This window comes from Urtica dioica, chromosome 11, assembly GCF_054948205.1.
Source record: "Urtica dioica subsp. dioica isolate 48M chromosome 11, U.dioica_male_clone48M_v1_H2, whole genome shotgun sequence".
Taxonomy (NCBI): domain Eukaryota; kingdom Viridiplantae; phylum Streptophyta; class Magnoliopsida; order Rosales; family Urticaceae; genus Urtica; species Urtica dioica.
The window spans coordinates 20,770,849-20,838,165 of record NC_142766.1 but is presented as its reverse complement, the minus strand read 5'-3'; the positions used below and the strand labels follow the sequence as shown (position 1 = coordinate 20,838,165).

The 67,317-nt window shown below is 36.0% G+C and overlaps 12 protein-coding genes across 21 annotated transcripts in view; 5 read left to right on the top strand and 7 right to left on the bottom strand.

Moving 5' to 3' along the window:
• LOC149382245 (uncharacterized) overlaps positions 1–1,221 on the top strand; it is a 4,344-nt gene extending 3,123 nt beyond the window's left edge. The window contains exons 3-4 of one of the 2 annotated variants that reach the window (XM_089630708.1): positions 1–738; positions 823–1,221. The exon at positions 1–738 is cut by the window's left edge and continues 2,266 nt beyond it. In XM_089630708.1, the coding sequence (XP_089486834.1) occupies positions 1–726 (726 nt within the window). In that variant the 3' untranslated portion in view covers positions 727–738; positions 823–1,221. The other variant, XM_089630707.1, reaches the window with a different exon arrangement.
• The window catches only part of LOC149382244 (uncharacterized), an 18,782-nt gene extending 11,847 nt beyond the window's left edge, over positions 1–6,935 (top strand). Inside the window, exons 2-5 of one of the 3 annotated variants that reach the window (XM_089630574.1) lie at positions 3,581–3,591; positions 4,370–5,355; positions 5,439–5,555; positions 5,697–6,935. In XM_089630574.1, the coding sequence (XP_089486700.1) occupies positions 4,408–5,355; positions 5,439–5,555; positions 5,697–6,698 (2,067 nt within the window). In that variant the 5' untranslated portion in view covers positions 3,581–3,591; positions 4,370–4,407 and the 3' untranslated portion in view covers positions 6,699–6,935. Of the gene's footprint in view, positions 1–3,513; positions 5,356–5,438; positions 5,556–5,696 lie in introns of those variants that run through there. The other 2 variants (XM_089630573.1, XM_089630572.1) reach the window with 2 other exon arrangements.
• A 2,224-nt stretch (positions 6,936–9,159) lies between these two features.
• Positions 9,160–15,218, top strand: LOC149382243 (protein BONZAI 3-like). 2 transcript variants are annotated; one of them, XM_089630575.1, is made up of 16 exons: positions 9,160–9,772; positions 11,167–11,214; positions 11,357–11,505; positions 11,639–11,687; positions 12,018–12,074; positions 12,172–12,354; positions 12,455–12,589; positions 12,714–12,775; positions 12,883–12,976; positions 13,067–13,181; positions 13,289–13,365; positions 13,451–13,588; positions 13,666–13,830; positions 14,273–14,386; positions 14,484–14,580; positions 14,726–15,218. In XM_089630575.1, exons 1-16 carry the CDS (start codon positions 9,599–9,601, stop codon positions 14,857–14,859), a joined length of 1,791 nt encoding a protein of 596 aa, XP_089486701.1. In that variant the 5' UTR covers positions 9,160–9,598; the 3' UTR covers positions 14,860–15,218. The 2 variants fall into 2 exon arrangements, with proteins under 2 accessions (XP_089486701.1, XP_089486702.1); XM_089630576.1 differs by lacking the exons at positions 11,167–11,214; positions 11,357–11,505; positions 11,639–11,687 and having other exon boundaries at positions 9,161–9,772; positions 14,726–15,217.
• A 5,592-nt stretch (positions 15,219–20,810) lies between these two features.
• On the top strand, positions 20,811–24,280 carry LOC149382242 (protein BONZAI 3-like). Its single transcript, XM_089630556.1, has 15 exons — positions 20,811–20,985; positions 21,225–21,272; positions 21,394–21,542; positions 21,634–21,682; positions 21,776–22,012; positions 22,328–22,462; positions 22,552–22,613; positions 22,711–22,804; positions 22,896–23,010; positions 23,093–23,169; positions 23,249–23,386; positions 23,464–23,634; positions 23,719–23,832; positions 23,913–24,009; positions 24,120–24,280. The coding sequence occupies exons 1-15, from the start codon at positions 20,842–20,844 to the stop codon at positions 24,227–24,229; spliced, it is 1,740 nt and encodes a 579-aa protein (XP_089486682.1). The 5' UTR covers positions 20,811–20,841; the 3' UTR covers positions 24,230–24,280.
• Positions 24,281–24,434: 154 nt separating this feature from the next.
• On the bottom strand, positions 24,435–27,333 carry RCY1 (arginine-rich cyclin 1). Of its 3 annotated transcripts, none has more exons than XM_089630557.1 (8): positions 27,072–27,333; positions 26,902–26,983; positions 26,606–26,746; positions 26,321–26,490; positions 25,824–26,091; positions 24,971–25,358; positions 24,814–24,858; positions 24,435–24,730 (listed from the first exon to the last, which is right to left on the bottom strand). In XM_089630557.1, exons 1-8 carry the CDS (start codon positions 27,221–27,223, stop codon positions 24,651–24,653), a joined length of 1,326 nt encoding a protein of 441 aa, XP_089486683.1. In that variant the 5' UTR covers positions 27,224–27,333; the 3' UTR covers positions 24,435–24,650. The 3 variants fall into 3 exon arrangements, with proteins under 3 accessions (XP_089486683.1, XP_089486684.1, XP_089486686.1); XM_089630558.1 differs by having other exon boundaries at positions 24,435–24,712; positions 27,072–27,332; XM_089630560.1 differs by having other exon boundaries at positions 24,634–24,712; positions 24,814–24,869.
• A 1,248-nt stretch (positions 27,334–28,581) lies between these two features.
• Positions 28,582–31,946, bottom strand: LOC149382240 (DHHC-type zinc finger family protein). Its single transcript, XM_089629845.1, has 10 exons — positions 31,681–31,946; positions 31,505–31,598; positions 31,082–31,176; positions 30,826–30,993; positions 30,657–30,729; positions 30,500–30,552; positions 30,297–30,388; positions 30,150–30,202; positions 29,912–30,037; positions 28,582–29,132 (listed from the first exon to the last, which is right to left on the bottom strand). The coding sequence occupies exons 1-10, from the start codon at positions 31,827–31,829 to the stop codon at positions 28,848–28,850; spliced, it is 1,188 nt and encodes a 395-aa protein (XP_089485971.1). The 5' UTR covers positions 31,830–31,946; the 3' UTR covers positions 28,582–28,847.
• Positions 31,947–32,400: 454 nt separating this feature from the next.
• Positions 32,401–34,274, bottom strand: LOC149382239 (stress regulated protein). Its single transcript, XM_089630138.1, has 7 exons — positions 33,832–34,274; positions 33,539–33,757; positions 33,372–33,458; positions 33,138–33,284; positions 33,023–33,049; positions 32,843–32,938; positions 32,401–32,733 (listed from the first exon to the last, which is right to left on the bottom strand). The coding sequence occupies exons 1-7, from the start codon at positions 34,081–34,083 to the stop codon at positions 32,533–32,535; spliced, it is 1,029 nt and encodes a 342-aa protein (XP_089486264.1). The 5' UTR covers positions 34,084–34,274; the 3' UTR covers positions 32,401–32,532.
• A 214-nt stretch (positions 34,275–34,488) lies between these two features.
• LOC149382238 (histone H2AX) lies at positions 34,489–35,319 on the bottom strand. Its single transcript, XM_089630139.1, has 2 exons — positions 35,001–35,319; positions 34,489–34,867 (listed from the first exon to the last, which is right to left on the bottom strand). Exons 1-2 carry the CDS (start codon positions 35,202–35,204, stop codon positions 34,646–34,648), a joined length of 426 nt encoding a protein of 141 aa, XP_089486265.1. The 5' UTR covers positions 35,205–35,319; the 3' UTR covers positions 34,489–34,645.
• Positions 35,320–39,024: 3,705 nt separating this feature from the next.
• LOC149382237 (gibberellin receptor GID1C-like) lies at positions 39,025–42,247 on the top strand. Its single transcript, XM_089630599.1, has 3 exons — positions 39,025–39,118; positions 39,219–39,513; positions 40,710–42,247. The coding sequence occupies exons 2-3, from the start codon at positions 39,475–39,477 to the stop codon at positions 41,709–41,711; spliced, it is 1,041 nt and encodes a 346-aa protein (XP_089486725.1). The 5' UTR covers positions 39,025–39,118; positions 39,219–39,474; the 3' UTR covers positions 41,712–42,247.
• A 1,174-nt stretch (positions 42,248–43,421) lies between these two features.
• On the bottom strand, positions 43,422–45,975 carry LOC149382236 (paramyosin-like protein). Its single transcript, XM_089630831.1, has one exon. The coding sequence runs from the start codon at positions 45,807–45,809 to the stop codon at positions 43,674–43,676; it is 2,136 nt and encodes a 711-aa protein (XP_089486957.1). The 5' UTR covers positions 45,810–45,975; the 3' UTR covers positions 43,422–43,673.
• An 8,080-nt stretch (positions 45,976–54,055) lies between these two features.
• On the bottom strand, positions 54,056–56,007 carry LOC149382235 (histidine-containing phosphotransfer protein 1-like). 2 transcript variants are annotated; one of them, XM_089601680.1, is made up of 6 exons: positions 55,691–56,007; positions 55,476–55,606; positions 55,285–55,368; positions 54,616–54,687; positions 54,410–54,482; positions 54,056–54,267 (listed from the first exon to the last, which is right to left on the bottom strand). In XM_089601680.1, exons 1-6 carry the CDS (start codon positions 55,754–55,756, stop codon positions 54,226–54,228), a joined length of 468 nt encoding a protein of 155 aa, XP_089457806.1. In that variant the 5' UTR covers positions 55,757–56,007; the 3' UTR covers positions 54,056–54,225. The 2 variants fall into 2 exon arrangements, with proteins under 2 accessions (XP_089457806.1, XP_089457807.1); XM_089601681.1 differs by having other exon boundaries at positions 55,285–55,353; positions 55,691–55,986.
• A 4,586-nt stretch (positions 56,008–60,593) lies between these two features.
• Positions 60,594–65,988, bottom strand: ATG18H (autophagy 18h-like protein). Of its 3 annotated transcripts, none has more exons than XM_089630616.1 (9): positions 65,517–65,988; positions 64,364–64,822; positions 63,655–64,080; positions 63,197–63,442; positions 62,326–63,108; positions 62,057–62,232; positions 61,831–61,961; positions 61,215–61,721; positions 60,594–60,891 (listed from the first exon to the last, which is right to left on the bottom strand). In XM_089630616.1, exons 1-9 carry the CDS (start codon positions 65,682–65,684, stop codon positions 60,869–60,871), a joined length of 2,919 nt encoding a protein of 972 aa, XP_089486742.1. In that variant the 5' UTR covers positions 65,685–65,988; the 3' UTR covers positions 60,594–60,868. The 3 variants fall into 3 exon arrangements, with proteins under 3 accessions (XP_089486742.1, XP_089486745.1, XP_089486746.1); XM_089630619.1 differs by having other exon boundaries at positions 60,594–61,011; positions 65,517–65,985; XM_089630620.1 differs by lacking the exon at positions 60,594–60,891 and having other exon boundaries at positions 61,210–61,721.
• Between the last annotated feature and the right edge of the window lie 1,329 nt (positions 65,989–67,317).

Below are 67,317 nucleotides of genomic sequence, written 5' to 3'. Positions count from 1 at the left end.
GGAAGCCATTCCGGGTCCGCAACCAAAAAGAGTTTCGCAGAGCAAACCCAGCCAGAAAAAGTCGAGCCCGTCGGCTCTTCAAGCAAACCCAAATCATCCGGAACGCCCAACGGTAAAATACAGAAACAATCCTATCGCTACGATTTTAGCCGGCTAGTATCCAAGGACAAGTTCAAGCAAGGGCAGGTCTGGGCTCTTCGCACCAACGACGATCCTTTCCCAAGGACCTACGGTCTGGTCAAGAAGGTTGACTCCGAGCTTCGACCACATCTGGTTTTGCTCTATCCATGCTCTGAGAATAAAAAGAAACGGCCGGTTTGTTGCGGTACCTTCAAATCTCGCCGCGAAAAATCCACCGTCTACGAGCCATCTTCGTTTTCGCACTGCGTAACTTTCAAAGCCAAGGCCAAAAACTTTGAAATCTTCCCGTGTAAAGGCGATATATGGGCTGTGTACAAGAACCAGAGCGACGACAGCGAGTGCGACGTAGTGGCAGTGATGGAGGACGGAGAACAGGGCACGAAAGTCGTCGTCCTATCTCGGATCGGCGGGTCCGGATCCATTTTCAAGGCCCAGAAGATTCAGGGCTCGAAGATTCCGGTGGTCGAGATACCGCGGTCCGAGATTTCCAGATTCTCTCACCAGATTCCGGCGACTCAAAACATGGGCTCTTGGGAGCTCGACCCGAAATCGGTCCCCGGCAGCGGCGTAATTTTTTTAGACTGAATTCGACAGACGGTCAGTCTCTTATTATTATATATATGTTGTAGTCTCGCTCGCTTTTATTGCGATTTAGTATTAATTTAAGTTTTTATTTGGCAGTGACAAAAAGCATGGGATATTTTGTAACTGTTAGGCGTAGCTTAGTTTTGTCCCCCCAAAGTGCTCGTCTTTTTGTGCTTGCAACTGTGTCTCCTTTTGGTTCCCCCAACGGCTATGGAAATGAGCACTGTCTTTAACCTATTAAGATGTCTTTTTCATCAAGTTTTCATGGCTTTGCTCACCATTGAATAATATGAATTATCGATCACCATAGAAAGATACCAGTGATTGTGGTTATTTGCATTTCTTAGACTTGTTCCCGACACTTCTCACACATTTTTTGCATGTTCAATTAATTTTCTGTAACCGTGCAGTGACAGATAAAAGTTGATATCATTCAAGTTTTTGAGTGTTGTGACCATGGAGCGAAAAATACCAATATATGACTTTTCATGCGAACCGGACAAATTTGGGATCGGTGTTCATGCAATTTTTCCGACTACTTGCGAAATTTGCCAACTGGTTGTGCAATTTTTAGTTATCAGACCTTTCGAAATTGATTACATGCGACATTTTGAGATTAGACAAAAATAAGTTACAAAGCCAAACCACGCTAAAATTCACTATTGGAGTAATTGAGTGCTTAGGAAAAGAGAGGAGTTATAATCCAAGTTTGAAAATTCATCATCCATCCTTCTCCTTCTATCTTCTTCGATCTTTCTTCGAATTTCACGGGTCTTAGGTTTTTTTTTTTTTTTTTTTTTTTTTTTTTTTTTTTTTTTTTTCAGTTATTAATAACTATTATAATGAATATGAGATTGCTACAAGTCTGGGGAAGTGATTGATAGTCTCACAGAAGTTAAAATGGACACAAGTTGAGTTTGAGTTAAGTGATATCGCTAACATTTGTGTAGTCAAATATTAAGGTTGTGTTTGGTAGTTAACTCAAAAAGTTTTTGTTTTCTATTTTCTAATTTTTGTAGTTATACTGAAAAATTATTTTGCAGTTGTTTTAAAAAATAAAAAATGGCATGAACTAGCCAATTCAAACTATGGCTTTTGCAAAATAGCCATAGTTTCATTAGGTTAGGCAAAATAGCCACCTCTAATAGGAAGAAAAAAAAAAAAAGATAATCCACAGAACGAAGAAAAACGCCGGCACCGCCGCCAAATTTTTCCAAGAGCTCTTCTCTGCAACTTCGGACTCATCACTCCGAAGAAGAACACCGGCACCGCCGCCGGAGGCAAAGTCCGACGAACCTTTCCAGCGAGGAAGCCCTCCTCGTCGCCGTAGCGTGACGGAGAGTCCCGAATCTCCGTCGATCTCCTCGCCTTCGCCGTCGTGACGGAGAGTCCGACGGGAGGTAAGATCGACGGAGCGATCGGGAACATCGCGAGCGTCGAGGACGCAAGAATCGCGTCGCCGAAGAAGGAGATGTTTCGGTTCTGTTTCAGATCCTCGATTTCCAGATTGTCATTAAATTTAATCCTGCCTCGATTAATTTTAACTCAGCCCTCATAAACCTTACATTATGTCTTTATAGTTCGTTGTGATTAAATTTAATCCAACCTAGATTAATCTTACTTTGGCTAGTTTGCTTATAGTTGACAAACTATGGCTATTTTGCAAAAGCTTAAGTTCTATTTGGCTATATAGCCGCTTGACCCTTTCAAAAAGCTGTTTGGTACAGTTTTCATTTTTGTTTTTGAGAAAGTGAAAAAACTGAAAAAAGTGTTTGGTATAGTTTTCATTTTTTTTTTAAAGAATGAAAAGAGAAGATGAGGAGAATGAGAAGAGAAGAGAAGAAATTTTTTTCCAAAAACACTTTTTATTTGTTTTCAGTTTTTTTTACTTTTTTACAAAACAACTTCAAATTTTTTTGAAAATTTTTTCCGAAAAATTAAAACAAACACATTTTCACTTTTTGTTTTCAATTTTTTCAACTCAAAATGTGAAAAACAGTTTTTGGAATGAAAACCAAACACAACCTAATATTTTTAACTGTTCTTATGAGTTTTGAGACGCAATGTGATACAAGAAGATAGATTTGTTATCGACTCCCAAGAGGTTAGTGAATATAATGATTTGACGAGCGTTTGTAATTGTAGTAATAGTTCATCGAATCTCCAAATTATTATATAATTGAGACATTTCCTTAATTAGGACTAAATTAAGGGACATTTCCATTTTCCTATTTTTTTCAAAAATTTACCAAACTAGGACTAATAAAAAAAAAATTCGTTTTTTCGATGGGATGAGCGGGAAAATAGAAAGAAAGAGAAAAAATAAGAGATTTTATTGGGGAAGATTGTAGGTTGGTATTAAGTACGATGGTATAATAGGTAGATTTTTGTGTATCTCTCATTTGACTTTTGTTTGACCGGTCATAGTTTGGTAAATTTTTGAAAAAAATAGGAAAATGGAATTTTGCTAGTTCTACTTTTGACAATTTTCCTATATAAGTTGTTAGCTTACTCGTAGCTTTTGATTCATTTTGCTTGGTTTATTCACTTGGAATCGAAGCTAATTCTGATAAGTTGCGGTCGAGAAGGTCGAGACTTTTTTTAAGTAAATACAAGTTCGTTCACATAGAGTGTGGAACGAAATATTAATATTCGAAATAAATGTGTCATCAAAATTAAAAAAAATAAGTTTCCAAAATTAAAAATAAGGGTATTTTTTGTAAACTTTTCCGGCCCAGCCCACTTAGCAATTGAAGTACAGGCCTGCAATCTAAAGTACGCCTGTTATCTTCTTTGTGAATTATACCTCGATTCTTGTTCTTTACGTGCCAGGATTTCTCTCTCTCTCACTCTCCAGATCTGAAGGTAAGTGCTCTATCTCTTTAGCCCTAATCTAAGTAGAGATAATCCAAGTATTCGTTCTATTCAATTTCTGTGATTCTGGATTGATCTACGTCATCGATTTGGCGACAATTGAGAAACTGTGAAAAAAGGTGATGATGAAGCGGTAGGGTTTAGGTCTTCTTTCTCAATTTTCAAATTGCTAATTTCGAAGACCTTTGTTGGTAATTCGTGGTTTGGTTCTGGTGGGATGTTTTATTTCTGTAAAAATATATTATTTTGTCCGATCCGTGATTGAGTCTGTTTGGTTTTATGTATTTGTGGATCGTAATGTTGGGCTGAATATGAGTTGTCGTTCTTCTTTGTTATATTAATTTTGTGTTTGTGAAAATTAGAAACAAAAAGAAGAATATGAATGAAATTTTTGTCCCTGGGTCGTGAAATTATCTTAAATAATGTTTTGAGTCCTACACAGAGGATTTGCTCAAAATATTATCTATTACCTTAATTAGTTATCCTAGTTTTTCCGTGAGGTTAGGAGAAACTAAATGTTCTTCAAATATTTTTTTTTTCGTTTTGGTTTATGCGTTTAATATTTATTTTCTTTCCTTTGTTTTTCAACTTTCATGTTCTACGTTCTAATATCTCGCATAGTCCTAACTGGAGTGTATATCTCAAGTTATGCAAACGAGGATGTTTACCTCAATATATTGGGGGATAAGTCGTGATTGATCTGATTTAGCTTCGCTTATCTGCATCATATTTGCGACAAAATTTAAACTAATGAACTGGACTTGTTCAGTTTGCTAGACTCCTGAACAAGAAGATAACAGCACAGAAATGGGTAGCGAGGAAACCAAGCCTTCCACTGAATACACAGCGAGTCAGAACACTGATGGTGGATCGGGAGAGAACCCCGCGGAAGTGGTTTCTGGTGAGCCGGCTGAAAATTCTGCCGAAGCACTCAGTAGTAAATCAGCTGAGACTTTTGGAGAGCCCAAAAAGCCAGCATGGTCGGAAATTCCGGCCGAGGCTAGTAAGCCACCAGAAGGGACCGTCGAAGCGTCTGATCCTTCAGAAGAAGCAATTCTGGCTGTGTTGGATACACCGGAGGCGTCTAAGAAGAAAACTCCAAGGTCTTTGAAGGCTAAATCAAAGATCCTGAAGAATCCCTTGGCTGCTAATGAGCCGAAGAGTATCAACAGCAAAGGCAAGGTGGTTAAGCGGAGGAAGAAGAAGAAGAAGGTCGTCAAGACAGCGGTGAGGGGTAACAAGATCGATATCAATGAGGAGGGTGCGAACAAACAGACGTTAAGCGATCAGGCTGAGAAAGGTGAAAAGAGCGGTACAGAGAATGATATGAAACATGATGGGATTGCTGACGTAGAGCAAATGGAGAAGAGCCAAGATAAGGAAAAGACCGGTGAATCGGAAGATAAACAGCAAGAACTTAAGAAAGGTGGAAAGAGTGGCGGGCCTGACACTAATGGAGAGAAAAAAGTGAATGGTCGTAAGAGAAAAAAAGATTCTCTGGCCGAGAAGAAGAAGAGGAATAAAATTGACGGGATGATCTTCATGTGCAACAAGAGGACGAAACCCGATTGTTTCCATTACGGTGTAATGGGTGTTTCGATTGGTAAAAAAGATGCCGTGTTGGGTATCAAACGTGGCATGAAGTTATTTCTCTATGATTTTGATCAAAAACTCTTGCACGGAGTGTATAAGGCGACTTCTCGAGGAGATGTGAAGCTTGAGCCCGAAGCGTTTGGAGGGGCTTTTCCAGCTCAGGTCGAATATGCATTTCCAGATAGATGTTTGTCTTAAAATGTAAATGGGTGAGATTTATGTGCTGACAGCTTTTCAAAAACCAGGTGCGGTTTGAGATGCACAAGGACTGCAGACCACTACCCGAGGCTATTTTTAAGAAGGCGATAAAAGAAAACTACTATGGCAATAAAAAGTTCAATACGGAACTTACATTTCTTCAAGTGAGCATCACTCCATTATTAGGGATTATGCCTCAGCCAAAATGTTTTACGCTTTTTTATTTATTTTAAAATTCATTAAAAAAAATCTTTAGAAGGAATCTAGGATTTAGCATCGATTCCGTTCAAACATTATTGTTTCAGGTTAAGAAACTCATGACACTTTACCGACCCGCCGATGCTCATGCTTCCATTGCTGACCCCTCTCCACCGGCTGCAAAAACAACCACCAAAACTGAGGATAAGGGAACAGTGGCTCGGGACAAGCAAGCGCCGGCTCGGGATAAAGGAAAAGTGGCGCGGGACAAGCAAGCGCCGGCTCGGAATAAAGGGACTAGAAAGACAGAAAGAGAGCCGAATTCTCGCCCGGCGAGGAAAGAAGAGCCGCGACCGCGCCGGACAGAAAAGCCTCGGGACTCTCTCCGCAACGGCGAGTCCAGGTCTCGCCGCCCGCCTCCTCGCGAGAGGGCGCGGAGAGAGGCGAGCCCTCGGAACTTGTACCTCACCGAAAAGGAGTACCGCGCTTATGGTCTCCGGGGAGAGAGGATAAACTTGGCTCCCGATTTCCAGCCCCGCGTTCCCGACCCTCCTCTCGCGGACCGTTACCGGCGGGATTACGAAAGGGACCGGCTTTTGAGACGCCCGGAGATTCCCGGGCGTGCTGATCCCGTGTACCCGATCGCGATCGCGGGCAGAGAGTATCGACGCAGTTACAGCCCCGTCGAGAGGCGCGAGCTGGCGCCTCGCGCCTCGGACCCTTACGCGAGCGATCCGTACTATTCCCGCTACTTCAGCGATTCCTTCCCCGCGGCGGCTCCTTATCTTCCGCCGCCGAGGAGAGAAGAAATCCCGTCTTACTCGGCTCGTGGAAGGAGAGAGGACTACTTGCCCGAGACCGATCCCCTGCGGAGGAGAGACGAGCTCGATTCCCTGCGGAGGAGAGACGAGCTCGATTCCCTCCGGAGGAGAGACGAACTCGATTCCCTGCGCAGGAGAGAGGAGTCCGATTCTCGCCGGAGGAGAGAGATTGACGAGTTGGACAGGCTGTATTCAACGTATGGTTCGGAGGGTTATCGACACGAAGACCCTGGTTTACCAGCCTCTTCGTCTCGCTACTTGGACGGTCGATCGTATTTAAGCCGCTAATAAAAGCTCCGCTGGTAAAAAAAAAAAACATGTGACATATCTTCGAATCTATTTCGTGTTTTATGTTTTTTTAATCATGCCCAGTTTTTATTTTCAGCCCTTTTTTTTTTTTTAATAATTGATACTTGAACTTGTGGCTGTTTCGTTCGTGCTTTTTTCTTTTGAATTTGGCGATAAGAACTTGGCAAGATAAGATTGTAGAAGTTAATTTATGCATGGCTTGACTTCTCTGTGTTATTTTAATAAGGCTGTCCTTTCTTAGCAAACATTGGCAGAGGCTGCCAAGTCCATGGCTGCTTTTGTTGAGCAATGGCAAGGGAATTTCATCTTTGGAATCCTATCTTCTTTGAATATTAAAAACCCTGTGTTTGGATATACAGGGAAGACTGGGTCAAACGCAGCCGTGTTGTTGAAGTTGAACAATCATAGAATTGAAATTAGGATGAAATTCCAGTGTTGTGTTCTCTTGGTTTATCCCAGAAAATGGAAAGAAAAAAAAAGGGTAGAATACTCTTTTAGCTAGTGAATCTGGTCCCTTGGAATAATATATTGAAGCTGACCGAAACTTAACTTGTTTGAGAATCTTGTGCTTTTAATTTTCTTCTTTAGAAAGCTTTGATTACCATGTGCAACACGATGTCTTGTCTTTTTTTTTTTTTTTTTTTTTAAAGGCAATGGGGATGGACTCCGACGACTTCCATTTAGGGGAAGTGGTTTGAAATTATCAAATAAGCTACAGAATAGTTTATTAATACACCGAATCAATAATAGAATAGAATAATACACCGATTAGTAATACCAAAGTATTATTACGCGAAGGTGCCAAGTTCCGTGGCCACTATGTTTTGGTATTTTTTCAACTATTAATCGGTGTATTATTCTGTTCTTTTTTAAATTGGTTTTTATAGGGTGAAGGTGATGAATATTTTTAATGGAGGATCTGATTATGGTTATCAAACCAAAAGCTTCTTTCAGGTTTCAACGTAATGCTTTCAAGTTAAAATGTGCTTTGCGAAATGGTCTAGTTTTTTTTTTTTTTTTTAGGAAAGCGAAATGGTCTAGTTGACGGAGCAAAATCCATTTAGAACTTTTATATCTCTCGCATTTTTATATTTTCATGAGACTCGTTGTATTCTTCATATAATAACATTTATAGCTCTGCCCGGTTGTCCATTTTTTTTTTTTTTTTCATGATGCAAATGCAAGCTCGATGACTTTTCGATTACACATGTTCAGATGACACGATTCACGATCATCATCGGTGACGACTTAAAAAGAAATTTGTGTACTTATTTTAATGAAACCTAGGTGGGTTATTTTTAGGTGGGACTTGTTTTTTATTACCCAATTTTATTAATTTAATAAACATCAACTTAGGTGGGTAAACTAGCGGTTACAGTTGTAAAACGTAGTTAGATAGTGGACCCAAAAAAACCATTCAATTGCATCCGTAATCATAATAAAAAGTAAACTCATCCATTAATTCGTGAAAAAAAAATGAGGTTCGCATAAATTTTCACGTCACAACTCACAAGACAAAATGCCCAAACTCCGAGAGAGGAAATAATACTCCAAGGCCTGACTAGCATTGACTCGACTTTAAGTTTGGGTTTCAATTTTAAAAATGAGATTCGCACACACAAAATAAAGCATTGTATATGTTTAACAGCTATAAAATCATGTTTGAATTTAGACATATTTTCCGGCTAGCGCAGTTTCATAAAATCATGCAGTGATTAGTGCAGTTTCCACATTATAATCCATATCCTCAAAATATAAGTTTCAAATTTTCGAGTCCTTTGATTGGTAGGGTATCTTGTAATAAACGCTGTCAGTAGTCTTCACGTGTAACCAACGTTCTCATATTATTATTTGTTTCATTTACCTATGAAGTCGTGTAAGCTATTTCCGAGCAATTTCAAAGATGTATTTTGGTTATTCATTTTTTATAAAAAAAAGAATAGGGAACTTTGTCGAAGTCGCTTATAAATTATTCTTTTATGCATTATCTTAAACATTAGGAAAATGTATACAAATTTTGTTATTAGGACATAAAATTACGACTAATTCTTTCTCACTTGTCTTTCGCATTAAATTCCATATTTGTGATAACACAAAATAGACGTATATTTATATGGAAATGTTTATGATAAAGTGCGACTAAACTTTGGGTTAGAGAATATAAGAAATATAGAAAGAAAAAAAAAAGCGAAAGAGTTGTGGGATGGGTGTCCTAATTTTTGCTTTGTTCAAAAATTAAGTATGAAAATAATTTTGAAATATTATATAATATAAATAATCAACTTTCCTTTTTTTTTTTTTTTTTTAAAAAAGAAAAATTAATAATCAAACGTGGCTGATTCATTTCCACCTAAGAACCCTTTAAAAAAAAAGAAAAATTAATAATCAAACGTGGCTGATTCATTTCCACCTAAGAACCCCCTTTTTTTTTTACGTTTTAACTTACTTTTTCAAAGCGCTATTACTTCGCAGATTTCTCCTCAAAGTCCCAAGGTTTTAATAAGTAACCCCTTTTTGGTGAACGATCTGATTTTGGATAATTAAGAATAGATTTATTTTTAGAAACACTAAGCGGACTCGAACCGCTGACAGTCATTTTCTTCAGGGATAAAATAATTGGATCCCCCAAAAGTGTCTTTAGATACAGCGTATCATCTGGACCGAAGGGATTTGTTGAGAAAGAAAGTGGTGCTAAATAATTTTTGTTTTTTCGAAAGAGGGGATTTTCCAAACTATATATATATATACAAATACATATATTCGTCTCCCTCGGAACAATACTCTGTTCGTGTCAATTTTCATCACTGCTAAAAATTCACTGGAATAGGAATCGCGGACCGAAAAAGTTAGGGTTTCTTTTTAAGACAAAGGAAGGAGAAATGGGGAATTGTTTTTCCGACGTTGATGGAGGGAAACAGGCCGTTGGCGTGGCCCGCCTGAGGCCGATGGCGATGGCGGCTTCTAGCTCCGGCGCCGGCGAAGGAGGTCCGAACGACGCCGTTGAGTTTTACCTCAGAAATCGCGGTCAATTTCCTCTCTACACACAGCTCGAGGTAAAATTTTGGATTCTGCGATTTGAAGTCTTTTCTTTGTTTAGTATTATTACGTGCCCACAATGGCCTCTTTTTTTTTTTTTTTTTTTTTGGGTTCAATAGTGAAAATGAAATCTTTGATAAAGATTCCAACTTTTTCCGTCTCCCTTTAGAGACGACATACCGTACTTGGGGTCGAAATCAAATTTGACACATTGATTTGTGGTTAGAAAGAAAAGTATTTATCTAGGATTCTTGTGGTTAGAAATGCACTTGAATTATTTCCTGTACAACATAATTTTTTTTTTTTTCTTGAAATTTTCTGGTGATTAAATAATCTATAAAGTCAGAACGTTTAATAATATTTGAAAAACGAAATACTCATCCAAGTCTTGTAAAAACAGTTTTTTTAATCGGATCCTAATAATATTGAGCATAACTTTATTTTTTTGTCGTTATATTGTGCTCCTCCCTAATGCATCATCATTTTTGCGTGGTGTTTTGAATGGCTTGAAAAGTCACCAAAACATATATATATATACGCATTGCTCTACAGTGAAATTATTTTGACCTGACTCAGGCTAATCAGATACAAAAACCATAGCTGTATGGTTAGTCAAAGACCGTTGCGAACATATTATTGTATGGTTACAATAATATGCCTAATGAACACATGTTAACTGCCAAAAATTTGCGCCTTTGATCTATATCCAGTTCACTAACCGTTTATCGAATCCCGCTTAGATTCATTTCGTCGCCAACGTGTGAATAAAATCACCAAACTTTACAAGTTTTCTTTGATCATTGGTTGATATGGGCCCGTTTGGTATAGATTTGTTTAAAAAAAAATGCTTTTAGATTCATTCTTTTTTTTAAAAAACTGTTTTTTTTTCCAAAACTGACAAGATGTTTGGTAAACTGTTTATAAAACAATTGTTGTTAACAAAAACTGATTTAGCGTTTGGTAAAATAAATATATTATAGTAAAAAGACTAAAATAGACATATTCTTAATAATTAAATAATTATTAATATGCTTATTTATATACATATATATGAATAATATTTTGTACGAGGATATTACAGTAATTTATATACCAAATTTAAAAACACTTTTTCTAAAAGCTAAGAATCCTAGCTTTTCCATCTCATGTACAAAATCTAAAATCGCTTTTGAAGTTTTTTGTAAAAACAGTTTTGTCTAACACTAGATAAGTAGTTTAGTTTTTTCTAAAAACAAAAACATGACTTTTCAATCTGAACCAAACGCAGCCATGGGATAGATTATGATTCTGAGAATTCCACCTTTCTTACAAATAGTTTAGTGTTTTAGTCACGTTGTTGTACATGTCTGATTTTATTTTGTTTTTATTTTTTGATACACTATGCTCATGCCATGTTTATCCATTGTCGTAGCTATCGTTCTCAGCTTCTAAATTACGCGACCGTGATTATACTTCGAAGGTACTTTTAAAACATTACATGTTGCCATACACTGTCGTCAATGATTTAGGCTGACACATCTCTCTCTCTCTCTCTCTCTCTCTCTCTCTCTCTCTCTCTCTCTCTCTCTATATATATATATATATATATATATATTTAACAGAGTGATCCGATGGTTGTGGCGTATGCTAAGAAAATGGATGGTAAATTAGAGGAATTGGGGCGTACTGAAGTGATATTGAATAATTTAAGTCCTGAATGGATAAGCAAAGTTCCAATTACTTACCAGTTTGAGATCGTCCAGCCATTGATGTAAGCCTTATCGTATAGTATTCTAGCGTGATCCTATATTTTTTCATTGTCACGTCATGCAACTAACATTTTCTTGTGACGTTCTAACTTTTTTCACACTCACTTGTGACGTTCTAACTTTCATGTACCCCAGATTTCATGTGTATGATGTTGACACAAAATATCACAATATACCTGCCAAGGTATAAAATTTGTCCTCCCTGGTTTTCAAATTCACTTCCAATATTTTTACTCTTGTAATTAATATAATATTGTATAAATCTTGTTGGCGGGTAAAAGATTGACCGTGGGACTAGTAGTTTATTAGTTTAAATACGTATGTGTTAACTAAATCACCATATTCATATATGGAAGTACATAGGCCATTTAATCTCGATGGCCTTTTCATGACAGTAAATCAAAATTCGACCTGTGTTTCATGGTTTGAAATTGGGTTTCATTGTATTGCATAGTTTTGCCTATTGAACTTGTGTACTCCTTAGTGAACCTTCTCTTCTGACGTTCCTTCGTAGACACTGAATTTGAAAGATCAAGATTTTCTTGGAGAAGCGCATTGTGTTCTCTCGGAGGTATATTGAGCAAGGATTAATATTATTGTTTGCTTGTTTAAGAGACTTTCACTCTCAAATGGAAATTGAAATATCTATTCTTCATTCCAATGGACAGATAGTAACCAAAAAGAGCCGGTCTTTAACTCTAAATCTTGACAACCAAAATGGACATGTTGGAGGTTCAAGAAATTTCGGGACACTCACAGTGCATGCTGAAGAAACAGTTGCTTCAAGAAGCGTTGTTGAGATAGTCTTTCGTTGCACTAACTTGGAGAACAAGGATCTCTTTTCTAAAAGTGTATGTATTTATCTCATGACAAAGAAGCTGGTTTTTTAAATTTCAACAGGTTTAACATTGAGCGACTTCAAATTTTTTACCCTTTTTTCATTCACTATAGGATCCTTTCTTAAGGATATCGAGAGTCGTGGAGAGTGGTGGCTCGGTTCCTATTTGTAAAACCGAAGTGATTGACAACGACTTGAATCCGATATGGAAACCTGCGTGCCTTACGATGCAACAGTTTTCAAGCAAGGCAAGCTTCTCAATTTTAAAAAAAAAAAAAATTTAGTTTTGATTTCCAATTTATGAATCTGATGAGCAGTTTTAATGAGTAAAGTTTTTATTTCCCATAATCTGATTAATGAAATTTTAAACAGGAGAACCCTTTGATAATTGAGTGCTTCGATTTCAATAGCAGTGGCAATCACGGGTTTATTGGGTACCTATTATTAACTTCACAAATTTCTGTTTGTTGTTTCGTGTATGTATATAATATAAATAGCTTGAAAATATAAACTGTAATGATCTATAATCATAAACTATCAGGAAAATCCAGACTTCAGTAGCGCAGTTGGAAAAGCAGTTCAATGAGAGAACCGGTGTACATTTCTATTTGCCGTCTAAGCATGGTTCTGATAAGGTGATATTTTCTAGATCAAGATTCTCAGTTTCTTATATTCACTGTCCGAGAGATATTCCGTTTAACGTTCCTTATAATCGATCAAAGCAGGTTCTTAAGGGTCAGTTGTTCGTCGAGCAATTTCATGAGAAGGTTCAGTTCAGCTTTCTTGATTACATTTCCAGTGGATTCGAGCTCAACTTCATGGTTGCGGTTGATTTTACCGGTATATTTCTCACCCTCAAACAATATAACTAACAATTGCTAATTAATCCCTTAATCAAAGAAGTATTATAATGACCAAAAGTCCACCCCTTAAAAATTATTTTCCAGCTTCAAACGGAAGCCCTCGAGATCCAAGCTCTTTGCACTACATCAATCCTTACGGCCAGTTGAATTCTTACCAGCAAGTAAAATTCATCATGTCAATTACATTCAAGTTCTGTTAAAAAAAAATCGAGAATAATGTAATAATGGACTAAAAACTAATTGCAGGCAATAACAGAAGTCGGTGAAGTCATTCAATTTTACGATGCCGACAGGCAATTTCCTGCTTGGGGCTTTGGGGGTCGGAAACCGGACGGCACTGTTTCACATTGCTTCAATTTGAGCGGAGATGGAAGTCCTTTTGAGGTATTTAAACGAGCATTATTGTTTTATTAACGTTCGTGGTTAAGATAATTACTTAATTGCAACAAAAAAAAAAGCAGGTGAATGGAGTTGATGGCATCATGGCTGCTTATGCCAATGCACTACACAACGTGTCTCTGGCGGGACCCACTTTGTTCGGCCAAGTCATCGACAGGGCTGCCCAAATCGCCGGCCGTTCCCTCTTGCAACACAGCAACAAGTACTACGTATTACTCATTATAACGGTAAACATAAAAAGATAACGCAACTTTTATTTTATCCATTTTTTATCTCGATTTTTCTTGTGAACAGTCCCTGAACAGTTATGCGAGTGTCATTTTAGTCCCTGGGCTATATTATCTGGAGCAAAATACTCATCGAACTATTAATTTCATTGTATGCCATTTTCTACACACACACACACAAAAAAAAATAAAAAATAATAATAAATACATAAATTGAAATTCCTCAGTACCTAAAAACAGGTTAAAACCATATTTACAAACTTAAGTTACTCGTTAACTTTATAAATGAAACTAATTAAATTATACCTCCATTGAAACACTAGACAAAAGGAGAACAATTTAGAACTTTTTGGACTGAGATTTTGATTTAATGATACTTTTTAAATTTGCTTTTTAGTTTTACTTACTATCTCGCAAACTTGTCAATATTTTTTTATTCTAGGACGGAGTTCTTACAGATCTTCAGGAGACAAAGAACGCTTTGGTCAAAGCATCGGATCTTCCCTTGTCGATCCTCATCATTGGAGTCGGTGGTGCTGATTTCACCCAAATGGAGGTCACAAATTATCATCAAATCCATCGAACTGTACTGTACTGTACTTTTGATTATATTATAAACAGTCTTCTTATCTACTTTATGTGTGTTTGGTTAGATTCTCGATGCCGACAATGGGAGTCGATTAGAGAGCGCCGAGGGCCGCGTGGCTACACGAGATATTGTTCAGTTTGTTCCCATGAGAGAAGTGCACAGTGAGTGTGACGATGACTTAATTACATGATAATACATATTGCAAGAAATTTCTAGTTATTCCTAAAATATTGGAAGAACCAAATTATATCTACTCTTGAACCAAATTATGGAAATTGGTGTGACATGTTTATTTATTTATAATAGGTGGTCAGAAACCAGTAGTCCAATTACTTCTTGAGGAACTACCAAGCCAGTTTTTGAGCCACGTTAGAAGTAGAGATATCAAGCCTTGCAACTTCAAGGAAGAACCTCCTGAATCGTCTTCCAGAATCAAGTAACGATATCAACGCTTTTCGGGGGTGTCATAAAGCTGACGCATGTGAATACTATATATGGCGATGCGACATTCCCGTTACTCGAACGTGCCGAATAAGATTACGGCCAGAATATTGTACAGAGAAAATTTGAATATTTTCATGCCTTTTTGAGCAATCCGCAAAAGGGTTTGTAGATTTCTTTTTTTTTTTTAGGTGTGGCTCTAGTTTGGAATAAATATATAGTTTTTAAGTGTTTAGTTTTAGACAATGATCGTGTTTTTATGTTTTTGTTTTTGTTTTTGTTTTATGGTGTTATTTGCTCGTGCTTTCTTTATTTTATGGCAAGTTGTCCCGCGCATACGTTACTATGGAATAATTAATATATTTTAGTTTGGATGAAAAAATATATAAGGACATGTATAGAAATATTTAGGTTTGAAAAAAATGTATTTAAAGTTTTTTACAAATATTTTTATCTTAAAAAAAATCGGTGCGAATGAACATTATTTGTGTTTAGCATTAAATCTCTTATTTTTTCTTAAAAAAATTAAATGAAAAAGACTATTAATTGAACAGTGTTTTGGTTTTGTGAGTAGGGGGTTTATTTGCTTTATATATATAATATAACTAGTTTCAACAATGCGGTCAACAAAATTATTATTGTTTTTAAACAATAATGAAAAATAAAAATAAGGAAAATAGAGTATGTTGAAGACTTTTAATTTTATTAAATTAAATTTAGCAAAATCGTTGTCAATGATTTTTAAAAAGTTACAAAAGGTAGAAAAAAAAACTCTTTAATAATTCAAAGTTTTTCAAAATATTGCATGTTTTCTTATCTGTCAGATTTCTTAGAAGTATTATGGGTGAAAAAAATTTTAGATAAATAAAAGTTGAAGTTAAATTTTGATAAAAGAAATTAAAAAAAAAGGTATAGAGAAATAGAAAGTAAGAAAACTTCCTTATATTAATATTAATAATTTATATTGTTATGTTAAATTGCAAAAGTGTATTATATATCAAACTATAACATATAAAATCTACGTGTAATACTAATATCACATAGTTTTTCCAAGAATATATATATATATATATATATATATATAATAATAATATATACTCAAAATAATATATGTTATTGATATAGTATAATATAGTATTAATAATTATGATTATAATATACATAAAAAAATTATACAAAATATATTGATAATTAGGTTTGCTAATATTGATTCATATATTATATATGTTATACAATATGGTAAAATATATTTATAGTAATCATTATGATAATTTACGAAAGTCATTCATTGTCATGTATCAACATCAACTTATTTACATTTCTTATTTATCTTATATATTGTCAGATTTATTTTCCCAATAGCAATTAAAGAGAGAGAGATAGTAATAAATGTAAAAGAAGGACAAAGGGGAAAAAAAAAAGTCGCCACGTGTCGTCGTTTGACGAAGTCATGTGACGACCTCTGATTAAAAATTGGAAGTGTTTTTCTGTTTATTATCTATGTTATAGATATATACTTCGTAAACGGGGTAATTTTTTTTTTCCGTGCTTTTTTATATTATGATTTATATTTCGTTTATATGTAGAATTTTTAGTATTATAAAAAAAAAAAAAAAAAAAAAAGAAATTAACTAAGGTTTCAGGAAGGAAGGAGATGTGTTTTCTTATTTTTTGTGTTGCCTTCTACTCGCTATATATACACAACTATACGTACGTTTCAAAGAGGAGAACTAATAGATATTCATTTCTGGTTATTAGTATATAATTATATACTACTTTCCGATCTTTTAAGCTGAGTATTTACTTTGTACTTAATAATTTGAATCCACTTGGCATGGTAATTTAATTCTGAATTTGAGAAACAAATGACACTATTGAAAGCCTGTGGAAAAATGACGTTTGAGTGCAACTACTTATTCGTTTGACGGTCTTTGACCATTAATGATAATTAAACTATAAACCTGTTATGTATGTATGTATGTGTTGAAAATAAGATCTGGACTCTTAGGAGTTGGTGAAGTAAACGACCTACTTTCCTTCTATTATCACCTGCTTTTTACCATTTCAAGATTCAAATTCATTAAATTTGACAAATAGACCACTGCTGCAGAAGCTTCACTCAATTACCAAAACAACTTTATACTGTAACAGGTTTATACTCAGACTTATATACATAAACCATAATAAAGTTGGCGTAATAGTTAATTTATTGCATTAACGTTTGCTAATTGAAGATCTTATTGAATATGGCGAAAATTTCTGCTTGCAGGCTAGCTAACGTTTGTAATTTTTACTATAACAAACAAATTTGGATGAAAATATTAACATTTTAAAATTATTACGAGCACAAAAACATTACGATACGGATTTAAGCTTTTCATGTCGCTTGTTCTAAGTAGCTCCTCGCTTTTAAATTTGTATTTTTACAATACTAAATTTTTTAATACTCTTTTTTCTTAGAATTTTTTTTAATACTTACTTTCTAATTAGCAATGCACAAGTCTTATACACACACACACACACACACATATACATATATATATATATATATATATATATATATATATATATGTTCTCCTTTACATGGTCTTCATATGTTGACGAAATGTAAAATCTTACTAAATGCGGTGATATTTTCCTGCAACAAATACGAACTCGGCAAACACCGCGTTATTTCATGATATTAATTACTGCGGTTTCTTGGAAGGAACTGATAACTTAAAAAGTGTGTATAAAATCAGATCACTCGATCGAGAGAATTACAGGTCTTTTTTTTTTTTTAGGGTTTGAAAGCGAGAGAGAATAATAACAATAATAATGGGAGGTTGTTTATCGGAAAGAGGCGATCGGTGGGACCCACCAATAGCAAGGGCAGAATGGTCATAACGACGCCGTCGATTTCTTTCACAGGTCTCAGGGCCTTCTTCCGATGTTCACTCAACTTGAGGTCATAATCGTCATAAAGAAATAGAGTCACTTGTCTATAAATTACTTATAAACAATTTGAAAACAACATTATTAGGTTGATGGAGTGGAAGGCATTATGGGAGCTTATGCCACGGCGCTGAACAGCGTGTCTCTGGTGGGTCCCACGCTGTTCGGCCCGGTGGTCAACGTGGCAGCCCAAATGGCCGCTCTCTCTCTCTCTCTCTCTCTCTCTCTCTCAACACGTGTGTGTGTATAATTTGTTTGTGGATGTGTACAGGTGGACAAATATCAGTGGTTCAAGCACTTTTGGAAGAGCCTCCTGAGCAGTTTTTGAGTTACTATCGCACTAGAGATATAAAGCCTTGCAATTTTAACATCCCGCAATAAGATCCTAGTCTCTTTTTTTTTCTGTACAGGAGTTAGTTTGATATTTTGCTGAAGTAGCAAAAATGCAGTTGTTTTGCTGAGGTAGCAAAAATGCTGTTATATGTCCCAAAACATAATCATCATTCTTTGTTGATGCTTTACTCCAGTTGTTACAGATTCCTTCGATGGAAAACAATCCCATCAAAAGAATCAGTAAACAAATCAGCGAATGTTAGTAGTTACTTGTTTAATTCATGACATTACTTGTTTGATTCAATATAAGTTACTTAATAATTTATTTAGGAAGTTATTTGTTCTATTTCAGTCTTGTAAGGTTATACCTGTATATATAGGTATTAATGAAAAACTATCTTTAAACCAATTAATATAGTTTCCCTCAAGAGAGGAAAACTAGGTTTTGCGAAACAAAACGCGCTCTTTAATATTCTGTACGCACACACGAAATGGCTCGCGTCACGAGATCACAATCCCAGGCTATATCCACTTTGGTATCAGAGCCGCTCGAGATGGGAGAGATGACAGAAGACTTATCCGCCAAATTCATCGCCTTCTTGGAGCAACAAAACGAGAGACATGATGCGCTGGAAAGGAAGTTAGAGGTGTTCATGCACTACTAGAAAAATGATATTTAGTGGCACTTGAAAGATGGCGCTTATTAAAATGACCGCCGTGTATGTTTACTTTTTAGTGTCGATTGTATTTAAACTGCCATTAAAGATTTTGGATATAAAACTATGGCGGTTGTGATTTAAGCGCTTCCTAATCTTATAAAAGAAAGCGGTTATGCATGACGGCCACTAAAATTGTTTGTGTTTTTATTTCATTTATTGTTCTATCATTCTGTTGCAATAGAAAAATAGGGATATTAAGTTATTGAATAGCAACGCGTATGTTGGGGTGAAGGTCTCAAATCTCTTCTGGCCGGAAACACGACTATGGGACGAGCCTTAAGTCCGAGAGGCATATGTCCACTGTTTGCTCCAAAAGGGGATACCATATGGAGAAATTGCCCAATCTGCTACCAATTTCATAACATTTTCCCATTTTCCACCAAAAGATTAATTTGGCCCAAAATACCATCATCTATGTCAACAATGTTGACATCTATTTTTGCCATTCACTATTAGATGTCAACATTTTTGGGTCAAATTAGTCTTTTGGTGGAAAGTGGAAAAATATTATGAAATTGGTGGCAAATGAGACAATTTCCCTACCATATGGTGGGGTGGCTCGGAAAATGGATATTTTTTCCGGTCATAAGTGCTCATTGGTTACTAGACAACGAGACACATTTTTTTTAACGTACGTGCCTTTGTGAAAGCATGTTGGTTCAGATCGAGATGGGGCATCCGCATTTTTCATATTTACGCCTCCTGAATTTATTTATTTTTGTTACACGCCCCTTAGAGAATTTAAAAAAAAAAAAAAAAAAAAAAAAAAATCAACTAGAGCAGGGTTGTTTGGATTCCTAGAGCAGACAATATTTTAGCTCATGAAGTGTGTAAGTGTGCCAAAAGCTGAGAATCTAGCTAGTTTTTTCCGTGATGAATGAAAATCGAACTTTCGAAAAAGAAAAAAAAAATTAAATAAGTGGCACAGTAACAGTAAGAGAGCCTCTCGCTTTATGCTATGTATGTATGTATGTGTTGAGAACACGGTGAAATAACCAAGCTATTTTCCTTCTATTATCACCTGCTTTCCACCATTTTAAGTCTAAGATCCAACTTCATAAAATTAATTTGACAATTAGACAATTACTCAATTACCAAGATAACCTTTATATTAAATAAAATTAAGATCACACTTGTACATAAACCATAACAAAGTTGGCACGCATGGTGGTTAATTTACTGCATTAATGTTCTCTAATTAATGATCTTATTAAATATGACGAAAATTTGTGCCTGCAAGTAGCTAACTATGATTTGTTGTAATTTTTTTTTTTTTTTTTTTGGGTAACAGGTAATTTTTTTTTTATTATATATAACTAGCAACGTTGGATGAAATTAATAACATTTTTTAAATACGAGCACATGATACATTAATGTACGGATTTAAGCGAAGTAAAACACTTTTCACGTCGCTTATTCTAAATAGCTATGTAAAAAAGCCTTCACATCGCTTTGAAATTTGTATTTTTACAAATATATTCTGAGTAAACAAAGTCTACGCAAAAACATAGTGACAATTTTGTGTTTCACCTTTACAAATATGATCAATACTATTAATTACGTTCATTTGATCGGAAATTTGGGATAAGAGTCTCCTTTTTGGCAAAATGTGGAATCATCGCCATATATAGATGTCACTTTTGTAATTATCAATTCGGAGATGTAAACCGCGTGTAATGCTTACATACATTGCTCAACTAAATGCGGTAATAAATCCAAATTATAGAATACACTTCCAAAAACGTGTTAAACAAAACGGTTTTAATTTAATTTTTTTTACCCAAAATAACTAATTTTTCGATAATAACCGGAAACAAAGAGGAACACGACCAGCACCGCATTGTTTCCTAAAATTAATTACTTCATTTCCTGGAAGGAACTCGAAACGCGAAATGTGTGTATAAAATCAGATCACTATCGATCGAGAGAATTACATGTCTTCTTTTTTTTTTTTTTTTTAGGGTTTGAGAGAGAAGGAGAAAAATAACAATAACAATGGGAGGTTGTTTATCAGACTTGGATGGAGGGAAAGAGGCGATCGGTGGGACCCACCAACAGCAAGGGCAGAATGGTCATAACGACGCCGTCGATTTCCTTCACCGGTCACAGGGCCTTCTTCCGATGTTCACTCAACTTGAGGTCATCATCGTTATTCATCTTCTTCTTTTATATATATATATATAATATATAATTATTTCACTTTTAAATCCCTGGACAAGAAAACCTTTCTTTCTATTTTAACCATTAACTTGATCACTCACATCGTGATTTTTCTCTATGTATATGTAGTGTAATTTAGTTTTTTAGTGCTTTTGAATTAATGTTAAAGATAAATTGGAAATGTGGATGAATTACGTTACTTCTTTTTGCATTCACAGCTATCTCTATCGGCGACCAACTTACTTGATCTAGACGTCACTTCCAAGGTTAGTTTGATCTAAATTTATACGCGCATTTTGCTGTGGCAAATTAGTATACATTATATATACTATTGAATTATAAAATTAAGCACGTTCTTGATTATTAAGATTATATATATTTCATCAGAGCGATCCAATGGTGGTTGTATATGCAAAGAAAAGAGATGGGAAGCTCGAGGAATTAGGGCGTACCGAAGTGATTATGAATAGCTTAAGCCCTTCTTGGATTCTCAAAATCCCCATCGCTTACCAGTTTGAGACCGTACAACCATTGATGTAAATATTTACATACATACATATATATATAATGATTAATTACTGTTACATATGTACTCATTTATTCTTGTTTCCTTTGTATTTTCTCCAGATTTCATGTCTATGATGTTGATACGAAATATCATAATGTGCCTGTGAAGGTAATAACTTTCTTCTTTTTTCTTCTCCCAGTTTTTGGGTTTTAATAAGTTCTTCAATATTTGTTTTTTATTTATGTCCTTTTTTTTCAATAGACATTGAATTTGAAGGAGCAAGATTTTCTGGGAGAAGCAAAATGTGTTCTCTCTGAGATTGTGACCAAACAAAGCCGGAGCTTGACGATGAAGCTCCACGTCATCGCCGGAGAATATAATCGGAAAAACTTAGGAACACTCACGGTTCACGCCGAAGAAACCACGGCTTCAAAGACCGCTGTTCAAATCGTGTTCCGTTGCACCAAATTGGACAACAAAGACCTCTTTTCCAAAAGCGTTAGTATTATACAACCATTCGAAATTATTTCATTTAGAAAATAGACAAGATTTTAAATCATTTAACAACTTTAACGAAAAGGACCGAGTTTGACAACTAACTATAACTATTGAGTTGTACGTGAAAATATTGAAAGTTTGATAAATTTATATACGGTAGTAAAAATGTTATATGCACATCATATTTTCAAAAAAATAACTTATAAGTGTTTCGTTTATATTGAATACAAATTCTATGTATTTCGAAAATTTATTGATTTCAATCGGTTTCGGTTAAATGAAATGCTTATCTTAGCTTTTTAAACATTTTTTTAGGATCCCTTTTTGAGAATCTCGAGGATTGTTGAGACCGGAGGTTCTGTTCCGATCTGCAAGACGGAAGTGATCGACAACAATTTGAATCCGACTTGGAAATCATTGTGCCTCTCTATGAAACAATTTGGAAACAAGGCATGATTTTAATATACAAAGCTATAATGTAATAATTATATGTTTTTTTAATTTGGAATATTAATTATCAGAGTTTTTTTTTTTTGCAGAATAATCCGTTGATTATTGAGTGTTTTGATTTCAATAGCGATGGAAATCACGTGCTTATCGGGTAATTATAATGAATAATTACAATACTTGATTAATTACATTTTGTTCATGGGTGCGAAGAGAAAATAATGGTTTCGTTGATGTTTCAAACTCTTCAGGAAACTCCAAAAATCAGTGGCAGAATTGGAAAAGCTTCACAGAGAAAAACTCGGCGCCAGTCTTGTCTTTCCGACTAAGCATGGCCGCGAAAAGGTGTTTAATTACTCGAACCAAAATAATAAATAAAATAACCCTAAAATAAATCATCTTTTACTAGTTACTCAATTATTAGTTGTATATATAGGTGTTGAAGGGTCAGCTATTTGTGGAGAAGTTTGATGAGAAGCCACAGTTCAGCTTCCTTGATTACATTTCAAGCGGCTATGAGCTCAACTTCATGGTTGCTGTTGACTTCACAGGTTTGACTTTTACATACTTTTAATCATTCTAGTTAAATAATAATAGCCATTTATTTATTGATTTATTTGTGTTCTGTCACAGCTTCAAATGGGAATCCCTTGAGCCAGAGCTCTCTACACTACATCGATCCGACGGGCCGGTTGAATTCATACCAGCAGGTTAGTAAACTAAATTCCTTTCCAAGACTTCGAGTCTTTTCTTCGAGGTGTAAATGATTGTCTTTTGACTTGAGAGCAGGCGATAATGGAGGTCGGAGAAGTGATTCAGTTCTACGATTCGGACAAGCGATTTCCGGCTTGGGGCTTTGGGGGAAGAATTCGAGACGGCACAGTCTCGCATTGCTTCAACTTGAACGGAACCGGATCCGCAGCCGAGGCAATACTCTCTCTTTACAAGAATTCTTCGAAATTGTGTCACTTCTTCTTTATAAACAATTTGAAAATCCACTTCAGGTTGATGGAGTGGAAGGAGTTATGGGAGCTTATGCAACGGCACTGCACAGCGTGTCTCTGGCGGGTCCCACGCTGTTCGGCCCGGTGGTCAACGTGGCCGCCCAAATGGCCGCCCAGTCTGTTTCCTTCCCGGGCAACGGGAAAAACTACTTCGTCTTGCTTATCATTACGGTAAGTTAATGAGATTAGTGCGACGTTAATTTTTTGGGGTAAATAATGTTTTGGATTACTGATTTATTTGGTTTTGGTTTGAAGGATGGAGTGCTTACGGATCTGACAGAGACGGTAGATGCTCTGGTAAATGCGTCTGATCTTCCTATGTCGGTTCTCATAGTTGGTGTTGGTGGTGCCGATTTTGCGCAAATGGAGGTATATATATATCCACATATATTTTACTGTAAATCTTTTGTAGTTTTTTTTAATATCAAATCTAAGAGGATTTGTGGCAGATTCTTGATGCCGATAATGGACGTCGGTTGAAGAGTTCAACAGGTCGTGTAGCTACACGAGACATCGTTCAGTTTGTTCCGATGAGAGAGGTTCAAAGTGAGTATTAGATCAACATTAGCAACACTTCCTCTCTCTCTCTCTTTCTCTCTCTCTCTCTCTCCGCATGTGTGTGTGTGTGTGTATAATTTGTTTGTGGATGTGTACAGGTGGACAAATATCAGTGGTTCAAGCACTTTTGGAAGAGCTTCCTGAACAGTTTTTGAGTTACTATCGCACTAGAGATATAAAGCCTTGCAATTTTAACATCTCACAATAAGATCCTAGTCTCTTTTTTTCTGTACAGGAGTTAGTTTAATATTTTGCTGAAATGACAAAAATGCAGTTAATATGTCCCAAAACATAATCATCATTCTTTGTTGATGCTTTACTCCAGTTCTTTGTTTGCTTTTGTTCTTCTTCCCAAGTTAATTTTGTCATTTGGAGAGTTCACAGCTCAACAAGTAAATATTGGTCTCAGATGATTCTTCAAATGGAATTCCAGGAAACTAATTATAAACGGTGAATGAAAGAGAAAAACTGAAAAGCATTGTTGAAGTACCGTTGACATCGCAGTTTGGCAAATTAATAATGGTACAACAATATGTTATCTACAAGAGTACTCTTACCAACTGAAGAGCTTGAAAGGGATCAGAAATCACTTCTGTTTGCTTTGTTTCATGTCCCAAAAAGAAAGAAAGTTAGGCATACGAGTGATGTCTGTGGCGATCCTTCTCTCTCGAAGAGTAATGGTAGTCACGGTCTGAGATATAATAACCAACTGTCAGATAATCACACTCATTACAAAGAATTCATGCGACGAGATAAATATATTCATTCGCACATATAAATATAGATGCGAACCTCTTGACGAGTGTCGCCTTGATTTGTCGGAATGGCTTCCTGAACCTAAAGGAGAACTATCAGATATTATACATTTATTTTTAATATTTTTAAACGAATAAAATTAACCTAAAATGTTGGACAAGTTAACCGAAATTAACCATAAATTCATGTTTACCTGAACCCATTGGTCTATCCTTGGAATGATGGCGTCGGGACTTGGCCTTCTCTCTTTCTCTATCGACCTCGTCCCTCTCTCTTTCCCTGTCGGAGTCTCTGACTCTATCGCGGTCACGAGACTTTACCCTTTCCCTCTCTCTTCCCCGCTCTCTATCCCTTTCCCTTTCTCTCTCCTTGCTCCGGTCCCGATCCCCACTAGCTTCTGTCTTACGCTTGACCTCCTCTCTTGCCTCTCCTTCCACAGGTATGCCTTTTGATTCATCGTCTTTTTTCCTCGGCTCTGACTGGACACCTTTCGTTTCGCCCGAATCAGATCCAACAGGCAAATTATGCACTTTAGACTCAGGAACATCGCCATTAGCAGGGGAGCTTGCGTGCAGAACATCCTACAGAAGAAGATATTAAAACAAAATGTATGTTTTTACAGAAGAAAACAAAATAACAGTCAAGATTATTTGGGAATGGCCATCGGTTATGACCCATATTCTTCTCAGCCTGAGTTTTTAACAAGTTCCTACTTGCCATGTAATACTATCGAGAGGGGAAAATTACTAAAAAAAACATCAATTATTTAAGGGATGGCGTTTATATATTTATTTATTTATTTAACTATGTTTTAGTATACGCAGAAGGCGGGCCATTGGGGTTTATGAGAACATTGAGCAAGTCAACAAGCAGGTCGATATGGCATTATCATCAACTCAATTATCGATAAAAATGTATATAGTATATACTCATGTGCATAATTATCCCGGGTCCTATCAACTATTGTCCCAGTTGGATCTTGGATCGATGGATGATAGACACATATCCTTGAGAATCATAAATGGCAGGACCAAAAACAATTTTACCTTTGGAGGTGGCTGAGAAACCAAGTCTCGCTTGTTGGAAAATGTGAAATCGCCGTCCTTGCACACAGGTGAATACTGGGCCTTGGGAAGGGTGTAGAGGTGAGCAAGAACCTTGCACACTTCATCGATTCCTGATTTATCTGCATCAAAGGCCTTCCACCAAGGAGGGTTCTCCGGAAGAGCTACCTGAAACCTTCGAGCCGCCGCATAGACGACCCCACAAGCCACAACCTCGCTCCTAAACCGAACGCACAAGGTTGTGCGTAAGCTGCATAAAAAACAAAAAATAAAAAATCGTTCAATTTTCGAGACTTATGAGCACATTGAGCGTGAATTGTGTATTATGAGTGTTCAAGAAAGGCTAATAAGCCTACGCCTAAAACTAGTTCTCTCCTAAATGATTACTTCCAGCTTGGCTAACTCCTCTTCTTAATTAACTAAGTGTTTTGTTGCCTAAAGTCTTTCTGCAATTCAAAAAGAAGATGCCAAGGAAATACCTATCATTTGCCAGATTCCACGCTTCTTGCCTTAGCTCGGTAGGTGTTCCGAGAGTGACTAGGTAATTCGATATGAACTTGTGAGGATGCTCGACGTGGCAGATGAATCCCATCTCTTTCAATATATGCCTTTCAGTTCTACTCAGCTCCATCTTTAAGTCTGAATATTTCTGGGACCAAAAAAAAAAAGGAAAGTGGTTCAGAATTGAGCGAAACGAAGCCCCATGAAACAGTCAACCAACTCCAGAAAGTATTTATTTTTTTTAAACGTAATTTCATCTTCACCTTGGAATAGGCATCCAAATACTCAATGGGTAAATTCTCTCTTCTGCATTCTATTCGGTTGAAAACGATGATAACTTGTCTCGCTTTTCTCGGGCATTCCTCTAATTTTGAGGCAAGCCACACACAACTAGCAGCAACTTTCTACACAAAAAATAGCACTCCCAATTAAAACATTATGTGACTTCTATTAAAAACCTAAAACAAAGACCTCAAATGAGCAAAGCCATACGCACAACGATTTCTCATACTAATTTCTAGGCAATACAACGAAGTATGACTAATCAAAAGGTTCGAACCTTGACATGGAAGCGGGCAAATGACTTCTTGCAATAGAAGCGATGGAACAGAACCTGCCCAGTCGCCATTACAGCTTGAGGTCTGAATCAAAAGAAATGTGAACGATTGGCAAATGAATCCATACTAGTAAAAAAAAAAATCGAAAAAATAAAATATACAAAGCGCTTACAATCGGAGCAGAATTCCACTTTCTTGAATGAGGTCGCAGCCATAGATTCGGAGAGCGGTTTCAGTTGATTCGTCGATTTCGTCTTTCCGGGAAGGTGAATTCTGGAGCTGCTCGTCCGTGAGGTAAAAGGTATCGATGGCTGTGTATATCATCTTCAAGCTTCGAAATTCCTAAACCCTAAATCTCAAGAGATCAATCGACTCTTGCTTTTTCCTCTGTAGCGGACCAGAGTCTCCACAAAAGTGAAGGAAAGAAGAACAAATATTAAAGACATTTACTCCGACGAAACGACGAAATAATTTGTCAACGACAGCAATTAGATAGTAATGAACGACGATAAAATATATATATATATATATATATATATATATATATATATAAAATGACAAAAATTCAAATTTAAAATAACAAAAAAGAATAGAAATCTTCGGTAAATGTTAGTTCTAAAATTTATACTCTGTGTTTTAGTGAAATGTCAAGTTTAACTCTCGGTTTTCAAAAATGTCGAGTTCATACTCTCTGTTTAACTAAAATGACGAAATTATACCATCTGTTTAACTAAAATGACGAAAGTATACCCTGAAATGAATAACAGCGTCACAAATCTCTCTTTCATTGATATTAACTCTTATATAAGAAAAACCCAATAAAATCTAAATCAGTACCCTAACTTCCAAATTCTCAATTTTGAAATAAAAATAGCCTTAAATTGAAATTAAATAATAAAACTCATACCTTCTAAGAGATGACTTCATTCCGTGTTCGAATTGTAACTCTAAATCCTTGATTCTCTGTTCGAATATGCGATTTTGATGACTATCAACTATCGATGTTTACCCATTTGCATCTTTCTGTGTTCTTCACGATTAAGAGACTGTTGTTTATTTTGTTAGTTTTTAAATAAATTATATATATGGCGCGAATGACTAAAGATAATTGGTGTTTATATATAAATATTATAGTCAACGTCAATGAAAAGTCAATAAAAAGAATATTCGTGACACTGTTGTCTATTTTAGGGTATAATTTCGTCATTTTAGTTCAACCAAAGGTATAATTTTTTCATTTTAGTAAAACATAGGGTATGAACTCGACATTTTTGAAAATCGAGGGTTAAACTCGACATTTCACTAAAACACAGGGTACAAATGCGTTATTTTCCCTTCTTTTATCGTAACTTTCCTTTTTCGGGTGATATTTCTTTAACGTTTCTCTTTACGGCAAATTTGATTATCAGACCAAAAACAAATATACGAATGTTACTTCAAACGTTAGAATTACTAGCAAATGTATCAAAAAAATTAATAAATATTTACTATTAATTTGGAACGCTAATAAAAATTAAGTTTTTTATTTTAAAGTTATTTTAATTACTCTCTATATACTGTACTCATTAATTTAAAAAAAATGTCATTTCAGTGTACCATATAATGATTTATGGCTATTTTACAATATAAAGGAAATATTGACTATTTTACAAATCTTATTTACCTAAGGAAATAATTTCACTTCCACAGAAAAGAAAGAAAAAAAGTACAGAATTTACAAAGGGTAAATCACCAAAATGAAAATTTTAAACATCCAAAGCAAAAAGGACTTGAAATGAAGGAACAAAAGAAGCACTATTTTTTTTTATTCTTGTTGGAAAATCAGCAATACGCTACATTGAAAGGTATCTATAGTATGCTATCGTATCTACATCAAGGGCTTGACTCGATCAAGTTTGACTTGATTCACAAGTCAATAATTAGCGCTCAACAGTTATCCTTGAAAGTCTCAGCTATCTTTGAATTTGGTCCGCGAAAACGAGGATCTACTGGACAAGGGAAAGATGATCTCCCAAGCATTCTTCAAGAAGCCTTTGTCGTAAATGTTGTTCTTGACAACGACGTCGACGTTTTGCAGCGGAGATCTGCGAAAGAAGGCTCGCCATTTGCTTTCAGAAGAACAAGGCTTGGGTTCGGTGCTCAGACCGCTGATGCTTGCTTTCAGTGCCTCTGCGCTTGCCCTTGCCTCGTTCAGCTTCCTCCGCCAACTTATATACTCTTGCCACTTGAATGTCTGGTTTAACAAATTAAAAAAAAAAAAATGAAAACCCATGACATTGACAACAGCAATATTTTATTTATTTTCTGGTTTAATTGGGATTTTTTTTTTACGAACACAGCTATTTTTTTTTTTCCCGAAAATCAAACTTAAAATTGTTCACAAAAACGCGAAAGAAAACTAGAAGATGACCAGCAAAAATGCAAAAATGAGTGTGAGTTTTGTTTGTGATTGGAGTGTAGTGTGTCGTATGGCATTTTATGGTATTTTAGACCTTTCCTAAGCCGAAAAACTTTGTTTCCTATTATTCACAAAAGCAACCTTGGTTTTCCGATATTGTGTATCAACAACCTTGGCTCGTTTGCACTCGTAGCCCATGAATTTTAGGGGTTGTGGTAGGTTGGCTTTTTTTTTTGGACAAAATCCCAAATGTGCGGCCCAGTGGACCTTATTTTAGGGGTAGTTCGTGTGATTTTATGTAAGTCTACAGAGATTAATGAGTTGCGGATTCATAGCGGAACCAGGCTAGATTTTTAGTATAAAATCACCATTTTACCCTAAAAAATAAGGTCATTTTACATTTGATATTGTATTAAAAAGTTTATGGAAATTAGATCAAAGGGGCACGGGTGACAAGCTTTCAAAGTTCAGGGACTGCTGGTGCAAAAAAAAAGTAAGAAAAGGGAATCAAACCCGGGCCAAGTTTTCATGGTCCACAGGTGCAAAAAAAAAAAACTCTATTCCAACATTACACATGGCTATTAAATCAAAACTGAAGTAAACGGAAACCAAACCTCGTTCGTGGTTGTATTTGTGAGGCACAGCTTGGCATGGTAAGCAAAGAAACCCGCCAGAAGCAACGAGACAATAGCAAGAAAGACCATAAGAAGAATTTGTGTGTTGTATGAGCTCAGCAACCACTGAAAATCCCAAAAAAAAAAAAAAAAAAAAAAAATACATGCAAGAATATAAGCCTGAGTATAATGTAGGTTTGTAAATTAATCCCTCTACATTTAAAAATAAATTACACACCTGCACAACATGTGGAGCTAAACTACGGAAAGAACTGTCGATATCATAATAAACTGCAACACGGGAAAAATAGATGTTAAATGCCCATCAAAATTACGTTACAAGTACAAATATAAACATACAATAGAATAGATACATATAATCTACCGGTTAGTATATATATAACTCTCAAGTCTTTCATTCGACCAGCAAGAATTAATCCAATGGCAACTGTTCCATATACACAGAGAAGGAAGTGCCTGAAATAACAGAACAGCAATCTAAATGACTTGAGCTCGTTCCAAAGACATTTTACAAATTATTTTCGCAGATAGAGAGAAAATACGTACGAGGATAAGAGTAAAGGTTACCATATAAGAAACGCCAAGAAATAATGGTTATTCCTCTCGCCAATACAATTATTCTGCAACGATTAAAACCTTTTAGGTGAAACCCCGAAAAAGGAAAAGACGAAAAGAATTTAAAAAAAAAAAAAAAAAAAAAAAAAACTAACGAGAGATTTCATACCATCCATCCACAATGATGGTCAAACCGAGCGACACATCGACCGCATATACCACAGTGCTTGGACCTTGCAGGCCTAAAGACGCGCGAGAAAATAAATAAAATATTATTTCAATCACTCGAGATTTTTAAAAAAGCTTTCAAGCAAAGAGAGAGAGAGAGAGAGACTGACTTTGGGATTTTACAGGTCGAGCACATTTTCTCCGAGTAAATAACATTATCATATGGATAAGCAGCAAGATAGAGGGAAACATTCTCGGCCGTTACTGTTCCCGGGTCGGTAAAACTGGTCAAAATAAACAATAAAACGCCAACTGAAACGGCCAACAAGCTCGTGTACCTGAATCAGACATACACCGTAACTTTTATAAATAAAGATATTTTTTAAACTAGAAAAATATCTAATTTATATGCTCATTGGAACGTACCAGTGAATTTCGCTAAGGTAATAGCCGGGGATGAAAGTGAAGCAAGACTTTGCAACGATATAATAGGTTCCCCCGAGAATCGCAAGATATATCACCTTCAACAAACGATTCAAAGAAAACTTTGTCACATTTTCTAAGAAATTCAAATGCCATTGTTACTTTCTATGATCATCGCAAGCCCAGAAAACCGGAGCACCAGATTAACTAACATTCTAGAATTCAAGAGAAGTCAATTCGTTTACTTTCAGATTAACTAACATATTGCAAAGTAAAACCTCAACAAAGCCCCCAAACGTTGTGTAGTTTCATCACTCACACACACTACCCAAATTCCCGAAATTTCCCACACACACACACACACTGTTCATATGCAAAATCAAATCTTTAGAAAAATAATATAAAAGAAAATGAAAAGAGTGAGACCTGTAGAATGGGATTAGGACGGTCACAACAGAAGTACTCGGCCGAAAGAATGGCGTTCGTGCCTTTGGAGCCACAAGCGAACCCTACAAACCTCCTGCAAAAGCGAAGAAGCCAGGATCGGATCGAAGCTGGGAACAGGGAAATCGAGGGGAATGATAGGGTGAAATGAGGCGTACAGTAAGTAATCGTAGGCTCCGAAGGTGATGAAGTGATGGATTCGCTGGATTGGAGTGCCTTGGAAGATCGGCCATTGACCGCACAGAAACGATATCACCACTATCGATGTAAAGATTCCGTGGCCTACCAGAAGCCATTGTACCTCCATCTCTCTCTCTCTCTCTCTCTCTCTCTCTCTCGTTCGGTGTTCGGAGAGAGATTTTCTGGGAGTCAACGATGAGCTCAATTGAGTCTGGACGTGATCTTTTTTCTGGTCTATTTGCTTCAGCTTGGATTTTTATTTAATTTTTTCCGTTATTTGTTAATTTTCAAAAAAATAATAATAAAAATGTGTTTAGCAGTGAATTGAAATTCATGGATTCGTAAAACAATCAAATTGTTTAAAAAATTAGTGAAAATTATACAAATACCATGTTTCAATAGTTTTATCTGATCCTATTATTAGCATTTTCTTAAAGTGATAAATTATTTATACAAATCGTCAAAAAATTTAATCCCAAATAAAATCAATGATATATTTTTATTATTTCATTGAAAACTTCAAATTTTGCTATATTGCATAATTTTCCTTAAAAAAATTATCCTTTCGTAGTTTTTATTGATTGCTTTATATTTTAAAAAGTTTTCCTTTTTTCGAAAAAGAGAGAAGTCTTTCCCTTATCTAATTTTCGTTTTTGCTATTACTCAAGCGATTATAGGATTTAGAATCAATTATTGAGAATAATAATAAAGGCAGGTTCAGTTGAAATAAATAAATAATGTAACATACTTTGCTACTATTTGTAAGCACATTGACTCGTATATATCTATAAACATTCTTGATTAAAAAAAATCACAAAAAAAGATGTGTATTAGAGATCTTGAGAGTCAATGGCATCTTCTATAACTCTGATGCAAGACCCGACAGACTTTCCGGCGGCCATCGCCTGAGCGAGGCTGGCTCGGGCCTTCTCGTGTCGCCGGAGAATCGTGACTGTGTTGAGCACCGACCATCTCACTTGCGAGTCCGCTTTCTTCTGCGTGAAACCCAGGCCTCTCATCAACATGTCCAACTGCAAAAACAAAAACAAAACAAAAAACTCATCACCAAACAACATTCCACATGACATAACAAACCAAGTTTACTTGATTTCCGAAGATGAGACTGTCGATCGAACAAACCTTGTTAATGTCTGCGAGACCTCCCTCGGCGCACCCGAACAAGAGGTACTCGGTCACCACTCCGGCTAGAGCTACGCAAGAGAACTTGTTCAGTGTCTGGTCGTATAAGAAAGAACACGTTACTTAATTCACAGTATACGAAGAAAGAAAAAAAAAACGAGACTTTGAATTAACATATACCCTTGATGATACTTTTCCGGCATTGACCTGCATTCAATTACAGCTTACAAAGATCAATTTAACATACTTGAAAATTGAAATCAAAGACATGTTGATCATCAGAGCTTGTTATTACTTCTTGGAGGAAATCGAAATCGACGAAAGCGGTCCCGGCTTGGATGTTGAGAGAGCCTTCTTTTTGAAGAGCTTCCAAGCTTGTGAGAGTGTATCCTCTCGGAAGAATCCCCACCAAGTAGGCTATCAGAAAATGCCCAGCTTCATGCTGCAAATTTTACAATTTGAGTATATATACATACACAGACATACATATACATATATATATACATACATACGAAAGAGAAATTTATGCCTGAATGACTCTGTTGCGGTACTTTTGACTGAATGTATGGCCAATGGTGTCAAGAATCAACCCACTCACTCCTCCATTGAATGAAACCTAAAACAAGAACAAGTACCGAAATCAGAAACCTAAAAAAATAAAAAAAATCAACAAAAAAAATTAGAGCCATTTGTTACCGCGTCGAGAGTCCATAGAAAGAAGAAGGCGAGAGAGATCCAGAAGAGTTGTTGAGGACTGAAATCGAAAGCGTTCCAGGCAGCAACGCCGCCGGCGACGGCGGAGAGCTGGAGATTCCGTTGGATCGCGCCGAGAGTGGAATCCACGGGAGACAAAAGCGACGCCGTTTCGATTCCATTCAGCTTCAGCTCCTCCAACGTGTACAGTCTTTGAGGGACCTAAACTTAAAATAGCCAATAATCAATATATTATATGTAAATAATTCCGAGAGAGTGAAAGCGAAAACTAGAACCTGTCGTGCTGCGCCGAAGCAGCGGAGACCACCGGGCTGGGCTTGCAAAGCCATTACGAGTGAGAGAGCTGATTCATCGTCTCCTTTAGCTAGCTCCGAGTCCAGTTTCTCCAGAGATTTCAGTCTCGACACGTGGCTGACCTGTTGCTCCGACGAACAGCATTTTGCGAAGCCGAACGACGGTGCTCTATTTCCAATCGCCTTGACCAGGTACGAATGCGAACCGGCGTAGTGAAAAATCGTGATTCCCATTACTTTCTTCTTTTTTTTTTCCTGAGCCACACAAAAATAGGAAAATTGGATAAAATATGTCCCTTAACAAGTGTTACGGTGATGTTCGAAAATATGCACCGATTAAAAATTATGTAATTATATACGAAGCGACTTTTTTTTGTCGTATTTTGTAAAAAGATATTAAATCATTACTTCGTGACATTGTTCATTCATATTAAAAAAAACTATTTCATCCAAATATTTTGATGAACCTGCACTGGTCTCAGTATACGGGTTTGCACATTTTCTTTTTATGAATGTGAAGCCTCGTAAAAAAAAAAATTAAAGGAAAAAAAGTACAGTTTGATCCAACATACAGATCGAGAAGTGTATTGCGTACGATATTGTATAATTGGATCTGATGACATTCAAAACGAGACCATGTGAAGAACAAATACTTATCAAACGCATCTATTATAATAAGTTTAACAATCCATTACATCCTAAACATTGGGGCAAAGAAAATCTGAGAAACACTGATGAAATAGAATCCATTTATATTACACGGCCAACAATTGGCATATAACTAAACAAAAAGCGCTTAAAATTCTTGAGAAGCAGAGCCAATATCTCCCTTTCCTTTGCCGCCCTTCTTGGGAAGAAGAGTTTGGTGGATGTTCGGCAAAACGCCGCCGTTAGCGATGGTCACAGATCCCAACAGCTTGCTTAGCTCTTCGTCGTTCCTCACAGCCAGTTGAATGTGCCTTGGAACGATTCTGTTCTTCTTGTTGTCTCTCGCTGCGTTTCCGGCGAGTTCCAAAACCTAATCGCGAATCGATTCGAAAATCAGTTTCAATGGAACATAAAACAAACAAAAATCCGAAACCCTAACCGACAGCCAAAACAAACACAATTTCAGCAATTGAATGAAATGAAAGGTTAAAACGGAAGCGTACCTCGGCTGCGAGATACTCGAGGACGGCTGAGAGGTACACCGGAGCTCCGGCACCGACTCGCTCGGCGTATTTACCGGCCTTCAAGAATCTGGCGATACGACCGACCGGAAACTGGAGACCGGCCTTGGACGATCGGGAAACGGACTTCGAGGCCTTTGGCTTGCCTCGGCCTCCTTTGGTTGACGCAGCGGCGTTTGGACTCATCTTCTTCGACGGAGAAAAAGGACAAACCCTAAACCTAGGTTTCGAGAGGATGAAGGATTTTCGCGCGTGAGAGACAGTGACGACGACTGAGTTGATTTTGATTTGAATGTGAAAATGGAACAGCTTGTGCTTTTAAAGGCACTAACCCTAAGTTTTGATTGGTTGAGAGGGGTACCTCGAGGATTGCCAGCTTGGCACGGACTTTGCCGAATCGCGGGAAAGTTTTCATTTTTGGTTTCTGTTTCTCTTAATTTTTCGCGGCTCTGAAGCCTGTTGAAAACGCGCTCTGATTTAAACTGGGCTTATTGTATCAAAGCCTATTGGGCCTAACTGACATTCAGCCCATAACATCATAACATGAAGGAAGTTGAGGATCCCAAGCTCACAAAATATGTAGGGAGATTTGCGTCAATGTCACAAATTCGTCGGGTTTTTGCATTTGTGTCACAAAATTGTCAAAATTGCATTTGTGTCACGTATTTACATTCGTGTCACATGTGCAAATTTCAAATTACTCTCTCTCATCATTTAATCTTTTTATTAGTTACTCAATGTCTTCTGAATTTTTACAATGCCTCATTAAAAAAACACTTCATTTTCCTCTAAAACTTTCTAAAATTTTTGCGTGTGACTTATTTGCAATTAGATTGCCAATTTGTGACATAAAATGCAAATACCACAAATCTGTACGTTCTGACTCTTCTGACCTCTTCGCTATAAATAAGTTATATATAGCGAAGAGGTCAGAAGACTCATAACTAAACCTGGGCATCGGCAGCGATGGATATCGAAAGTTCCGTCGCTTTTCGCTTTTCTCACTGCCAACGGAAGCCGTTTGAAATAAACACTTTTGTGTGTCAAGCGGGACATTCGTGGGGACCACGAAAGACATGGTTACTGTTTATTTATGTTGGCTTGTCAGCGTTAATGTTTTATTTTGTATCCGCCCGGTGCAATGAAGGCAGGGTTACACTTTCATTCCACTATAAGTACACATCATTTTAATTCAATTTTTGCAACATTCTCAATCTATTCTCTACAATTCTCTATATATTATATACTTTTGATATATAAAAATATATTATATAGTTGAAATTTTATAAAATTTATATTATAAAGTTTTGAGCATATCTCGCTCGTCATCAACTCACCGAAGTTATCGTCACAATCACAAGTTCAACAACCAAATCCCTCATTTCATCCCGTCCAATATGCAAAAAAATTGTTAAATCTTTCTCAATGTCCCAATTACGAAAACACCGAATATCACTGTGTCCCAGCTCAAACGAATTCATATCAACCTTCGAATTACCCTAAAGAGTTATCCCAATTTGCTCCGATCTCCCCTTATGTTCCACCACAACAACAATATTTTACACAACAAACTCCACCACCTCCTCCTCAACATCAACATCATTATAGATCACAACCACATCCACACGAAGACGCTTACATCAACAACAACTCCGTATATTTCAACACGAATCACCCCATCCACAACAAAATCCACCCAGTCAACAAAACTCACAAGAGGAAGAAAACCTATCAAATCCCAACTTCCACAACCAAATAAAAAAAAAAGAGAAAATCACGTTTCGAAATGTAAAAATATTTCACGGAGTTCAAAGATGGTGATATCCAAAGAGATCAATGCGATAAACGTGGGAGGATCATCAACGCTGACAATAGGGATTCAAGGGACTTACTCATTGCACCACCATTACAAGATGTGCGTAATGGCCAAATTTTCTTCATCTTGTATAAGTATACACGATCTTGAATAATTTAAAAAAAAACTTGTTCGATACATAATTTTACCAATCAATCATTTTCACATGCATAAAATACATGCTTTGGTAGATGTGTGCATTATTTTAGTCTAAGAATTCGTTTATCGATCAAACTAAACTTTTAATAATGGTTATATGATTTTCGTAGTAAGAAAAGCCGAAATTATATAGAAAATACAAAACCCAAGTTGTGCACCATGAATTATACCAGCTTATAGAGACAAAGACCTTTTAGGGGAATGGCCAATATGCCATAAATACAAAGGGGTAATGAGTTAGAGGAGGAAAGGGAAAAACCCATAAAAGAAATAAAACTACGAAAATAAGAAAGTGTGTATGGAATAAGTAAGTACGTACAAAGTGTGTGTACAAAAGTGTACGTTTAGCCACGGGATTTAATTTTGTCCTTTTGTATTGAATTGAAAGAGAGTGTGGAGGGGTACTAGTGGTGTGGCTGTGCACAAGCCACGCCCTTTTCTTCTTTTATTGAATTTGAAAGCAACATCTTTGTTTGACTCTTCTTCACTCTATATATTTTTTTTGTCACGTTTCTCCTAAACTAATATCCCTTGTCCATACTTGCTCTTAACTAAATCAAAGTTAATACAAAACAAATTGTAGAAATTTCATATTATAAAATTAAAAATAATTTACTTTTTTAAAAACAGTTGTCATAAATATAATTTCCCTTGTCCACACTTGCCCTAAGTTATATAAAATCAGGTTTTGACAAAAAAACTATTTTTTTCGAAAAAAATTGAACTTTTTTATATTATTTTGGATCATGTTCGAGTCGATGGCCAAGGCCGACTCCAATCTTAGGCCACTTAAGTAATGGTCTAAAGTCTCAAATTTAAAGTGAAAAAAGGAAGTGAAAAAAGCCTAAATATTTTTCTTCGTTGTATAAAAAAGGCATCAAATTTTACGAATAAAAAGGTTTAATTTTTTTTAGAAAAGAAGCTAATATGTTTCAAGTCCCAATTCCTATATAAGGCTTTAATTTTTTTTCTTGCATGAGACCACATAATAGCTTGGACCGACCATACGCATAGCTTGAGTTACGACTAGGCCGCATGACCAATTTTCGAATTTTCGAACAAGTGAAAATCTTTAATGGTTTATATTTTTCAAATATCTAAATTTATCATTTTGATACATCAAAATCACGATTCAAACGATCATTTATAACTATTAAATGATGAAAACTAATATACGGTTAAGATTTGAGAGTTGAGATATAACTTCTTTATTTTTTTTTAAATTTATCTTTAATTTTTTAGTTTTAGATCCGTTGGCTATGGAAAAGTTAAATTGTTTTAAGGGGATTTTTTGAAAGAAAAAAAAAATAGACATAAATACTAATTTTTGAAACCATATTTTATATTTGATCACACATAAATTGATCAAATTTTTCTAGCAAAAATCTTATATAGTGTTTGCAACTTTGCATACAAGGTTAAAATTGTCAATCGAAGGCAGGAATGAATAAAATTCACCTACAAAACGCGTTTTCGTTCTTTAGGATCTCATGTCCTTAAAAAGTATTCATTGCGCAGCAAAACAAAGAAAAACAAAAACAAAAACAAAAATCAGAAGGTGAAATAAGAACGAATTATGAATGGCAGTTCCGTGGATATGGTGTACAACAAAGTACAAAATTGTCATTTACAGATAGTTTTTGACATTTCTATTTTAGTTTTAATTGTTTTCGTCAGCATAGCATAGAGAGAGAAGAGTTTTTCAGCTTTGAATTAATTTTCAGCCGGTCAGCCTATAATTTTTACCCGGACCCGTTTGATTTATTATACAATATTGTACCTTCTTAATTTAATTCTCAGTAGCTCCGCTTATTTATTAGAATTATATGCGTTTTAAATAAAAGATAATTTTTTAACCAAATCATTACAGACTACAGAGACATACAACAAAAAAATTGAATACTAATAATAACAAACAATAATGAGAAATATTAAATGAAGTTAATTTATAGATAAGTGGGTCCCACTAAACAGTGTTTTCTTTCGGCCGATCACTTTGTCCGCTCTATCATCCTTTCTTCGTCGCACTTTAGCCTTTTGTCCTCTCTCTCTCTCTACCTTGTTACCGTACGCCTCTTCTCTTATCGTACGCACCCCTAAACCTGCTCTGTTTTATTATTGTTATTATTACAATTATTATTATAATATCGTATATGTGATATTTTATTTCTATCTTTCGCGGCCAGATTCAAGGAATATATAAAATACAAGCCCTAGAGATCGGAAATGATTGTTGTTTCGGAGACGATAAGCTCATATCAAAGCTCTAGGGTTTGCTCGTTAATGGTTCAACGTGACGAGAAAGTGGAGGTCTGTGAATGGTCTGTGGGTTCTTTGATTTCTTAGGGTTTTGTTAGATTTGTTTGTGTCCGAAGAAATAGATAGAGAGGGAGATTTATATATATATATATTAATATATATATATATAGAGGGAGAGAGTTAATGGCTGGAAGTAATGAAGTCAACCGCAATGAGTCCAAGGTATTGTTTGTTAAAGCTTTTTTTTAATATTTATATGTTTCTATTTTCTATTTTTTAATTTGTAATTTTGTTGCTTGCCTGTTCAACAAATTATGCTGAAACTGTGGATTCGTGTAGCGTTTTTGGTTTCTGTACTGTTTGCGACGTGTTTGTTTTTCTTTGGGCTTTCTGATTTCATTGTGTTTTTTTTCCCCTTTTATTAATGGTTTTGTGAATAAAAAAGTTGGTATTTTTGGCTGCTGATTTCGGTTTGTAGGGAGGTTTAATGGGGGGTTATTGCTGGTTCTGGAATTTTGTTTGTTGTGTATTATGACTTGAAATTTCAATCGCTTTCTATTTTGGGAATTTTCTCTAATTTTTCCATAATTTTATTTTAATTACTTGTAATATGATAACTAATTTGTATGATATGATGTACTATGAAATGAGCTTGCGATTCACTTTCTAAAAGACCGAATCGAAGCTGTTGAACTCACTTGACTGTGGGGAATGAGCAAATCTAGGGTTTTGTGACTTGTGTCCCTAGATTCGAAGTACCTCGCTTACTCTGTTTGATCGATATAGATTTCATTCGAGTGTAATTGAGGTTCATACATTAGCAAATATTTGTAGGTTCTTACCAAAGGACGTTTCATATTATAGCAAATCGTAGAAAGCTTAGACTTGAAGTACCTCGCTGACTCTGTTTGATCAATATAGATTTCATTCGACTGTAAATATTTTTTCTTTCCCATGTAATCTAGGCTCATTCCGTATAGTTCTCGCTGAGTCTTGATGCTTTGTCATTCATTGTATACCGATAGAAATTTCCTTATCCAAACGATCTATCTGTGGTTTCATAAAAACTCTGGTGCTGTTGAACTAAATATACATATGGTTAATTACTCGTGCTATGATAACTAATTTGTATGATATGATATACTACGCTTGCGATCCAGTTTCTAGAAGATCGAATCGAAACTGTTGAATTCACTTGACTGTGGTGAATGAGCTAATCTAGTGTTTTGTGACTTTTGTCCTTACAGTTGAAGTACCTCGCTGACTCTGTTCGATCAATATATATAAATTTCATTCCGTATAGTTCTTGCTGAGTCTTGAAGATTTGGCATTCGTTAGTATACTGATGGAAATTTCCTTGTTATTTATATGTACCACATGTTTCATAAAAAACTGCGGTGGTGAATGGTGAATTGTAGATGGTGGTTCCGCTGAACACGTGGGTCCTGATCTCGAACTTCAAGCTGTCGTACAACCTCCTCCGGCGGCCGGATGGGACGTTCAACCGCCACCTGGCGGAGTTTCTGGACCGCAAAGTCCCCTCGAATCTCCACCCGGTCGACGGAGTCTACTCCTTCGACGTGGTGATCGACCGCGAGAAGAGCCTCCTCTGCCGAGTCTACAGGCCCGCCTCGAAGGACCACCGAGCCACCGTGGCGGACCTCGAGAGGCCCGCGGGGCCCGGGGTCGTTCCGGTAATTATCTTCTTCCACGGCGGAAGCTTCGCCCACTCCTCCGCCAACAGCGCGATCTACGACGTGCTGTGCCGCCGCCTCGTCGGGGTCTGCGGGGCCGTCGTCGTCTCGGTGAATTACCGCCGCGCCCCCGAGAATCGCCACCCGTGCGCCTACGACGACGGCTTCGCCGCCCTCGAGTGGGTCAATTCCCGGCCGTGGCTCAAAAGCGGGGACTCGCAGAAGGTCCACGTGTACCTCGCCGGAGACAGCTCCGGCGGGAACATCGCTCACAACGTCGCCGTCCGAGCTCTGGAGTCCGGGATCGAGGTGCTGGGGAATATTCTTCTGAACCCGATGTTTAGCGGGCAGGAACGGACCGAGTCGGAGCTGAGGTTGGACGGGAAGTATTTCGTGACCCTCGTCGATCGGGACTGGTATTGGAGGGCTTTTCTCCCCGAGGGAGAGGACAGAGACCACCCGGCTTGCAACCCGTTCGGGCCGAGGGGTAAAGAATTGGAAGGAGTCAAGTTTCCCAAGAGTCTGGTCGTGGTGGCCGGTTTGGACCTCGTTCAGGATTGGCAATTGGCTTACGTCAGAGGGCTCGAGAAAGCCAATCACGAGGTCAAGCTTCTCTACTTGGAGAAGGCCACGATCGGGTTCTATTTGATGCCCAACAACGACCACTTCTACACCGTTATGAACGAGATAAACAACTTTGTGAGTTCCTCTTCTGACTGTGAATAGATAATCATATGACTTACCATTACCCAACAGGCAGCCATGTTTTGACTATCAAGGCCTCTCTTTTTTTTCTTCTTCTTCTTTTTAATCTCCTTATAGTTTGTGATATATAGTATAATCCATAATGTAGTAGCGGTAATACGGTCTGCTTCACCGCTAAAGCTCAGTCCTTGGTCCGCTGGCTTTTAGCGTTGAGGTTAGGAAAAGATCGGCGTATAGCTGGGTCTTCATATGCATTTGTGTTAATCGAAATCCGATTCTTTGGATTTAGGTTTTTTTTTTTTTTTTTTTTAAATGTGGTTTGTTTAACAAGTCCTCTTAAGTGCCACCAGAAATTATAACTGAATTCTGCGGGTCGTACAAAGGATTGATCGACCTGCTTGGTGCCTTATTGGCTGGCTTTAATTTTTATATAGATATAGGTATAGATATATAGCTAATTACATGGATGTAAAAAACATCCATGGGATTGTAATCTTGCACTGTTAATAGGATGTATGTCCCAGATTATATAATGAAAGGGTTTGCTTGCTAGTTTATATTCCCTTTGTTCTTGAATCGTTCAAACTTCGCAATTGTTAATGGAAGATATTTCTATGCAACTCTATTTGGAGACCTTTTTTTTTTTTTTTAAATATATATAGTTGTCATTTTAAGCCCTTTTTTTTTTTTTTTTTTTGCATTTTGCATTTTGTATGGTCACAAAGAATGGTGGCTAGTACCTTCCAATTGGAATACGAGCCGCAATAACTACCGAAAGTCGTTCAAGCATTTTAGATAGTGTGCGAGTGAGAGAGAAATATTGGCTTCTGCGAGAGCATTATTAAATATACTAATGGAGCTCAAGCTCTAGTTGCTTCTTTGTGCTTGTATTGGCTTTTGCAATATTCGAGTAAAAGTTACCAAATCTTGAACAAAAGGTGTAGATTTGTGTACACTTTAAGATCGGTAGTGGCCTAGTGGGATATATATATAATCTTTTGGGGAGTTTTGTATGCTTTTGGGACAAGGACGATTCGTATAATAGCAAATCGTAGAAAGCTTAATGATACGATCTTAATCATAAAAAAATGGGAACCAAGATTTATCTTTGATATTTCTAGTCAGCTTTTAAGATACTCTAATGCGCTTCTTGGAGATTGGAATGACAAGGGAAACGAAGTAGCTAAATCGTTGTTTGTTTTGAAGAAGGAAAAAAATCACGATTAATAGTAGTTGTTGGAATTTGGTTGTGGTATCACACGAGGATCATGATTCACACGCACACAACTCTAGCCCATTACAAGCTTTGCCAAGTTGCTTTCACAAATGATTATACATATATATATACATATATATGTATATATATATGTGTATATATATATATATATATACATATATATATATATATATATCACGACAATGGTGAGGCTACAGCTAAGCATCTGAAAGGGACATCAGTATACTCAAAGATCCAGCTAATTTGCTTCATGACCCAATTCCCATATTCGTTTATGCATTTATGACACTTACCAGTCCTTCTTTTTGTATTATTCCGATTTCTACAATAATAAACAAGTTATAAATTCTTTCCATGCATATCGAAAGAGAAATATCTCCCCATGTTTGCACTATTTAGTATATACACCGTCTACTTTTCTGTTTATCGTCGAATCATATCCAAATCTAAACCCAAAAACTTGGATTGACAAGTCCATGTGTAACAGATTCACGTTAAAAGTAAAAACGCATGAAATTAAAAACTAATATATGTTAAGATAAAAGCTCAGAAAAAAATAGCATCAAGATAGTAGCGATTTGACCAGAACGGCTCACATGTGACAAGAAGTCAACAAAAACAGAAACAAAGACATTATTATCATCGTCAAGCAGAAGCAGAGAGAGAGAGAGAGAGAGAGACCTTGATTAGCTGATCCTAAAGCTCATCAGATTAGATTTGGTTGAAAAGAGAAAGAGATATGAAACTCAACGTGCCTTGGCCGCGTAAGCCATGGAAGCCGCTGCGAAAAGGGTGGTCGCAGAGGAGACCAGAGTCCAGAAGCTTCGGCTCTTGTTTGCCTCGGCCGCGGATCGCTTCAGAGCCTCCATTTGCTTCTTCATCTCTTCCACGGTCTTCTCTTTGCTCCGGAACGCCACGTGGATCGCTCCCAGCTCCGCCGAGTACGCCTCTGATTCCTCGATCGTCTTGTCGTTCTCCGGCAGCGGTGACGAGATCATCGACACTGTCTTCTTCAGAGCCATCATCGCCTTTTTGGAGTCGAGGCCGGCCGATTCGGCTCTGGCCTTCAGTTCTTCAACCGCCTTCTTCGCCGAATCGCGTTCCTCGGTCACCGATTCGAGACGGGTCTCCATGGCCTTGGACTTGCTCTCGTGATCGTCCCTCGAGTCGCGGAGCTTTTGCTTGATGTCTGCGATTGTCTTGTCCTTCTCCGATAAGGTTGATTTCAAGCCCTCGAGGCTCTTTTCCTTCTCCGAGACGATCGATTTCAAGCTCTCGAGAGACTTTTCCTTCTCCGAGACGATCGATTTCAAGCTCTGGATGGTCTTTTCCTTCTCCGAGACGCTCGATTTGAACCTTTCGAGAGCATTGTCCTTCTCCGAGATGACAGACTTCAAGTTCCCCATAGCCTTGTCCTTCTCCGAGGCGACTGAGTTCAAGCTCTCGATGGCCTTGTCCTTCCCCGAGACGACTGAGTTCAAGCTCTTGATGGCCTCGTCCTTCTCTGAGATGGCCGATTTCAAGCTCTCGGCGGTCTTCTTTTCACGAACCAGAGCCTTCAGAGCCTCGTTCTTCGCTGCCGAAACGCTTCCGAGAGAGGCTCTGAGTTCCTCGAACTCCGAGCTCAGCGCATTGATTCTCTCCTCTTTCTCTCCGCTCGAAGCTGTCAGCGCGGAGATCTCTTTCTTCAATTCCTCGACCCTCTCGGCCTTCTCCGATAGAAGGGATTTCAAGCTCTCGACGCTCTTCCTCTCGTCGTCGAAGGCCTTCCAAGCCTCGTTCTTTTCGACCGTCGCGCTCTTGAGCGAGTCTCTCAACATTCGAGCTTCCGAAAGCAGTTCCTGATTCTTCTCCTTTACATCTCTTCCGGTTTTCTGGACATTGAACACCTCGTCCCTCAACTTCTCGACCATCTCGTCCTTCTCCGAAACAACAGACTTCAATTCCTCGACGATCTTCGTCTCAGCATCGAAAGCCTCCCGAGCCTTGTTCTTCTCGGCCGAGACACGCTCAAGCGATTCCCTCAGAGTCTTGGTCTCCGAAACCAGTCCCTGGATTCTCTCGTCTCTGTCTCCGCACTGATTCTTCAGCGCCGATAGCTCGTCCCTCAGCCGAGAAATCTCGTTCTCTTTCCCGACTTTCGCCACGAAGACCTCGTTCTTCTCGCGAATCAACGTCTCAATCCGAACCACCTTATCGCTCACTTCTTTGGTTCTACACTTCAGAGCCGCCTCGGTCTCGCTCAGAACCGACTCCAATTTCCCGATCCTCGCCTTGCCCTCGGCTTTTTCCTTCTCCGCCTCCGAAATCCTAGACATCAAATTCTTGATCTCCTCGCTCTTCAGAGCCAACTCTGTCTTGAACGACTCAGCGGCTTTCTCAGCCGAATCCTTTTCCTTCCTCACACGCTCGAAAAAACTCTCTCTCTCAGCCATCTCTTTAACGTACCTCTCGCATTTCTCCACCAAAACCGCCTCTCTCTCCTTGCTCGATTCCCTCTCCGACTTCACGCGGTCGAGAGTTTCTAGAAGCTCGCTCTTGTCCTTCTCCAAAGAGCCGACGAACTCGCGGAGCTGAGCGTCGACGAAGACTCTGACGACGCTCTCCTCGACGTCGGAGCCGGCGAGCTCGGCCTGGAGCGAGTCCTTCTCTCTGAGCAGAGACTCGATCTGCTTCCTTCCGTCGACGGTCTCCTTCAGGAGGCGAGAGTTGAGAGCTTTGAGGCTCTGAAGCTTGTCGGAGGAGGAATCGGCCATGGCGGCGGAGACGGCGTCGGAGGACTGGCGGTGGAGCGGAAGCTGAGCGGTGGTGGCTTCGTTGGCGTTCGGGTGGTTCTCTTTCTCGTCGTGAATGGGTCTTTGGCTCACTTTCTTTTTGGCCATTTTCGGAGAGAATCGAGCTCTGTGAGTTGAGTGGGGTTTGTTTGTGTGGCTCTTGTGTGTAGTTCGAGGATTAGGGTTTTGTTTTTTGTTGGCTTAGTTTTTGTTGGTGTGTGTGTGTTTATGGGAAATGAAAGACAAAGAAAGAAAATAAAATTTATGAGTATAGAGTTAGAGAGAGAAAGAGAGAAGAGAGAGAGAGAGAGAGAGAGAGAGAGAGAGAGAGAGAGAGAAAAAAAACGGACGGTGAGGTTTTTGGGGGGATGGGCTTCAGATTCAAATTCTGGGGCCCATTTGCTTTTTGAATTTGAGGAAACGACACGTGTACTTAGCTTTTTTCCCCTTTTCTGTTGTCGTTTGGTTGATATTGTCGTCTTGAGTGACGACAAGTCGTTTGTTTGATTATTTTTTTTTTTTTTTTGCTAATATTTTTCAGTGTTATGTAAACACGTGAGAGTGTGCGGCCGTGGATGCAATATACTACGGCCACGGGACAAATATTTAAATTGTATGGGATTTTTATATTTGAATCTTAATGAGATAAACATTTTTTTTCCCTTTCTGATACGTAATAGATAAAAGCTTAATATGATTACTACAAGTTTAGATTTTATACTAACTGGTGATTTCATTGTTTTGCTTCGGGAGTTTCCCAAACAGGTTTGACTTCGTAGTAAAGACTCATTGATATTATTTGTGATTAACCATTGCCTGAGGGCTGAATCTACTACTTTAAATCTATACAAATGGGATTTGGCAATATTCATTCCATGCATATACCTATTTTGACAACAAAATTAATAGGGTATGCTCACTCATAAAAGGATGATGAATCTGAGTTGGATATAAATTTACATATTTTGATGAGAGTAAATTTTCCAAATACAAGTTGGAGGAAAACATTTTTAAAGACGATGAAAAGCGCCATCACAATTAAAAAAATGACATGTAAACAATAAATTTAACTAATAAAAATGTAATATAAGTCCAAAAACTTAATTATAAGACACAAATTCGGTATGAAAGGTTCCTTTGTAAACTAAAAATAGCCCAATATTTGAGGTGACATAAAGGGTTTTGTACCTGTACGGCCAATCCGGTATGCAAGGTTAATTTGTCCCATATATAGCTTCCTTGGCTTCTCTGCAAATACTGAGCCTTTCTCGACGGGCTAAATGTTAGACTCTCTCTCTCTCTCTCTCTCTCTCTCTCTCTCTACTGTAGAGACGAGCTAAAGGTCCGCCTTTATACTTTTAACTCGACTAATATTGTGCGTCATAGTGTGCGCTAGGAGAAACTCCTTGCACCCAAAAGCTCATATTCACATGTGCAAAGAGTCAGAGATTCTGGATTTGTTGATTTTTGACCAAATTATTAGTGCACATATGCAATCCGAGGTATACCAAGATAAGCCAAGCGGGCTCTTGAGAGATCCAAAAAAAGGATTAACATGTTCTGATATTTAAACTAAATGTAACAAATACAACAAAACTTTCTCGATTGCATAGATATATGGTTTAAAGATGGACAAATATAAAGCATTTTTAGAAGCGATATTTCGGCTTTTAGAAGTGACAAATCTCTCTTCTTAAGCCACTATTTCTTCGAATGCTAACATTGACCAAGTCTTGAAATTTCAATGGTACTAATTTGATTAAAATTTAGACAACTTTACGTTTGATAGATTCTCAATTTATTTAGAAACGTGATCGAGCTTACAACAACTTGTTTGCCCCCGTACAAGTTATAAGAGCATACATTCGATTCTAGAAACTCGAAACCAAGACTATGACAAAGGTTCACATAAAATAAAAATGTATAAATCACAACATGACTAAAATAGTAAGTCAATAATATAAAGAGCGATGTTCACGAAATTAAATTGGTATTCTTTCGAATTGAAGTTCAAAAAGGGAAATGGCCGAATGTAGTAGTCTTTTCAATGATTTGGACCAAAATATAGGGTAGCTTGTTTTTGGACACTTTTAGTAGTGTTTTGAGGAGAGATAATAGTTTGATACCGGGTTTGCCATTGAATTTGTAATTTTGTTCATTCAAGCCCCCAAACCAAAACTTGCTCAATAAGACTTCTCATACGGTCTTGTTTATTGTGCCATGTACAGCTCTCTCTCTCTCCTCTCTTTTTTTCTCTGCGTGTGAAAGACGTTTCATCTCCCTTTCATCATCCTCCATGAGCTGCGTGTCTATGAAGTGAAGCTCATCTCTCCGGCCACCTCGTCCTCGTCTAAAAGTAAGCTTCTTTCGTTCATCGTCGTCGTCGTCTTCTCTCCTCTCTTTTTGTTTCTGGGCTTTCGTTCATCCTCGTCGGGTTTTCGAGTTTATGGGTTTCGGATTCATGTTTGTTCAACGTCATCATCGTGCATCTTAAGAGAAAGCTTCTTTTTCGTCGTTCATCTTTGTTTTCGTGCGTTTGTCTGGGTTTTAGGTCTGTGTCGTTCTGGGTTTGTTGGTGCCATTACCCGCCGTCTTTGTGTTGTTTGTTACTGGGTTTGTTTGTGTGTTGTTCTTCATTGTTTTGAACGTTTGAGTTTTTCGAGTTCTTGAATTGTAGACATACATGTCTACATTCTCTGAAATTGTAGACTGTAGACATGTTGTAATTGTAGACATATAGGTGAAGGTGTAGACCTGTATGTCTACAATTACAATAATTGTAGACAGTTGTAGACAGTATATCTACAATTACACTTCATTAGTGTAATTGTAGATATACATTTCTACAAATATTCTCATTGTAGACATTTAATTTTGTTCATACATGATAATAACAAAATCATATATGTGTTTCTCCTATGCAGGAATGTCAGAAATATATACATTTTTGAAACACAGTGGTACATGGGTCGAACCCACAGTATTCAGAAGATTTCATATGATTTTGGAAATATCTCAAGAGTCACGGGAAGGGCATGAGGCAGTAAGGGAGAGCCTAGTTTCTCCAGGATTTATATCAACTCCTAACACGGTTGAGTGTACGCCTTTGAATGTGTATTTAATATCTTTTTGGAACTTGGAATGTATTTACTCTGTTTTGGAGTTTGAATGACGACTTATATGATAGAAGTATGTCTTTTTTACATCTTGAATGCATTACATGATAGAAGTTGTGCAAATTATAGACTTCATTGTCTACCAGTTGTGGTGATTGTAGATATTTATGTCTACAATTGTTGTGATTGTAGACATTAAATGTCTACAATAAGTTCAAATTGTAGATATATATGTCTACAATGACTACAACTGTAGACATCACTGTACACATCTTTAGACACGGCCATAACAAAACAAAAGCTACCAGTTGTGGTGATTGTAGACATTAATGTCTACAGTTGTTGTGATTGTATACATAAAATGTCAAATTATAGATATATATGTCTACAATCACGACAACTGTAGACATCACTGTATACATCTTTAGACACGGCCAGAACAAAACAAAAACATACCAAAATCATATAGTCATAACAAAAAAAACCATACCAAAATAGATAACACTGTTTAGGCATTCAAGCTTCAAATTTCATACAAAGCCATACAAATATATAAAACATAGTTTTAAAAGTAACTTCATAGTTTGAGATTTAGTTCATGTAAACATAAAAATCTAGTCCAAAGATGTCGGAAACTCGTCGTCATATCCGTAGCCGGTCGCAAGTTTCACCGCCCCATGACGGAATAAATCAATCGTGAGCTTCCGTCTAAACATGTTCATGAGGGATGCGTCTAAACCAGACATGTGTACGTCGTGGGTCAAGTACTCAACTGCCTTGATCACAAACATGCCACAATCCCCGCTGCAAATATATATGTTAGTATAGTATAAAAAAGAATATGAAATACACAAGAATTCTAGCGAAGAGCATTACAAGTTTACAATTATAGGAACTGTAAATATAAATGACTACATTCACAAAACTTTTAGACATAAAAGTCAACAATTTCAGATATTGTAGATGTCGAAATTGTATGAAAGTGTAGACATAAACATCTACAATTCTAGTGACTATAGCTTTATATGTCTACAATTACATCCTTATGGCCTATGACGTCTTCCAAACACAGAAAATGTAGATCAAAGAATTCTACAATCACATACATAATCACCCAATATTGTTTACATAAATAGTAACTCAAACTAACTCGGCATGCAATCAAAAAGTTACCCAAACGCTCAAAGTGAAGAATGTACCTCATTTATACTTGCTTTTCTCTTTCGGACCTTCAACTCGAATGGCGATGTCTCTTCTTCATCTGACGCCTGCGATTCAATCATTGGCTTCGTCATTTTCTGCGATTTAGGTTTTTAGGTTTTCGGAAAACCAATGGAGAAGAAAGAGGGCTTCGTAGAGATATGAAAAAATTATGGAGAATGTAGAGATATACTTGAGAGAATGTTTTGTTGCTGCTGTTGTTGATTTCTCGATGATTTCGGCGACGTGGGTGTGATGGTTTTAGAGAGAGAAACCGTCGGAGGAGAGAGAGCGTGAATGTAGAAGAAAGTGAAACTCATTTTTTTTTTTTAACTAGAACCGGCCAAAATTGTGTGTATTTTCAACATAAAAAATCAAACTAAAGGGCAAGATTGTATTTGCTCACATGAGCAACATCTAAAAGTGTCCAAAACAAGGAACTCAATATTTTGGTCCAAAATATTAAAATGACTACTAGATCCGGCCATTTCCCGTTCAAAAATCCGTACCACACGTAACCCATTCGAGTAGCTGGGTTGAGAGTAGTAGTAGATGAAGTGAGATTTAAAGCCCAAGAAAGATCTTCGCTTATTGGACTAGCTAGAAAACCCAAAATATGTAGGAGAATTTCTCTAGATACCGAATTATTTTATGTTAATTTCAGAAATATAGAATACCAAAAACTTCCTCAAACACCGTTTTTCAGCTTTTTTCTAAATTTATCTATAAATAGTGAAAAAAAATGTCAAGTGTTCGTATCAATTTTTTTTTTCAACATAATCTTTTATCACTTAAATTGACTTTCAAAGAGATAAAATTATACAAGAATTGATGGTTATTCCTTGGCTACGTTTAATTTTTATAACAATGTAGTAAACTTGAAAATATCGTGGCAGTTTTGACCCAATCGCTCGAAAGCGATAATCAAACAACTGAAGAGAAACAATTGAAGAGATTGGTTGTTGAAATCACAAATAGCTTGCGAGCTGTGAATTCCAGGTTCATATTTTATAATGGGACACCCCAATTCGATCGTCTGATTGAGGAATCTTACATAAATAAGTGAAAATAAATACAACTGATAAAATACTGAACAAAATGAGACTGAAACAGTGATTTAAAATGTGATCTTTTCTTACTTGTCGGATAATACTAAAAAAAAAGGAAATATAAAAAGGAAACGAGGTCTCAAGATTCCAGATGGGCGATCGTCAATGCATGAATCATCAAACAAAAAGAGTTTATTTAAAGTGACAATAAAATTTAAAATAGGAAGAAAATAGAGAAGATATCCAGTCATGGTGTGAGATATGCCTAGCCTGCGAATACAAATATTTATTTGTTTTTTGGGTTTTTGCTTCCCAATTCAGATGTACATATAAAGCTAACAGAATCGTATAAAGATCTATACAAGTGCTATAGGATATCGCTATCAGCCCTGATATTTTATTATAAGTTCATATAACGCACGTAATCTCTTAAATAAATCCTATGCACTGCAAGTAATATATCTATATATATACGTATACGTGGTAGGTCTATCGGCTTCACAATGTTCATCGAACCATATTCCATTCCAATCTCACCTAATTTTATACCATAAATATACAAACAGAGCTCACGCATTATTAAGCTAGTTTGCCCTATTGATGATGATTACGTAAGTCTCAAACAGTTGCTAAATTTGTCGAGAAAGATCGAATATATTGACGGATATAAATATAATAGTAGTGGTGAGAGAAAATAAGTCGGAAAACTTATGCAAATAATCTTTTTAGGATGCAATATTTCAAAATATCGTCTATTTTAAATTCTTTAAAAATAACTGTATTTTAAACGATAAATAGTTATTTTTTAAAATCAAACAAAATTAAATATAGATAAAAAATAAAATAAAAAACTATAAACATAAAAAAAATGATGTTTACAACTTAAAAAAATATTATTTTCACAATAACACACTATTTTTATAATAACTACCAAAAAGCAATTATCAGAAAATAACTCGATAATAAGTTTATTATTGTGAAGTTTACTTTGTTGGATTTTCATTGCATTATTATTGTACTATTAAAATAGGAGTAGTTAAGTCAGTAGCCTAATAATTAATTCTCATTTAAAAAAAAAGCCAAACTTTCACTTTATTAAAGAAAAACAGTCAACTAATCCCGTATTAAATTAATTAAATAAAGAGTAAATTTAATTAACTTAATTTATTATTTAATTAATTTACTGCAGTCCTGGTGGCTATTTTATTAATAAAATAAAATTTTGACTAAAATATTAAAAAAAAAAACTAGGAGATTGAATAATTGTAACAAATTTTTCAATAAAATATTACCAAAAGCCCAAATTACAGAAAATTATTTGAAGCATGATCAATATTATGAGAGAGTATATATTCGGCTTAGGGATTACAATTTTACCAATGTACCTATAAGATTCTACTCGTTATGGATAATGTTTTACCCGAATAAATGATTAATGAGTATGGTACATGTATTACCAATTAAATATTATATGGGGATGAGTAGGGTATGGTTTGTAAGTACCCTATATTTATGAATTTTAAGCAAATTTTGATCGTATGTATTATTAATTTAAGTATTTTTTTAAATTTATTTATATTTATTAATAAATTTAATATTAAATGGGTAAAAAAATATTCATAGGTTATTTTTTATCCTCTTAAGATTTTATTTAGATTCAGACCCATTCAAAATAAATAGGTATAAGTAAAGTATGATTTAAAAAAAAAATCATGGATATGATCTGATTTTGCAAGATCCTACTAAGATTGTAGCTATTGTCATCCCTCGTTCGACCTCCCTTTCGGATTATCTGATGAACAAGTCCAACGTTCACGGTTGACCATAAAAATAAGAATATAATCACAATTACAATAGTTTATATCACCTATAAATTTCACAAAAAAAGATAATTGTTTTTATCCCAAAAAAAAAGTTACTATTGTATTTTTAGTACCACATGACACTTGTGATACATGCCGACAGTCGGTTTTTTATTATACAATATACCAAGTCATGTTATGACTGGTCGGTGGATTTTTATTATATTGTTTTGCTAGAAGACTTTTTTAGCATTTATCAATTGTATTAATTGACCTATACATATTACTAACATGATCCATAAAATAAAATAAAAATAATAAAAAAAAATTACCCCTTGCTTTCTGTGGACCTTGAATTTCACGTCACGTGTAATTTATAAAATTAGCATTTGAATTAACTACTAATAACAGAAACGTTTCAACTGTATCAACAAAATTACAATATTAAAATAACGTTATAATAGTGATGTTAAGCTTCTAATTGTGTGTAACGTATATTTTGTTAGCTTCTTCTTTGGCTAAACTCAGTATCGGTATCGTTACCGATATACTAAAACTCCAAATAACGGTATCAGTATTTCTCATCCAAAATTTTGGTGATATTTCGGGAGATACCAATAATTTAAATGGGTATCCAATAAGAAAAAAAGTAAATAATATCGATGAAATTACTGTAATTGATATAATAAATTGATAAATATCAAATCTACTAAGGTGTATCCAGTGAACACATAACTATAAAAATGTGTTTTTAAATGTAATTAGTCTATAATATATTCATTACAATACATCATGTCTTACATTTTAACACACCCATTAGAACAATCAACTCACTATTATTTAACAGCCCGTGATCATGGGCTTAGAATTTCAAAATTTTCAAAAGTCAGCTCACGAACAGCAAATTCAAAAAAATTGGCGTAATCATCAGGGTTTCGATAACCGATCCGATTTTCATACCACTACCGGAAAGTGTCAAAAGCCTGTATTCTGACCAATTTTATCCTGATTTCCCCAATATTTTTATCCTAAGCCAAACTAACTCTTTTGGGCTAGCTAGTCATAATTAATATCTAGCTTTCCACCATGTAATGAAATAATTAAACATTTAATTTTCCATCAACATTGTGCATTACCCAAAATTTCAAATAATAACTGATAACGCGAAAAAGTCATATAATTCGTACTTGAAAAGAAGGGAAAAAAATTATCAAGAAGAAATAATATATGTTACAGACTAATAAAATCTGAAACACAACGTGGGTGACAATTATTTATATAATTTGGTCTGCCCACGAGTTGATAATAATAATGAAATCATCTCAACGATTCTGATCATCACATCATCTCATCTTGATCAAAATGACGATCCTTTTGCGGCCAAAATATTTTGCTCCAACTGCATTTTCAATCGTACTATTCAATGAAAAATATACATATTGAATTCTGTACGATATATACGAATAAAAAAGAAAAAGAAAAAAGAAAACTGTACAATATTCCCAGCTATGTATAAAATATGCAAATGTGATACAAATTACCTTGAACAAAGTTTGAAGCTTGCTTTTCACTAGGGCATACTCTTGTCTCACTTGTTGCAGACACTTTACACACCTATATATGTACATACACACACACACACATACATATACACATACACACATATATATAATATCACGTGAGAATGAAATTCACATTCTGGGAAAAATACAAAGAAAGTATGATATTTAAGGAAGAAACAACGAACCCTTCAGTATTTTTTGCCTCACAATAGTTACGAAATCCAATGCAGACCCTTTGAACTCTCTGAGCTCCAATACTGAATATAAATTTCACAAAAAATTAAAAATTTATTTTTCACTATACCAAATAATTATTTCAATGTAATAAAGAGTCGTAATCTTTTTTATGTGAATACTCATATCTCGAATTGAATGTATTACATTATTCATTGCCATATAGTAGTATTCTCTTCAATTTACTGTGATGTTTTATATGTTATTGTGGAATGAGTGCTATCTTTTGTTACGACAATTAGACAAATCGTCTGAAAGCGAAGTTACATGTTTACATAGATATCTTCAGATCTATTATTTTGGGTTTGTCGCTGAAATATTATAAAGATAAAAAATTTATTTATCCACTCAATAATAATATATTATACCTTATACGGTACTGAGGAAAGATTGCCAGTTAATGCTGATAAATAAATGAAACTTCCTGAAAGTTAAAATCTACTTTTTCCTCTTATATTATAGCTAGATTTATACTAATCACATAACCATCAACATCCGAACTATATATCCCTAAAAAAAAAAAAATCCTCCGAAATATATATAGCTAGAAATTTTTCTAAATGAACTTTATTTATTTTAATTCATGTATATAAAGAGTAAATTAAATACAAAAAAAATACCTGGAGCTACTACCCTTAAGCTGGTGAACATGAGTGTCAACCTTTCTAAAATCAGCATTCGGTTGATCGCTATATATATTGCACCCGTTTGAAATAAAATTAAAAAATATTAATTACAAAAATAAAAAACCAAGTAACTATTCCAGTCACAAAAAATCAAGATCAAAATAATATAATTAATAAATCCTCACAGAGCTTTGGCTAGTTCATTAAGAATCCTCTCAGAATCCTCAAAGAAGAGAGTAACAACTTCAACTACAAAATCTGGGTTGCTCTCATCTTGTAGTTCCTGAAGTTGGTTGAATTGCTCATCTAGAATTCCCTACACATGAAACAAGTCTCTTCAAATTGATGATAAACTTTTTTTTTTTAATGTAGAAATATATTCACAGTTATTTATAATTACCTCTTTAAACAGTGAAGTTGTGTAGTCAGTCAACTGTTTCTGCAACTGAACCACATGGCCAGCCATTAGAATTGATCTTCAGATCTCTCTCTCTATCTCTCCTTCTTCTTCAATGTTGGAAAAGAGAAAACCCCAGAAAGAGAGATTTGGTTTACTTTTTTTTGGAGGTTGATAACTGAAGAGGCAAGGAATATAATAACAATGGTTTTTAATGATATCAAGATTCCCTGTCCATTATATAATATATATATTAATATTATGCAATGCAGTGCATGATGACAACATAAAGTCGGGTTTAATTGGTTACATTTGACTGGAATATGTTTCTCTGTCAATTTTTTTTTTTTTTTCAAAATAAGTATAATTTTTTTTTTTTTTTTATTCCAGCAGGTCAGTTTAAGAATTAAGTTAAAGACTGAAACGTATCACAAAAATCCAAGACTCTACATCATTGTACCCGAGTCTTTTCCTCTATGTAATTATTGCCCTCTCTCTCTTGAATATTTAAATCTTATTATTATTAAGCCATAGTTTCTTTTATTTTCATATTTGTTTTACTACTACTGAAAAAAACCCCTGCAACGTTTTAATAGCTGTAGATAGATAGTACCTTCTTCTACGGCCCTCAAAATTATTTACCTATATTTCATAATATATTATATACAAGTGCCAGCTGAGCATGGAAAAACTTTCATGACAATGCCGAAAAATGCGCATTGATTTAGGAATTGTTGTTATATATATTTTCATTGAAAAAAAAAAAGTTTTCTTATTCTTGTGGAAGATTTTTACTATAAACACACACACACAACACAAGTGGGTGTGAAATGACTTTGAGATGAGAGGATGATGATTATGCATCTTTATCTCTTGAAATTATCCGGTTGGAATAATGTTTTGTCTTGTCTATAAAGAACAATATCGTAAACATATATAATTATGACCAAATACTTCTTGTATGTATCAATAATATTAGTTACTGGATTTTTCTTAGAGAATGATATCTATTTTATATTATCCTTTGTTTGTTTATATTTCTTCTTAAATAGTAGTACGAATCAATTCCCTATTCCTTGAGTACTTCATTTTTTTTTCCCGCACTGATATATATATATATATATATATATATATATATATATATTACTAATCACGCCTATCCTTCTATCTTTTCAAGATTCTTTGTCATGTTGCTATTGTTTTTGTTGTCGTTCGTTGTGTTGTTGTTTGATTGGCCAAATTTTGTGCAAACTCAAAGCGACAATAATTTACTGAAAGGACTTGTCCCACCACACCGTAATCTTTGTTCTCTGTCAACTTTCAAGGACATATTTTTAAGCTTATCTTCTAACTTTCTATTTTTAAACTCTAGTAACTCTCTCTCTCAGTGTTTTTTTACTCACTTTTTAATTTACTAGTAGTAAAAAACAGTATATATACGTGGAAGTTACAGCACATGATATTCAAAATTAAAAGTGCTTCAACTTTCAGCCATACAGAAGCTAAATGAATAGTACGTCCCTACGGTAACCTATGAAATTTAATTCCATTTTATGCAAATGAACTTTTTTTTTTTTGATAAACTAACTTTTTCCTGAGTTAAACAGAAGCTAGATGCTTAAAGTGTGCATATTAACGAGATAAACAGTAAAGCTATGTGGAACAAAAATATATGAGAGACCCTTATAATGTGAAGTATTTTAAAATGAAATCTAAATAAAATGAGTTTTTGGCATTCAAGGTATTGCACGCTTGGACGTAATATTTGGACCCCCCATTGAAATTATGTGCCTAGCTAGGGTTATGATAGAATTCCTTTAATTTGAGATATAGTATCATTCAAAGGGAAATGATCATTTTAGTTGGGTTTTGTCACTATGTGCTTCGTGATGAGTAGTTCTTAGAAATTCTAGTTTTAGTTAATTTGGTTGATAACCATGAAGTTTTTGGCACGTAGACACAAACACTAGCCAGGGCAATAATACAAGTGAGGATTAAATAATCAAAACTTTTCTCAAATGTTTGCTTTCAAGTTTCAACTAAACTCAATGGAGAAACTATTAACTTATTGGCTACTCTCATTCATAATTAATAATAGAAAAATAAATGATGGATTAACATGAAGACTTGGACTGATATACATTATTGCCTTGATTCTTTTCATAAGAAGCACCAATGTTAGACCATCTCAAAGTTTATGCTTCATATTCAATTATATCATCTTAATTTTTTGGTTTATAGTTTAATCAGGTAATATTTTACACCACTCTACATATGTGGTTGAAAATTTAAATAGTTTTAATATCATATGTAGAATAAACTGTATGAAATAAATAACTACTCTCAGTTAAAAAAACTCTAATTTAATTATTGAAATATTAAATAAATAATCAAATTTATGCTTACATCTCTATAATATTATGACGCATGTGTGTTGCTTTAGTCACTATTTTCTTAATTTTAATATAGTTCGACTAGAAATTTAATGTTGAGAGAGTTCACGTCCTTGGTGTCTCGTATTTTAGTAAGAAAAGCTTCATACGTTCATGTCGGAAAAATGATTATATAAATAAAGTGTCGTTAAAAAAAGTCTGCAATGAAGTTTGAAAGAGATTATATTTAATTAGCAAAGCATGAGTGTTGGACTATTTTCCAAAAACTTGTAGAGAACCCAGAGTGTTTGGCGCTGCAAATTTTAGATAAGATCGATTTGAAATTTAATTCAGTTATGAAATAGTATCTTTTTTTTACAGCCATTTGATTGCCTCCTTTAACTTTCAATAAAAATTTAATGAAGCTTAATCCATAATGTAAAGCTCTAGAACTTAATAGTCTCGTTGCGGACACGGTCAACTTCAGTGGCTAACCCAAACAAACCAGCAGGACAAAAAATTAAAAAATAATTAATGTCCTCCTCACATGGCACATAAATGAAACCACATATAATTCGTTTTTATTTAATATATGCTTCAAAATACAGTTAAGCGTTAAAAAGCATGAAAGTCAAATATATGATATAAAAATAAAAAGTGATTTAGTTAAATAGCCAAAATAATGGATTTATAAAAACAATCAAGTTCTGTCTAAAATTAGAAGTTAAAATGTGCAATAATCAAGCTTTAAAAAAATTTGATCATAAAATTAATTTTTTTGAAAATGATAAATTGCTTATAAATAATCGTAAAAAAAATTTAATTTTTCAATTTTTTTTTTGTTGGACAAATCATCGTGGTGTTATGAAAACCCTAGTAATATCTATCTATCTCAATCAATACCGATAAAACGATGACACGATCGCAGAAACGACAAGTAGAGTAGACCAAGTCGTCGTCGTCGTTGTGTTGGTCTCACATGCAAAGAGATGTTGAAGGATGATGACTCTGACTAGGTGAGCTTCAAAAGCCCCTAGAAATATATTTCCAGTTTGTCACAAACCAAAACACTTGGTTCTAATCCTCTTACACTTTTAACTTTGTTTCCCTTTCTTTGTGAATCAATTTCTCTCTAGTTAGATTTTCATGGATATATGTGTGTATATATATATATAATATATATTATTTGATATGGACCACAAAACAGTGACATCTTGGATTCTCTCCCATGGCCTGATTTTGACGTGAACGGTATCTACAGATCTTCATGTACACGTATATACACATCATACATATAAAATATATATATATATATATATATATATATATATATATATATATATATATATATATATTGCAGTACATTTTTGTTGTCTGAGATTGGATGGTAGGACACGAGTACGAAGGTCTATCCACGGGTATCCAAAGCCAAGAATATGAACATGGGAAGAGCCCGGAAGCAAATTAGAGGACACTTTTTTTTTTAATGGGTCAGAAGATAAAATTTACCAAGAGTATCTCAAGGGTATATCCATTTTGGTGTAATTTTTGCCTTAAAAAAGTGTAAATAATGCACATTTTAAAGTTGTGCTCCAACCAATGGAATTGCACCATCTCTTACACCAAAGTGTAATATTCCATAAATATACATTTACAATATATATTTATTCTTTTATTAGAGAAAGGAATAAAACAATTTTTTTTAAAAGCTAAAGAAGGTAAAAAAAAAAATTGTAAATTTTACACCAAATGAATATTGCTGCACACAATTTGGTGCAACAATATTGGAAGATGGCCTAAGACATTAAATCAAAATTTAACAAAAAATTATAATAAATAAAAAGTTATAAGGAGACATATTATAATTTTATTAGACAGACAACAAAAAATATTAAGGGTTACATTGCTCTATTAAAATAAATCAGAGTGACATATTTAGAACTTTTATAGATCTATTACAGGGGGTACCTAGGGACGTCCCTGAATATGAAGGCACACGATGTCACGAACACGATTGATGTGCATAATAATTATATATTGTCGTCCCATTCCCTTTCAATGAATTATATGTCGTTTTGTTAGTAACATTACCCACACGAAAGCTACATCACTACTTTATAGATGGTCTTTTATTATGTGTCATGTTGTACTCTCTTCGAGTCTCAATCCCAATAAACGAAACACATGCGACTTATTTGGCATCAAATGCAATATTTGACTTTTAGTCCGTATTCGAATAAATTAGTTAAGACTGCTTGTTAGTTTCTCCCTCAAGTTATTTTTGTTTTATTTTCCTTGTAAGCAACTCTAAATTCTTATTCTGTACGGGAAAAATGAAACCTGTGGTTAGAAGAAACACGTCTAGTAACGACGACATTACGTGCAAGTAAGTCAATAAATATCCCAAAAATTAAGTATAGTCTACGCTTGCTTCAAGTTCACCGGAGTTAAAAGAAAATTTTAAAAAGTTCGAAACTGAGCAAAACATAAAATAAAATAATAAACAATGCATTTTGAACAGTAAACAAACATGATTTCTTTAAATTTCTTTTTTTTTTCCCTTTATTAATTTTTTTTTCTTCTTTTCTTTGAAGAATGAATAATGTTACACGTCGTAGGAAAGAATTCGTCCACAGGCAGACCAGTTATACTATGAGTTTCACATTTACAACATTTACACAGAAGAAATTAATTAGAAAAAGAACAGATATTTGCCCAAGCCAAGAAGCACTAATGGATCATCAGCCACAAGAAGCTTATACCGTTTCTTTGTATCAATCAATCAATCAATCCAGTCAGTAGTGGGATTTCAACGGCTGAAAGTGAAATAACCTGAAATTTCATTGTAACTAATTACCAAAGCTTTTAGAGACCAAGCACTCGGCAAAAAAGAAAAAAAAAAAAAAACCATTTCAAAGGCAACCCCGATCGATCGCGGGAGCTTGCGCTATCCTGCATCAAATGCAACGGAAAGAAAACGAAAATTCGTAAATACCGTGTAAGAATGTGCATGGTTGGAATCACTAGACATTCATGAAAGTGTAAAAGCTCAAGCTCAAATTGCAGATAAGAAATCCCACATAAATAAATTATCATAAACCAGCGATATATCAAGAGTAAAAAAAATAAGGATATGTATGTATTTAAGTTCTAACCTTCCTCGGAGAATGCGAAAACACCGCCAAGTAAGTCGTCGCTTTCCCCGTCCTCTTCAGATTTCTCCCTATCACAGGGACTGTCAGTGACAGCTTCAGCGGATTCAGCACAGTCACTTGGCACCGATGCTTTACAATATCCCTCCTGAAAAAACTGCTCAAAATCCAAGGAGTCGTGCGCTGGTCCTTCATCGAGAGTGCCCATACTCACATCCGAACGGTTTGAGCTTCCGTTGGAACCTCCTTCCGCAGCGGGCTCGTGGCCGTTCTCTGATTGATGAGCCCCTTTTGGGACGATGGTTCTATCAGCGCCCAGTAGACCCTTTGAATAGTTATCCTTTACGTGAAACGTGTCTGATGTTGGTTGTCTAGAAGAAATTGAAAGTGCATTGTTGTTAGCGGGGCTTTGGTTATGTACACGCGATGCCAAAAAGGACTTTCCTCCTTCCACTTCCTTGTTATCGTTCGAAGATTTCATAATCATTGGATAAGAATCCTCTGGAGATCCTGTTATCAATGGAAACTATCATAAACACGTCCCTACCGCATAATTAGAAGGAAAAAAAAGAAAAATAAAACTCAGCTTCATATAATAAATGTTGACATTACTACTCACCGCCATCAGAGTTATCAGATGAAGCAGTTGATGCATTTGCGGCGAACTTGGCATGGGAAATAACAGTGTTTTCTGTAAATTTCGCTTTACCCTCGTGAGACTCCACAGATGAGTGTGAACTGACGAGGCTCCTGCGGAATCGCATCAACAAGGAAAGATAAGTGAGTTGATATATAGCAGAACTAATACAGTTTGAACCTAACTAAATAAACGCATCATCAAATACCTGTCATTCCAATTGGACTGCATTCTGAGGAAATGATCAAAAACAGGCAGAAGATCCTTTCGCTTAATATCAACTTCCTGTACAGGAATCTTCTCTATTTCAATCTCTCCACAAGATGGATCTTCAGTTAGAGCATACTCATTACCATTCACTGGACTCATAGTGAAGGAATATATCTATCACACAAGCAAAAGGGTCAGATACTTTTTTTTTATAGTTGGTGTTGGTGACACAAAGGCTTTCCAAACATGATAAAAGAAAACACATACCTTGGATCTTTGCCAGATCGGAATCCTCCCGGAGTTTATCTGAACCTCTGCATTGGAAATATACAAGTGAGATCTTGCCGATTCTTTATCCTTATTATCACTGTCCTCAAAATCAGAAGTTCCCATAACCATCTCCGAAGCCTCTTGTTTCCTTGGAGTAATCCCTGAAATGTATTCTTCTCTTTCAGGCCAATCAGTCCTTCGACAAACGTCCCACCACTGTAGAGTTTCAACCTTCACTCTCAGCTCATCCTCCTGCAAAGAGCCTGACCCGGTTCGTGTAGTAGCAGTATCACTGGGCTCTCCCCCCAATGATGGAAGCAAACAATACTGAATTACGTGACCGGATGGACTGTATGCCATAAGATGCTCCAACGAACTCGCCTTAGCATGACCGGGTTGCAGATTTTGAGGAATACAACTATGAAATACAGTGGACATAGCTCCGGAGGGCAAAAACACCTTCCCTGCTGCAGAAGATGCAGCATTACTGACGGTATTGAGCCACCCGGAGTTATTATTCTTTACTCGGCTTACCACTGAGAGGGTTACAGGTGGCGGTGGCGGTGGAGATGAAGAGTGGTGGTTCACAGTAAAAGATGCAGTGGACCACCACGGTAAGGATATAATCGGAAAAAGGGTAGGCCCATCAGTGTGAGAATTCTGTATTTGAAGAACAGCCTCTCCGCCAAAGGGAGAGAGAACAAAAATATGGCAAGTTCCCCTGGACGAAACGATGGAAACCCACTGGCTATATTGACTAAAACATATATCCTGGATCACCTGTATATCAAAATAAAGGAGCTTGTTACGGTTATTAAAAGATATAAACAGACATATTTTAGGGGAGGTATCGAGAATAGAAGCATACAGCAGATGTCATTCCACGATGAAGCTTGTAAAGGTGCACATGAGAGGAGCTCCAATCATAACTTTGATTTCCCGACCCAGTATGCGAGGAGGAAGGCATAATGCGGAAGATATTAATATTGCTGCCATGAACCGATGCCGTGACCAATAACGTCCCACTTGGGTCAAAACAAAGAGCAGAGATTGGACTAGTGTGAGCTCGAAACTGAGAGATCACAGCTTTGGAAACAAAATCTTGTACAACTACCTGAAATGATAGATACACATGCAGAGAAAAATTATTGCTTGAAACAAATTAAGCCATACCATTAATGAAAACTATGTCGGTCACTTGATTGAGATTAAGGAATTTTAACATAAACACTGATTTCACAATTTAAGTTTACCGATTAGGATCTTTTTCTATATTAATTTTTTTTGAAGATACCGATTAGGAGATTATTAGTGCATGAGACTGACCATTCCAGCACTATCTGCTTCTGCCCCGCGGCTAACTTTCCAGCTGCAGTTTGATGGAATAGGAGAGCTAGAGACATCAGGTACAAATTCTTGATAGTATTTAGATAAAGTTTTATAGCTCTTGTCACCAAGGTTTATTATCCCAGCAGCTAAATGTTTACTAGATTCCTTAGCATATCGAGCCACAAGATTTCCATTGCTGGGCGAAGTTGATGGGCTCACACCAGGAGGAGTGAGACTCTGTGGACTTAGGCGTCCTGTGTTTGACTGCAAAGGGTTATTTGAAGCATAAGCAAGCCACCTAGGACCCACAGCCATGGGACCATAGCCGATATTGACCTCCACTCCTTGGACTCCGAGTTGCGGAACTGGATAAGTGAGGACACTGAACTTACTTTCAAGAGTAACCGCATCGAAGCAGTATATCTGGATGCAAAACATTGGTACAATTCAAGCGATTAATACACACTCTGCTTAAATCAAAGAGAATTCATGTTAAAAAAACAAAAAAAGACGTTACACATTATCTTCCTTTAATTTACCTATTTTACATAGCAACAAATCTAATCATTATTTGGTTTTGATGAAGGAATGTGAGCTATATGGCAAAGAAGCATCCACTGTATAATAACTTAAGTAGATACAACAATAATAAAGAAAATACAGATAATAATCAACCTTGACATACATAACATAAGCTAATGCTTACTTGTGATGCGAGACCAACAGCGACAACTCGAGGACTACATCTGACCATATACACAGGTGAACGGAATCTCAGAACATGAACATAATTGTGAGATCTCAGAGAGTAAAACCTAACAGCAGTCGGGGCATAGATGACATTTTCAGCTTGATGTTCAGTGTGCCCATTTCTGACCAACCCATCTCTCACACTTGGCATCAGAACGGAGCCCTTAGTTTCTTCACACGCGACAACCAAAAGTAAGGGATGCGATGATCTATACCCTTCATTGTCCTTGAGTTTCGCTGGCTTTGGCTGCATCTGCAGAAATGTAACGGGATCATCGCGTTTCGAAACGAGTTCTCCGACATTGGAGGCATCTTCCACGTCAAGGACTTGAAATCCATTGGTATAACCGAGCAAGAGGATGCGTTTGAAGGAAGATGGACCAAGTTCTAGACTCTCGAAGCAAGAATATAGCACCTGTTCCGCCACAAAAAAAATTAGCCGGGATTTTAAATCCAAAGACTGCTTAAAACATAGGCGTTTATAAGGAAATTAATGTTGTTTACCTAACGTTATGTCAAATATGACACTGATGTTCACATATTCCATAAACAGAGGGAAAAAAAATTGATAGCTTATTCCCTTAATTTTGACCACAAAGCATTAGACCTATTTTTTTTTTTTTTTTTTTTTTTTTTTTTTTTTTACAATTAAGATTAACAAGATAATAAATGATATTACAATGCTCAAATTCTAGCAACAAAATAAAATCACACCAATAATCATTCTCAACCGTTAAAAATACTACGCATATACTTAACAAAGCTAATATTTCCACTTGAATGAGGCCAGAACGGCCATTTGAACAAGCTAAAGCGCCAATACTCTTCACTCAATAATCTCAACAAACCCAAATTCGATCAGTAGCCCATCCCATCTCAAACTTCCAGTAACCAGCAAAAACAACCCGAAGAAAATTCAACTTTCGTCAATTCCGATTAAGTTCCCCAATTTCGTACACATGCATTTTTTTTTCCTCAATCGATATCGGAGACCAGAAACTAACGGTTCCGTTTCCCCAAAAGATGGGAAAAAAATTATTCCAAACTCCAGAGTCCAGAGTAAAGAAACCTAGATTCCGATTTCAAGAGAATCAAGAGCGAAATCAAACCTGGTCTTTAAGGGCGTGAGGATCGCCGGCGATGGAGGCAGCGACGGAGGCGCTGGCGGAGCGGACACCGGAGGAGGCGGTCTTGATGCAAGAAGAAATAAACTTCAGAGAATTCGGAAGAAAACCATTCGTATTGCTGTTGTTAGACTTGTTGTGGTTGTTCTTCATACTCAGGGGCTGGTATCGCCGGAAGAGGATAGGTCTCCGCCGCGGAGGCACCGATCGGAGAAGAGAATCGCATAAAGAGACGAGACTCCGAAATGACGCGTCGTTTTCGAGTTCTTTGTGGCGTTTGATGATGATTTCGATGGTGTTCTTGATGTTTTGAGTTTTGACCTTGTAATAATATGATATCACAGAAGAGAAGCGAAAGGGAAGAGAAGAGAGAGACGGTTCATTTCAGTTTGTTGTAGTGTTTATTTCTTAATTTAATAATAATATTATTATTATATATACTACACAATACACGACTCTCTCTCTCTCTTGAAGCCTTGTTCTTCTGTGATTGCTTTGCTGTTAATTGCACTGGAAGCAAAGTTGTGAAATACCGACTATGTCCTCTCCGCTTAAACTTGGGAGTTCGAAATTCTTTAGGAATTTTGCGAATATGCCCTTCTTCGTGTTTGGTAAGGTTTAAAATTGAAATATACCAAATACTAATAACAAAAACTTTCCAATCTTTTTTAGTTGACCGACTTCTCTATAATCAATCAATGCTAAAATGACGGATTAATTGATCCTTTGTTTGAAAGAAAAAGAATATCAGATGTGGATCAATTTTTTTTAGGCTTCTTAAGAGATTAGATCAAGGAATTAAGATGGTGTGTTTTAATTTTTGTTCTTGTAATGTCTCCAAGTAATTTTGTTTATAAGTTTTGTGTGTTATTTTTTCTCTGTGTAAAATATTTTATAAGAACTGATGAATAAAGGTTCTTGTCGGAAACTAAATTCGAAAATATCAATAAGAAAATACTTGCAAACACAGTTTACTGTTTACCCAAAAAAGTCAACAAGCAATTGCCAATAAATAAATAAAATAAAGATTCCTACACATCATTAATGAAACACTAATAAAATTATATATTTAATTTTATTTTAACACAAGTCATGCAAATTAATATCATCACGCAAATTTTACTTGGGAAACAAGAAGTGAGCCATTAATAAAATGGATTCAACAAATATCTCCCAAATATTTATTTATTCAAAACTATTAATGCATGGCATGATTTGGAAAAAAAAACTTCGCCTTATTCAATGAATTCATTAACGAGGGTTAAAGTAGTCTTTTTGGAGATGAACTAGTCCGAAACATTCACCGCCAGATATGGGGTTTGGGGAGTTTAAGAAAATACCTAGAAGTGTGAGCGCACCTAACAGCATTAATGACAAATACAGGGATGTAATTGTAATTGAAATAAATGATAAAACGTGGGTAATAAATCAGTCGAAAACATTGGTTACGTTACGACAAGGGATGAGAATTGAGAATATCTCATCATAGATGCGGAACTTGAATCCAAGACGCTTCCTTTTGTTCTCTTTCTTTTTTTTTTTTCTTTTTTAATTTCTATCTATTTAATTGCTTCCACATAATTTGTCCAACAAGGAAATTAGAACAAAGCTTTCGTTTTATGATTTTAGTAGTGTTTATACAGGGTCAAGCAAGGATTTTCCATGAGGAGAAGCATAAAATAAAATTAAAAAGATTAAAGTTACTACTATTTTATAATTATTTAAACGGGACATATAAGACAAATAATGTATAATTTTAGCCTAAGTAGCCAAAATTATTGAATAG

Bases quoted from the DNA above. Each gene is read 5' to 3' on its own strand.
- LOC149382238 (XM_089630139.1), bottom strand. From the start codon at position 35,204: ATGAGTCCAAACGCCGCTGCGTCAACCAAAGGAGGCCGAGGCAAGCCA. The intron at 34,868-35,000 runs GTACGCTTCCGT...ATTCGCGATTAG, and splicing joins TCGAGTATCTCGCAGCCGAG to GTTTTGGAACTCGCCGGAAA.
- LOC149382242 (XM_089630556.1), top strand. From the start codon at position 20,842: ATGGGAGGTTGTTTATCAGACTTGGATGGAGGGAAAGAGGCGATCGGT. The intron at 22,614-22,710 runs GTAATTATAATG...CAAACTCTTCAG, and splicing joins GGAAATCACGTGCTTATCGG to GAAACTCCAAAAATCAGTGG. The intron at 23,387-23,463 runs GCAATACTCTCT...AATCCACTTCAG, and splicing joins GAACCGGATCCGCAGCCGAG to GTTGATGGAGTGGAAGGAGT.
- LOC149382243 (XM_089630575.1), top strand. From the start codon at position 9,599: ATGGGGAATTGTTTTTCCGACGTTGATGGAGGGAAACAGGCCGTTGGC. The intron at 11,215-11,356 runs GTACTTTTAAAA...TATATTTAACAG, and splicing joins ACCGTGATTATACTTCGAAG to AGTGATCCGATGGTTGTGGC. The intron at 14,387-14,483 runs GTCACAAATTAT...GTGTTTGGTTAG, and splicing joins CTGATTTCACCCAAATGGAG to ATTCTCGATGCCGACAATGG.
- LOC149382240 (XM_089629845.1), bottom strand. From the start codon at position 31,829: ATGGAGGTACAATGGCTTCTGGTAGGCCACGGAATCTTTACATCGATA. The intron at 31,177-31,504 runs GTCTCACTCTTT...CGTTTGTTGAAG, and splicing joins GTCCTAATCCCATTCTACAG to GTGATATATCTTGCGATTCT. The intron at 29,133-29,911 runs GTTTGGTTTCCG...TTGTTAAACCAG, and splicing joins CAAATACAACCACGAACGAG to ACATTCAAGTGGCAAGAGTA.
- ATG18H (XM_089630616.1), bottom strand. From the start codon at position 65,684: ATGAAGAACAACCACAACAAGTCTAACAACAGCAATACGAATGGTTTT. The intron at 64,081-64,363 runs GTAAGCATTAGC...TTTTGCATCCAG, and splicing joins CTGTTGGTCTCGCATCACAA to ATATACTGCTTCGATGCGGT. The intron at 61,962-62,056 runs GTATTTGATGAT...GCGATTCCGCAG, and splicing joins CAGTCCAATTGGAATGACAG to GAGCCTCGTCAGTTCACACT.
- LOC149382236 (XM_089630831.1), bottom strand. From the start codon at position 45,809: ATGGCCAAAAAGAAAGTGAGCCAAAGACCCATTCACGACGAGAAAGAG.
- LOC149382237 (XM_089630599.1), top strand. From the start codon at position 39,475: ATGGCTGGAAGTAATGAAGTCAACCGCAATGAGTCCAAG. The intron at 39,514-40,709 runs GTATTGTTTGTT...GGTGAATTGTAG, and splicing joins TCAACCGCAATGAGTCCAAG to ATGGTGGTTCCGCTGAACAC.
- RCY1 (XM_089630557.1), bottom strand. From the start codon at position 27,223: ATGATATACACAGCCATCGATACCTTTTACCTCACGGACGAGCAGCTC. The intron at 26,747-26,901 runs GTTCGAACCTTT...TTTTTTGTGTAG, and splicing joins TTGCCCGCTTCCATGTCAAG to AAAGTTGCTGCTAGTTGTGT. The intron at 24,859-24,970 runs GTAAACATGAAT...GTTCTCCTTTAG, and splicing joins GGATAGACCAATGGGTTCAG to GTTCAGGAAGCCATTCCGAC.
- LOC149382235 (XM_089601680.1), bottom strand. From the start codon at position 55,756: ATGGCTGGCCATGTGGTTCAGTTGCAGAAACAGTTGACTGACTACACA. The intron at 54,483-54,615 runs GTTCGTTGTTTC...GTACATATATAG, and splicing joins GAGGCAAAAAATACTGAAGG to GTGTGTAAAGTGTCTGCAAC. The intron at 54,268-54,409 runs GTAATTTGTATC...TTGAAAATGCAG, and splicing joins AGCTTCAAACTTTGTTCAAG to TTGGAGCAAAATATTTTGGC.
- LOC149382239 (XM_089630138.1), bottom strand. From the start codon at position 34,083: ATGGGAATCACGATTTTTCACTACGCCGGTTCGCATTCGTACCTGGTC. The intron at 33,758-33,831 runs GTTCTAGTTTTC...TTTTAAGTTTAG, and splicing joins GCTTCGGCGCAGCACGACAG to GTCCCTCAAAGACTGTACAC. The intron at 33,459-33,538 runs GTAACAAATGGC...TTCTTGTTTTAG, and splicing joins TTCTATGGACTCTCGACGCG to GTTTCATTCAATGGAGGAGT.